At 38.4% G+C, this 72,089-nt stretch overlaps 1 protein-coding gene across 1 annotated transcript; it reads right to left on the reverse strand.

The window, feature by feature from the left end:
* Positions 1 to 29,750: 29,750 nt before the first annotated feature.
* GNAT3 (G protein subunit alpha transducin 3) lies at positions 29,751 to 52,647 on the reverse strand. Its single transcript, XM_027679461.1, has 8 exons — positions 52,530 to 52,647; positions 46,081 to 46,123; positions 43,232 to 43,373; positions 39,751 to 39,908; positions 35,753 to 35,881; positions 31,592 to 31,721; positions 31,232 to 31,385; positions 29,751 to 29,941 (listed from the first exon to the last, which is right to left on the reverse strand). The coding sequence occupies exons 1-8, from the start codon at positions 52,645 to 52,647 to the stop codon at positions 29,751 to 29,753; spliced, it is 1,065 nt and encodes a 354-aa protein (XP_027535262.1).
* Between the last annotated feature and the right edge of the window lie 19,442 nt (positions 52,648 to 72,089).

Here is a 72,089-nt window from a genome sequence, read left to right on the forward strand (position 1 = left end):
TCAGGGACCACCAATTTGAACTTGTTTGTGATATAATGAATTTACTGCATTTCAAGAGTATTTCCAGACTTGAAAAGCTTCTTGCCCCTTATGTAATATTTACTTGTTTTATAATAGCTATTTTTCATGTTTTTTTTCCTGATTTTTGACATGAAGTTGACAATTTTAAGAGACGAGTGCCTTTAAGAAGATCTGACATTTTTAATTATGTAGTAAATTACATTAAGAGGCAAAATTATTAATAATAGAAAATGATTATGAGGAGCTATTATTTATTTATTTAAAAGGCACAAAAGTCTGAATTAAATCTTATTTGGAAGTATTAATTAATGGTTCTGCTGTTGCTAATATCTAGCCTACAAAGAGATATTATGTCAATGCAGTGCAAAGGAAGTGATTAAATTAAAACTATAAAATATTTATGTCTCCAGGCTGTGAGCTGGTACTTTAGGTTAGAAATTAAACAGGAAATTTTGAGGCTGATAATTGCAACCCAGATAATTTTGCAAAGAGATCTTTGTCCTTTTCCACGGCATCCATTTTTCAGCATGTTTTCTGATGATTGCCTCAAGAATGTAAACACAAATGTGAAGGTGGACGTGAGTCAGTATGAGAGTGGGCTTCTGTCTTTTACAGAAAGACACTTCCCAAACAGCCTCGATTTTGTTAGTTTTCTAAGTAAAAGGCAGCTAGTGACCAATTCAGTACCAAGATGATACAGCAGTGGCACTTTGGGGAAGATGATGAAACAACTCTCACGATGCAGATGATGTGTGGAGTAGGTTATGGCAATTACATTGACCTCTTTTGTACAGCACACCAAGATGAAAACTGCTTATCACCATTCAAGGAAACTTGATTTTTTTCATAGTATTGGATGAATGCAGCCACAACAGAAGAATCAACTCTGTCCCCAGAACTATCCCAAACTGTGATTGCTTTGGACAGCATCAGCTGAAATGAGGCTGGAAAGAAAAAGAGGAGAGGATTATTTTACTCACAGACATGTAACAGTAGACATTTAAATTACTGCGGCTCTTCAACTCCCTGACAAAATCTGTGGAATGACTCCTTTTTTTGTGAAGGACTCATGTGGGTTTTGGGGTGGTATTTGTGGATGCAAAGGGAGTCAAGACATGATGCAAGGAACCAGGTTGATCAAGACTTACAGCACTTCAGTATTTCAAAGACACCTACTGCCATTTTCAAATTTAATAGAGTCCAGATTCTTAAAGATTAAGTTATTCTCAGTATTTTCTGGATTACAGTTTAAAGATTAAATCTTACCTTGATTTACAAAAAAATGTACCTCGCCTCTTTCAGAAGAAAATTTATGAGCTTACCTGAAATGTAATTCTGGTGTGTTTATAAAAAATAGATGTAGTATGTGTGTGTGCTGAAACCTTCAGTTATGCATATAAAAGTAGCAATGAAGGATGAAAACTTTGTCACCAACATCAACAGTAGACTCCTGCAGTTTACTTGGGATTTAGGCTTTCATCCTTGTGGGCCCCTTCCAACTGAGAATGTTCCATGATTCCATGATTCCGTGGTTTACTAATGTCTGTGAGTGATGCTGAGCCTGTGGTACTGTACCTCTACAAACATGGACGCTTGTACCCATGAAATAGCTAATCCTTCACATGCTTCTTCAATCTTATTTGCAAATTATATCATATTGCATAGTGGCTTGGAAAGTTAGCCAAAATTCAGTTGTTACTATTTGCACCTCATAGTTTTGTTACTGGGGCAACTGGAGTCCTTTGCTATGGAAATGTTGCTTTCTGACTTTCAGTTATTGGCAGTGCTACACAGATTTATTTTCATTATTAAATAATTTTTAAAGATGAAACCAGAATTAATGGGCATGTTTTGAGAGAGGGCTGAAATACTTTGATGTAAAAATCTAGACTAACTACAGCAGCAGATTTGCTGCAGATCCACAGAATGGCAGCAAAACTAACTTCCAAACCTTTTGACATAAATAAGATTAACTGCCAGAAGGGAGAAAATATGCTTTAGTAATGTGCTGGACCAAGATTTCAAATGGAATTTGATGTCTTGAAACTGATTGCTCCTGAAAGACAATGTGGACATTAAAAGAATCTGCAGAGTTTCAGCTAGATAAAGACCTGCACCAATCTTTCATAACCCTCTGTTTTACACTTCCTTCCCCATATTTTTTTTAGTCTGATTTCTAATACACCATGATGGGTTAAGAAACAAATCTCAAACTGCAGCTTCTCTCTGATGTGCTATGACTGTGTGACAGAACAGGAGCAGCAGCTTTAGAGCATCAGAACTGGAGCTCTAACTTGCTGATATCACTGAAGTCCAGGCAGACCTCCTGCTGCCCTCCTTCAGCTGTTGTTAGAGATCTGCAAAGGGCCATCTGCCAGTGGTCAGACATAGCAGAACCATATGTGGTCCTGCCAGGTTCTTACTCGCCTCCCAAAATCTTTTCCAGGGAGCTGACTTGGGACCCACAGTGCAGTTCTCTGTTGATATCTGCTGTTATCTCAGTTGCTACCCACAGTGGTTTTTTGTTCTCTTTTTGAGGAATGAAATAATCACTACAGAGGAATGAACAGAGGTGAGAGCTTTCACATTTTTTCCCCATATCCTTTTCTCAAAATGTTCCCACAACAAAGTTGACTTGAATTTAAATACATACCCTTTCCTAAGGCATTGTTCAAATTGAGCTCAGGTAAGTCATAGGTATTTGATGGTAGAGGAGAAAACAATGAGTCATCTCACCTCAAATTATTATGAAGAGCACTGTGATTAGTATCCCGTTACCCTAGTTGTCTTCAGTTGTCTCCATCACAGCTAGTCACCCTTGGAGTTCCTGTAAAAACTAATCAGGAAAATAGGCACCTTTATAGCCAGTCACCTGGCCTCTTTTATCTTTATCAGGCTGCTCCAAAAATGACTCTTCCTCTCCATGAGCTAAACAGCCTAAATGACTGGCTCTATGCTGGGGATGCCTGATTTTAATGAGATTAATTCCACTGCTTCTGACATTTTCTGACACTTAATGAAGAGTCTCCTGATAGAGCAGAGACACTAGTACCTGTTTGTCACCCACAGTGCCGTGAAGCATCCTGAGTGGGCAGTGGAAGTGATCACTCTCGATGCTATTTCTGGATTAAAAATGCATGCCTTACTTGGAAAAGAGTAGTGGAATTTTTATCTTATTAAGGATGGGTAGAGAGAGGGGAGAGTCAGCCAGTTACAGATAAACAGAAGATTTATATCCCTGTCAGCATCAATCTGACATCTCTCACCTTCTCCTATGTTCACCAGAAAACTACACATGCAGAGAAGTCAAAATTGTAGAAAATTTAAAACACAACATGAAAATAAAATGAATGGTTATGAGAATATCTCAGAAATATGTTTTCCAGAATTAAGATGCCAGTTGATACATATTCTTCCCTATATCCGATGGTTCTCTCTGAAGTACCAAATTACACTCGCTCTCACCAGGTTTTCTCTTGCATTTGCTATTTACTCATCAACAAAATCCAGTTTCTGACTGTAAGAAACACAGGAAAAAAATTGTTTCCTCGAGGTTTTTGTTATGCAGCTCACAATCTGGTTCCAGCTGCCTATGAATCATTACCTCCTGCCTGGGCACAACCCATCCATGGCTTTTTGAAGGAGGCTTAGTAATTCATTTTGGGAGCCAGGTATGAGAGACCCTGTCACCTACTTGTAGGCAGGGATTTTCCTGGGATTCAGACAACCTGCTAAAATGTAATTTTAGATTTTGTTTTGCCCAATGTAAAAAGTGCCCTAGAGAATGCAGAGTACTGCTCCGTTTCCTAATTAATGTTAAGTGGAATATTTCTCATGAAAGGTTAGGGAAGAATCACTCCCATTGGTTGCAGGGACAAGACCCTAATACTCGTTCTCTTGATTTTTTTTTCAACCAGCCCCACAGTCTAGTTCCACTATTGGGCCATTGTGGCTTAAGTGAAATTTTCATTCAGTGGAGAATGCCTCCTAGGTTTCCAATGAGGGTTTCAAAAGCAAGGTGAAATAGCAGCTTGAGAAAGATGATATTTTGAAATGACCTTTCTATTCAGAGTCCTGAAGATTGCAGCCAAAACCTAACTTGACTAAGAAATACATGACTGATTGATTATCAATAGCCTGAAGACACTTTTTCCTAAGTTAATTCATCCAGACATATTCTTCAGGGAATTCTCAAACACTATGAAAGTTTCCAGGAGGTAAATTGGATTGATGAATCTTCAAATGTTAGTCACATTAAAATGATCTAGTTTAAATTTGTCATCTGTCTTGTATTTGTTATAATTGCCTACAGGCAGTAAATTGGATGTCCTATCTGAACAGCGGTACAGTGCATCTCTGTTATGTGGATAATGCAGAACAGATAACATGGAAAACTCAGTCTGTGGATTGAACACCCACGAGCCAAGACTAGAAGCACAGAGCTTAATTTAATATGGGTTGTGACAGTAAATTAGTGACAGCAGGATTATTGTTCTGTTTCGCATGTAGGAATTCCTGGCCTGCTACCATGGGAAGAATAAATATTCAGGGAGAAGCAGCTGAAAAGGGAAGTGGTTGTATTTTTCTATTCCTGATTCCCTCAGAGTGTAAATGCAAAAGATGAGAATCCTGCAGAGACACTGAGTTCTGCTCTGAAGGCACCTCTTGCTCTGTGCAGGGGTCACTCACGTGAGAAGGCAGGAGGAGCAATGAGGGAGCTCAGACACTCAGTCCCAGGACATGTTGAGTTGTGGAGACAGGCAGGAGGAACTACCTGAGTCAAAAAGTTTCTCAGATCAGATGAACCAGATCACTAAAAGCAAAATCTAACTGGAACTGTGTGTACTTCTCTTGATCACAGGAAAACATGAGCTGAAGCAGGATAGGTATTTTCAATTCTGTGTATCAACCAGCCATTGGTAGCCTGTCATGATGAAAGGAACTGGAATCTCTGGATCTCAGATTAGTCCCCCACTTAGAGAAGTTGTTTGGCTCTGGCCCTTCAGCTTCCCTGATGCACCAGAGAGGAATGAAACCTTGCCGCATTCAGCTGAAGTGCAATGCTCGAAGAAGTGTCAAGATGAGTTTCCCCAAATGAGAAAAACAACATGAGATGATGTGGGACTTGGCAGGGCACTGGTGCTGAAAGCAAAGCCCCTAAAAGTGATGTTAATGTTGTGATGAACTCCTGTGGTATTTCAATTAGGCTTTTAATGGAAGAGTGTGCCATGGCTGTGTGGTGTTTTAGGACATAGGAGTACTAATCCTAGTTCTTTGTTCAGGGAATTCAAGTCACTAACAGAGGATTTTAAATATTGAATTAGAAGATCTGAAGAGATCATTTTCATAGTGGCACATGTAAGTTTAAAAAAGATGTAATTTCAGGTAAATTACCACTTGCATTTCTCTTAAGTTCCCTAACCTGTGGAGGAGAACACAGCTGGAAAGCTTTCCCATCAGGGATCCCAATCAAACTGGCATATTCTTCCCCCTTAGGGATTCACTCTCAGCAGTGAATAGCCAACTGGCTATTTTTTTTTCAGTGTTCCTTTGCAAACTTTTCCTTGGCAGCCTGGAAAGGAGAAAAGTTGAGGTATGGAAGGACACAGTGAGTGTAGCACAGGAGCCAAATTTAAAGCATTAAGTCTTAGATTTGCTTCCTCACAGCCATGGCCACATCAGAGGGCAGGCAGGAGTGACTTCAGTCCTGGTATAAGCATTTAATTTCCATGTGGTCTCACAGGATGAATTCTTTTCTTCAATAGATGTCCAGAGGGAGACCTGCTATATACCCATACCTGCCACAAGAAGTTCACTACGATCAAAAGAAACAGATACTCACTTGAGGGGACATGGAGGTGCAGTTCAGGTAGCTAACTTGCATCTAGCATTTGTGTGCCCATCTTGGAATCACAATGGAGTTCTCCAGGTAGCACATAGTTCTTAAACCTACGAGTTCCAGTGGAATTTTGGGTAAGAAGGGAAGCATCTAGCAATCTTAGGTCTCTACAGACTCAGCAGTTTGTCAGTAATTTTTCCAATATCCCCTTTGTAACACATTCAACAAGCTTTTGTTATATTTTTTCTACTTTTTCTCACCAAAAGAAGCCAAATTTAGTGACGGTGATGATAATCTTTTTTGAGATTATAATATTTTTGGACCCTGAATCTCAAAATGGATAGGAAAGTAGATATTGTTGGCCTATATGAAGTGATGTTAAAGATAAATGAAAAAAAGCTGGGATTTATCACAACTTGTATTCCTTTGCAGTTCATGAATACCACAATTCTGACACAACAGACCTATTTCCTCTCTGGTTTTACATAGCAGTAACATTCAAGCTGTGCTCAAGTAACCTTCATTCTTCTTGTTCAGCTATCCATTAATATGTAATATGCTACTCAAGGGATTTGAACTGATTCCCAAAACTACCTGTAGATGTGATATAATACAGTACCTAAATCCAAATGAACAGTTCCTATGGCAGCTACTGTTTACATGTGGAAAACATCTGTCACAAACAATCCATTCAGTGATGCCTGAATCAGATACTGGTAAGAATAATGGCTTTTTATATTAGAGTAATTAAAAATCCTAATGCTTTCTCACCGAGGCTAATATGAAACTAGGTGGACTATTACCATACTGTTGTTGAGGTGCATTTAAAACACTGTATCTGTTTATAGCAAGGATGCTGACAATTCCTTCTGATAGCATTTGGCAAATTATAATTGCTATGTTCTGTCTGAAGACCTTCTGTCATATTCATGTTATCTCTATCAGAGATTTCCAAACAAAATGATTCATAAAGAGCCGTAATTAATGGGAAGAAAGCCAGCTATCTAAAACAAACACTACCATTACCATCTCTGGCAGGCCCAAAAATAGCCTCTAGAGATGCCACTGTCACAAGGAAAAAGCTTTCAAAACAGTTTGAAGATGTATTCTACATGTTAATGGAATAATTCTGCTCAGTCCAAAACCTTGAGAGCTATATACAACACAAGAAGGACATGAACTGCTGGAGTGAGTCCAGAGGAGGCCATGAAGATGATCAGAAGGCTGGAGCACTTCTAAGAGGAAAGACTAAGACAGTTGGGGTTGTTCAGCCTGGAGCAGAGAAGGCTCTGGGGAGAATTCAGAGCACCTTCCAGTAACTAAAGTGGGCTACAAGAGAGCTGGAGAGGCAGTTTTTACAAAAGCTTGTAGTGATAGGACCAGGGGTAATGGCTTTAAACTGATAGATGTCAGATTTAGATTAGATATTAGGAAGAAATTCTTTACTGTGAGAGTGGTGAAGCACTGGAATCGGTTGTCCAGAGAAGCAGTGGATGCTCCATCCCTGGAAGTGTTCAAGGCTGGATTGGAAGGGTGTTTGAGCAACCTGGTTCCTGCCTGTGGTAGAGGGTATGGAATGAGATGATCTTTAAGGTCCCTTCCAACCCAAACCATTCTATGATTCTATGATCCCATGATATTTAGAATACCATTTTTTGAAACTAAGATGACTACAACATTGCTGTTAGCTGTGTAACAGTTGTCTCTAATCTAAGGACCAGGTCATGGCAGACTTTGCCCAAAGCTCAAAGGGAACCCAAAATGCCACCCTAACCCAGCTGAAAGTTCCAGCTTAGAAGGAAAACAATAAGGAAGGAGTTTTCACTCAGCCACCATTTGCCATCATCTCTATGTATGTGGGAAGGTGTGAAGAGTGTGCAAATTCAGTACTCAATATGGCAGCTGAGTTGGGTGTGCAAACATTAGGGCGCACTCTAAAGCCTATAATCAACCTTACCATATTTTCCTTGGACCTATCTGAGTTATGGGAAAGGGCATGTACCTTAGATAAGCACATAAGCATGTTACTGGTATTATTTCAGGAAAAAAAAATCTCTATTAGCAATCAAGAGAATATTTCATAGAAGAAACCCACAGGAAAAGAGTACAGATAAATGAGATGGAGGGTGCTATTCAAGACTCCTTCAATTGAATTAAACCTGCTTCACCAGTAACTTTTCCAATCAATAATGATACTGAAAATATACATAGTTCATCTTTTATAATAATGGGCCAAAATTCTACTTCATCAGCAAGAGCCGTAAGCAGAAAGTTATGGCTTCTTGGTCCTTTGCCCAGCATTGACTTGTGAGCTGGTGTGGGCAGCCTAGACACTGCTCGTAAGTGCATCTGCTGGTCACAGTCTCCAGTGGAATATTTAGAGCTGTGGGTTAGCTAAGTGCACAGTTTTCTAACCACATTTCCTCTCTGCCCCTCCTTGTGCCAACAGTGACCCTGCCATTAGAGGAGATGGGGGGAGGCATAAAACCTAGCTTAACCTATTATATGCATAAGTGGAAACATATATTAGTGGCTCACTAGTAAGCTCCTTATTGTAAAAGACTCTCAGTCTTTTTTATGGGGTATTTTTTTGGTGAAGATACATTAACAAATTTTGTAATATAAACAATTAGGAGCTGTATTATGTGGGTAACAGGGAGAAAAAACTTAATGTGCCTTCCCCTGTCTTGCAAAGTATGTACAAACCAGACTCTTCAATACCAGAAATACAAGAATTCAGGTATATTTCCTTAGTTTTGGAGGCCTGAAATGCACCTGAGTGAAGGCCAGCATCATCACCTACTTCTGTACTTTCTGTCAAATCAGGCAATCCTTCCACTCTGAACGGCTGAGAGGCTTCTATGAGCATGTGCTCTATTCAATGTCATATTGAAAATTTAATTCTTCATCAACAATATACTTCCTATAAGCAGATCTTATAAGGAGGTGCTTTCATGACACATTTTTTCTTTCTGAAAACTTTAACAATATTGGCTATGTTGAATATAAGGGGGTAAAAGGAGAAGGAGCTTTATTTGCACATACAACTTGATAGAAATTTGAATTAAATGAACACTTTCTACTCTGTAAGGTTGAATCTAAAATTTCTCCCTCACTCTGTATGTGCATAGAGGAATTGAAGATATATTTAAGATACCGATGGAAAATAGATTACTTCTCTCCTGTCTTCTGATATACCAAAACAAAGCACGTTTTGTGGTAGATCTGCCTGCAGATATGTGACTTCATTTAGCATGGTGCAGAAAGAATTGCATATAACTGATTGGCTAGAGAGGAAATATAGGTGATTCTGGGAACACTGTGAAGTGAAACATCCTTTCCTGTGAATTAAAAATCTACAAGTCTGTGTTGACCTATAGGTGTGCACGTTTCTCTTTGAATACCAAGAGGAAGCCTTAGCAGCAATCCAGTGTGATCCTAGAGGAGATTGATTAGAAAGCCTATTTTTACCATTGTTACTGTTACATTACCAGGAAATGTAATGAAGCACTACCCTTCCCCATTAAAATGGGATGCTAGTCTGAAATGTAAGCATGTCAACCATCAAAGGGGAAGATTTGCTGAGGGAATGAATTTGTGGATGAGTTGTGCTAATTAGCAGGCCTATAAACAAAGGTTCTTTAAAGGTCTGTTTTGTCTTTGTGCTACCGTCAAGCTCTCATACAGGACTAAGAAATGGAGTAAAAATCAAAGGGGATTTTAAAATGTCTAGGATCCACATTTCATCTATTTCTGCACAGCTTTGAAGATCCATTGGTTTGATAACACAGGTGATAAAAGCAACACAACTTTACTTCAGTGAGCTGCTCCAAGGGAAGAACTACTTACTCTGTGTTCACTTTCTCTGCATGCAGTAATTCATCAGGCTCAGACTCCTTGTTTTCCCAGTCAGCTTTCCCTAACCATTTCCTTGCCTGTTCCCTGTATACAATAACACTAACCCCCTACAGGAAAGCTGTTGCTTCCCCTACAGGCACAACTAGAATGTGTAAGAATAATCTGTACACTGTGACTCAATCCTTTCCAATCCAAAATAAAAACATTTCAGGGTAGGTAGGTGGACAAGATTCCTTCAGCAGCTTCAAGAATGTTTGACTAGCTAACCTGGATGAATGTGAAATTTCTGTCAGAGTCCACTAGGGTACACCAGTTCCACCTACCCTGATCTCTGAAATCTTCAGTGCAATCCTATACCACTGCCCTCCTCAAATGACAGCAGGAAAACCCACATGAAGATGACGGATTTGCTCAGATTTATTCCCAGCCATTGATGTGCTTTCCCGTTGCTAGTAAATTAAAAGTGATTAAAGTCACTGATTGGTTTCTATGTTGCAAATATTAGAGGGAAGTATATCCCATTCACCTCCTGGATGATAATAGTGTCCTTTTTACCCTGTTCTCATTTGGAAACCACAGAATTAATGATATTACCAAGTCTAGTTCATCGATATATTGGCAATGGATCCGTCTTCCAATAAACATAACTGGGCAATGATTCTGGGAAAGATCTTTGTGAAATATTAAGTCTCAAGGTAAGCCTCTGAACACACAGGTATCCCAGTATGATTATGAATCTCAATGTCTATAGCTGGTTCAATGGATTTGATGGACCAGATGGATGTGGTGCTGGCTGTGAATAGCCATTACTTTATGGCTTAAGGGCACAAGTAGAGCAACGTCCTCTATTATGAAGATGATTGCTAAACAGGTTTTGTTTTGAATGATACTTGATAAAAGGTAACAGAAGTAAAGAGAGAAATAGAAGGTTTTTTTCAATTAAATGGATGTCCAGGAAGTTAATCATGAGAACATGCAGAAAGGTGGAAGTTTTTACATCTCTTACTGCTCATTGTGGTCTGATGCACAATTAGTTCCTCCAGGACAAGGCTTTTCTGTGATGATTGTCTGATGGAGGTGTAGGTAGAATCTGGATAGATGGCTGCTAAAATTAGACCACAGCAAAGATCTTGTCAGAAAGTAAGGACCTTCCTCCCCAAAACTATAATCTTTGAATGACAGAAAAAACTACTCACTTAGGTTTGCACTGAGCAGGGATCCACTTACAAAGTTACTGCTAGAAAGCTGTCAGATAAGAGCTAAGTGGTCTATACATTTCTTTTTGTTAGCGGGGGAAATGGGCAGAGGAAGACTGAGAACTGATTAACTTGCTTGTCTCAAATGTAATATGCATCTCTCTCTCTCTCTCTCTCTCTCTCTCTCTCTCTCTCTCTCTCTCTCTCTCTTTACTGAGGCCAAAGAAGGCATAAAATGCAACTCATCCAAAGAGATAACTTCTTTAATTTTAAAAAATTTGGAAAGTATCTTTGTATCTTCACACAGAAAGGGATTTCTGAGAGGGAACTACAGATTAGCGTCTCTATCCAAGGAGTATATGATATTGCTGAAAAATGCAGTGGAATGTGGAGGCACCTGTGGACTGAACAATATTTCCCACTAGCACAAAAAATGAGACTTCTGGGATGTATATTACTCTGCTACATTCCATCTTCATTTACTTGTTTTGCTGAGGGAATCTTCAGGATGACTGCCTTGCAGCTGTGGCTATGCTGGTATCTCCTGCCAAAGTGAAAAACCCTACTGTGTCTGAAAAGATTTTCCTTCTCCCATGAGAAATTGTACTGGAACAGGTTATCTTTCCAACCCAAGAAATGTTACAGGATATCTGCTGATTTAATTTTGCTTTGTTCCAGGTGATTTTGCTTAGTCAATGAAAACATTTAGACTGTGACCTTCCCCTCTCTAGTATATCTTGGTGTTATTTTGATTTTAGTCTTCTGATAAAGATAAAAGGTCCCCATACTTTCGTAGGGAGGTGGGAAATAAGAGACAGTTTAAAACCTGCTCTTTTCAATAGAAATTGAAGAGAGTGAGAATCTAATTCTCCTTATCTCTAGTGGGCCACTTTGCATCTGGACTAGAGCAAATCTGTGAAATAATCAGCATTTTATGTCATCTTATCCCCTAGCTGAAACTGATAAAGAATGATAAAGCAGCTATATTCCTGTCCTGAAAGAGGAATTCAGCTCTTCAAATGGCCTTTTACATATTGGTATATCTTGCTCTTAATAGTGCACGTACCACAGCTTGAAATTCTGGAAGTGACTGAAAACTATGCATTAATGAGCCTTTGATAAAAATTCTCACACAGATCTGTGACTGATATTCAAAGAGCCAAAATAACATGCCAGGAACTATCTAATAGCAGTAGCTCTTCAATGATTAGGAGAAAATTTTAAATACACTGGTTAAAAACTCATCTGGTAGCAAGACATCAGTAAGTCCCCCTCATGAAAGTCTTTTTTCAATAGTAGGGTATAATAAAGATGTAGAACCTAAGTGAAATGTTACTAGAACTATGATCTCTGTCTCCCATGGCATCATTCATATAATTGTAGTTATTCTAGTGAAGTGTCAGCTTTGCTTCATTTTTCTTTCTTTTCATCTACAAAGGAAAAAAAACTAACAAACCCTAACTAAAAGCTCTGTAATGAGAAACAAAATGTGCAAGCCCTTGTACTCTGACATCGAAATGTATTAGACTGCAAAGTGAATTCACCTTCGGAAATCCAATTTAAATTCAAATTAAGGTCATGTGTTATGAATTTAATATGCAATAGTAGTATTATTTTCAATTGGGGTCTACTAATCACCCTGTGAAGAGTGAAAACAGGACTTTTCACATTAAACTGGTCATAAAAGAGAGAAAGCTATTCTGCTCTTCTTACCAACACCAGTTGAATATTTATATTAGCTCTTCTTAGTTTTTCGTTTCTTTGTTTGTGGGAGTTTTTTTGGTGATTTTGTTTGTTTTTTTGTTTGTTTTGGTCCTTTTGCTTTTGTTTTTGGGTGTTTTTCCCCAGAACAGAAAACAAACTCCATAAAGCTGTTGTTTATCTTATAAAACTATATAACAAGCAGATACCTGCATATGAAAATATATATTTTCCTATATTTTCAGGTAAAAAGTAATTAGTGTTTTTTGTATACACATTTATGTATATAAAAAGTTTAATGCATATATATATGCACAAGTTAATGAAAAACATGATAGGCATAACCAATCAGACAAATATGGCAGGTATTACTTTGCATTAGACTTTGCTCCTAGTGCTTTCTTGACTCACAATTAGGTCAATTCCTGGTTCAGAAACATTGTGTCTCATATCGGTGAGCAGGGGAATGGCTTGATGGACCAGCATCAACATCAAGCAGCAGAAGTTTCACCATCACAGCAGAAAAGCCTCAGGCATGGAACTTTTCAGAACCTGAAATTAGCAGCTAAAGTCTCATTCATTGATTTTTGGCCTGTAGCAAGGACAGTAGAGCCACTGACTCCTCTGGGATATCTGTTCTGAGAAGGTCTGAACTTAACAAGATTTGTTCCATCGACTGTACCAGGCTTCATACTGGGAAACAGGGTGGCTATTCTGGGTCAGATCAGGCCCTATCTAAACTAGAAGCTTGACTCCAATACTGATTTGAACCTTGAGAAAAGCTCAAAGAAGAGCTATGAAGGACAACAGCAGGATTAACATAGCCCAGGGCATACCTTCTTCCAGTCTTTCATATCTGGAGTTGGAGTGTACTCCGAATGAAGCAGACCACATAACTGACTGGGCTGTCTCTCAGACTTAGGTTGTTTTAGGCTATTTTTTAATATCATACCTAAGGATATTGTTTTTCAGAAAAATATAGAAATGTTTTGACTTATAAGGTATATTCTTATATGCAGTTGCAGTTGACAATGCTCCCCCATCCATACAATATGCAAAAGCTAATTTCAAATCTGGAAACTGTGTGAATACTGTTCATATGCTGAAGAGCATGACCTAATTAACCATGTTAGAGGGGAATTTTTGTAGGTGAATAGTATTCATTATGACAGTCCAGAATACACATGACCCCCTCCTCCCTTATGCCCATCCCACCTGACACAGGGATGTCTGTGTGACTTTTGATCCCTAAAACACCCTGTTTGTCTTTACTTTTTTTACATATTTTAAATGTTCTACCTTTTATTTTCAATTAAAGTCTTGCCAGTTTTGAGAGTGCTTCTGAGGGCTGAAGCACTATTTTCCCCTTCTTATGAAACAGGCAGAGAAGAAGGTTTCACTTTGTTGTCTGTGACCTGCACTTTTCTGTGTGCAAGTGTTTGCTTGTGCAGCATGGAAAGTATGAATGCGAAAAAATTCTATTATGATGTACTTTCTCTTATTCATCGTGTTGCTTTGGTAGCCAATATCACACTCTTCACAAACAAGTTATTTTGGAAATAATACTTTCACAGAATTCTGACACAGAATTTTGACACTTCTATGGGTTACGGATAACAATAATCACCTAACAGAGGATTTATTTTTTTAAGTGCACTGAACTAAAGTAAGGCTAGATCACTTCTTCTGTTCCCAATGTTATTTCTCTATTTGTTATTCAAATAGATTTAAACAAATAAAAAATACAAAAAATCCCTTTAATCACAGAAGAGCTTTCAAATTTCTTGAGGAAAGTAAGAAATTAGTTATAGAAAGTCTTCTATGCCTACAAAAACATACAGGCCTTTGGGACTTCAGATGACTGAAATTCTGGTAGCTGAAAGGGAAAGACAGAGGTCAGACCTTGAGATCTGCAGAAGCTTGGAAGGAATTTGGTGGCTACGATGTCATATATTTTTTATTCACTATACAAAAATATTTTTTTTAAGATTTCAGATAATTTAATATAAAATGTTTTCTTAGTTTACAAAGTTATTTTTATTATGTGCCCTACTTCTATTGATTTGAAATAATAATGTCAGCTGCTTTCTATCTTGCAAATATGAAGTTAAGCAGTTTAACCTCTATGCTTCTAAAACATCAGAGATTATGCCCACAAATGCATGTTCATCCACGATTGTACATGTGGGTCATCCCATGAAAATCAATGTGAAATACGTAAATATTATGCAAAGTTTGTCACCTGTTTGAACTTTACTCAGAAATCAATTTGCTTTACTCTCTTTTTATACTGGAGAATAAGGAGAACAGCCTATCAGCAAATTCAGTGCAAATCCATAAATCTTCCAAATCCACTGCATCACCTGGGATTTACACGAAAGCGTGCAGGGAATTGCAGCACTTTTTTAATGCCCCTGGGCACAGGGAAAAAACAGGAATGAACGTGGGCAACCAGCCGGGTGACAGGTTCCTTGGACCAGCCTGTGCCTCCAACACAACCCTGGGGGCTGCTCATGATGACAAAAGGCAGCAGGCTGTGCACACGACATCCTCTAAGGAAAACACTGCAACAGCAAAATTCCCTGCTAAACTACATGAAGATAAAACCACGAATAAACTTGAAATACTTTGATGCAAGGTCGGTTTCACATTCTTTCTACAGTCTGGCTATAAAATGACATCAGCAATGAGCTCAGACTTTATAGCTGTTCATTTGTCACCATGCCCAGAATACTCCTCTAAGGCAGTGTATTTTATATAGCACAAAATAGATCCCCAAGGTATGATGGGTGACTGTCTGTCCAGAGCACCTTCCCAGTGATTCAGATGACATGAGATTGAGGAAAGGAGAAAAAGGACCACATCCTAAAACCTTCTACCCCAAGAAAGAATCCAGCAGACAGTAACAGAGAGAAAAAAAATTCCAGTGATCTAATATTCCTATTATGTTGTGATTATCTGCAGAGCTCTAGCTCTGCAGTCTTTCTCTCTTTCTTTTGCTCTAATTTATGTGGGCATTTCTATTATGCCTGTCAGCACAGCATCTGAATGTCTTCTGAGCAACAAGAAATACTACCTCTTTTTTTCTTCCATCAACAAAATATAGACTTTATCTCAGCTAGCATGAAGTTTTCTAAAAATGTCAATGTGCCGAGAAGGAGAGCATGGAGATTTATCACGGATGCAACACCTCATTCTCCAGTCTGCTCTCTGCTCTGTTTATGCATTGTGTTGGGTCTCTCTGTGATGATGAGAATGAGCTGATGACTGTGGTATTTATAGGGTATTTATATAAGGAATGGCTCTTTAAGTAGAGCGACAAGGTTAAGTGTGATGTAGCAACTCAAGAAGTGCTTTTGATAACTGAGTAGCTCCTCCCAGAAAAGCATTGTCTGCTTTATTTTTATTGCAAAAGCCATGCAAATGTAAAATACTTAGCAATACTACTTGCAGTTCTAGGTCTGTCATACACAGTCTCTGTACAAAACACAGACATCTACCATAAGTCACAAAGTAATCACAAGTCTCTGGGTAAAAGATGCTTTAGTTGTGGTTTACATGATGTAAAACTCAGTAAAAAGCTCTCACAATAAATTATGCTGCCTTGACAATCCTTTGATTAAAGCTTTAACTCAGCCCCTGCTCTGCTGCTGATCGGGGAAGCAGGGTAGAGCCCTCTCACTTCCATTCACGTATCAAAATGAATGAGCTACAGACAATGCTTTGTTTGCATCTTTACTAAATAGAGGGAGAGAAAGAGAGGTTATGTGTAAAGGTCCTTATAATTCTAAGAAAATTTATTTTACCCTCATACTCCATATTAGTAATTCAAGCTGTCATGCCATATACTTTAAGAATGAGACAGGAAGGAGCTTGTTCACTTCTTTGTGAGTTTTTTTCTTTTTTCTCAGAACACTCCTTTGAAATCTTATTTGCATTGAAAATACTTATTGAAAGGCTCAGTCTCATGTCAGGGTTCCCATTCTACTCAGAGGATGTAATTTTGCTTTGTAAATTGGTCTCTCATCTAGAATGAGCAAATAAGCATCCTGGTGGACGCCAATTAGATGAACTTTTGTATCCCAAGTAGAACTGCTGAGAGCAATTTTGATGGACTGAATTTGCATTTGAATATGCTTTCAACTGGATCTAAAACACATTGTAAAATCAGATTGATCTCTCCAGAGTTCCTCCAATAGAAAAGATTCCAGTAATGTAATTTTATTTGGACAGTCAGAGCAAGACATTTTGATTTCTGTTTAGTTCCTAAAACTTTTTTTTTACTTTTAAATAACCAAATATCGTATCTTAAAAAGTCAGTATGAAAGTATTTAAATTTTTCTAAAAGTAAACATTGAGAATGGTTCCAGTTTTTTGTTTCTGTGATTTTGAGACTTATCTTCAAGGAAAAATCTGGAACACTGATTCCTATCAGAATCAAATCAAGCACTGAAATCCTGAGATGCTTTTGAAAAACAACTTCCATTCTCAGACTTAATCCATTGAGGGAAATGCATTGGTTGCTAAAATGTTTCCAGCTGCAACAGTCTAAATCAGGAATTTAAAAATATTTTTGATAGATGCTGCCTTTGATAATGGCAGCACTGGGTATAATCACTGACAGGAATAGCACTGATTACTGGTATCAGTCAAAAGCACTTCCAGCTCAGACTGTCTGTCAGCTTTATACTTTATGTAGTGACCCCAGAACTGCTGAGATTTGTGCCAGGGTTTGTGGGTACTAGAGTGTGTATTAACCTGGACTTTCACTGTCTCCTCACATCTGAGGCTGATGTTAAGGGAATTCTAAGTAGATTCAAGGAAACTATTTTTCAGGAGAAAGTGTTGATCACCATCCTGAGCAGGCAGGATTGGTGTGCACTGTTCATTGCATTCTAAACACCCCAGGCTACAGTAAAAGCATGTAATCACTTCATCTTGCCTTTTAGACAAATGATATGCCAGTTTTTTGCTGTAAAAATACTTTTCTCTCAGCTCCACGGAGCTACAGATTGGTGCTATTGATGTATTGCTGTAATTCTTGTTCATCTGAACTCAAAAAATAACACCAAATTTTTTTTTTGGAAGCAACTGTCAGGGAAGATGAAAGGTGTTGTAATTCCTATAAAACCCATTGTGAATTGTTGATTCTGCTTGGATTTAAAAGATCAGCTTCAGCAGTGATGGGTATTGCAACATAAGGACAGGCACTGACCAGTGCCCTGTGATAAGGGATCACACCAGCTGGCTTAACAGATGTTACCCATGACATCACTCTTGTGTTGAGTAGTTCCTGAAGTCTAAAATAAAATCCTGTATTAAACTTATCCCAGTGTTAGACTTGATTGGAGCCCTGATGAAGTTGTTTGGCTGCTACTTTTGTTTTGTGTAATCCTGATCAGAAAAAACACAACTGAATTAGTCCTTTAAAATGAGCAACCAGAAGCAGACAAGTCATTCTACGGGAAACCTTCTCCTGCGCCAGGCTAGAGTTCAGCTGAACCTGCAACCCCGAGCCTCCTGAGAGTGGCCATCCTTAGATGGCCCATGTCCCTCACAGGCTCAGTTCCCAGGCCCAACATCCCTCTTCTAACGGAGTTTGCAAGAGACTGAGAGTAACACCGGACCTGAGGAGTTGGGCTGCTTTCACTGCCTCTTACAGCACCTGTGTGCACTCAGGAGAATTGGAGAGGAAGGAGAAATGTCTTTCCTAGGTTTTTGCCTTTTCTTTTGAAGGAAGTTGTTTCTTCAGTCACCACCTTTACTATTCCCCCCATGCTCCGTGCTGTGAGCTGTCTCTTTGTAGCCAAAAGGAGGCTGAATTTATCAGATGAGCTCTGTTCAGCCAATGCAATGATAGGGAACCTTTGAAGACCCTGGAAGGGAGGGATGAGGGAGAACTGTGTCATATTGACATCTCAACAGCCTGTCAGTTTCCAGGAAAAAAGATTGCCAATAGCCCTTCCACACCCTCACAGACAAAGCCCTGGCCTGTGCTGCTCTCTGAAGGAGAACCTCACATCCCTCACAGTCATGACACAAAGATCTGATACACACAAAGGCAGGTCTGTGTTTATAGTGGTAGCTAGACAAACTCATAAACAATGCCTCTCCCAGCTGCACAAGTTCATATAAAATCCTAGTCTTCAGGGAGCTGGAGGATAAACATGAATCTGTGTTGTTCTTTTAAATAGAAAGTTCTACAGCAAATGATGGCTTTATCTCTTTCAATGCCTGCCCCACAGTTTTGGGGGATAAAGTTTGAGTCCTTATTATAGGTTACTAGAAGCACAAGAAGCACTTTGGTACAGCTAAAGAAAGCTTTCAGATCATTATGAGTTTAAAGCTTTATGTTGTACACTCTGCTGGGTTAGCAGCCTCCTAACTGTGCTGTAATTTTTTGTAGCTGCAGAAAATGGTATGTTGCAGTTCAGAATTGTTTGTGAGAAAATATCTGCATACAGATGGAGGGATTGGGATTTTTTTACCCCCAGGAGGGCTCTGTGAAATGGAATATATCAGAAGCAAACCATAAACTTTTCAGATTCTCATATAAAGATGCTCGCATGTATGCACACATGCACATTTTGGCACATCACTGTGTTCTGTCTTGTGTCCAGTGACAGTACTTCATCTTTTGGGCCGAGTTTGGTTTAGCCGTTTCTTTTCCAGGCCATCTTTTCCAGATGGCCTAACATCTTCACCTCACTTGTAGTCAGCTAGCCTGCTGAAAGCTCAAAGTTAGAATCATATTATTTCCAGAGACTCTGTATAATCAGTGCTAAGGTATAGTTGCCTTCAGCAAAATTATCCAGGTCGTCTTTCCCTTATGAAATTTTGAAAATAGAAAATAATAATAATTAAAAAAATCCTCTTCAGAAGGTTCAAAACCCTTTGGATTATTTGTCACAAGGTGTGGGGGGAAATGCTATCCTAATGCTTTGCTTGAGATTCTTTTTGTTAGTGGTCAGCTGGTGGTGCTGACCTGGGCTCCTCCAAAGGGTTACTGGAAAATATTAGTACAGTGCTTTGGAAAAATGAAATGGAGACGTGATACAATATCATTAAAGGCTGCAGGCTTCTTTGGGGGAAGCTGAAAGCAAGACTTGTCCTCAGTACATGGCATTTTTTTCCTCTCATCAAACAAAATTGCCAAAGTGTAGAATGTTTCACTGCAAATCACTTTCCACAGAGGAAAAAAAGAGAAGCTAATGAACCTGGGAAAGGAAAATTCAGTGTTAACAATACAGAATCTCTCCTATTCACAGGGAACGCTCTGTTTCAGCCTGCCAGATTGAACAGTCATTATTAATCTCATTTCACAGCACTGATTACATTAACATTATTCTTTTGTATTGTACAATACTATATAATGCTGAAACCTTGAGGATGTAGAAGCGAAACAGGAAGACTAACAGGAAGAATACATTACTGCACAAGCAAAAAAAATCTGACCTGTGGCTGCTGCAACCTGAGAAGGAAAGATCCATTTGCTAATAAACCATCCAGAGAGAGGGAGAAGGAGAGAGAGAACAAGCTGAACCTTTTGCAAGATGTGAAGTGGAAGTTTTTTTCTTGGCTAACACTTTTTCAGTCATGACAACTCTCAGTCAATTCCAGTCAAAAGCAGCTGCTTCCCTAGAATGGGCTGCAGTTTTCCCAACTTCCCTCCCTTGGCCTCATGTCTGTCAGAATTTGATATACAAATATACTAAATGTATGTAAACCTTTTTTTTTAATTATGAAAATATTCTTGCAATAATCTTTAAAGATACCACATGTTCTCTTGCCTCAGAAATGTGTTCTCTGTAATAGTTTTTTTCAATATTGTTTTTATAACCACTTGGTGTGCAGCTTTTTTACTTCTTTTGATTGTATATGTAAATTCCATTATATGTTGTTGTTCTTTGTCATTAGGTGGATGTTGCTTCATTTTAGCATTCAGTTAATGAAAATGGAAACATTGAGGTTTATTCAGACATTTGGCACTTTTGCTTACTTTCACAAATCCCATTATGTGTCATTCTTGTTGCAGAAGCAAATAGCATTTCAAAGTCCAATTCTATCTTTCTATCTATTCCAGTTCTATCTATCTGAGTGCTCCCAGCAAGGTGCTCAAGTCCTTTCACAATGAGACCTGGGTAGCAAGGTCTTTTTTGGTATCAGATTCAAAGAGGTGTCTAGATTCCCACTTATGTTTAGAAAAGTCAATCTCTCTGCAGCAAAACCCGCTCTACAGAATTTCCTATTGACCGCCCTGAGCTCCTTCTGCAGCATTCTGGCTATGCTGACTTGCTGAACTCTTCCTTCTTGCTTTGCAGTGAACTCCACCGCTGTACACAGGGGACTGAATTTTGCTTCAGGAGCTGCTTTTCTGTGTCTAAATCCCTTTGTCCTATGTAAACTGCAGCATTCCCCGGCACCCAGGTATGGATGTCTGTCTGAGCTGTCTGGATATGCTGCAGTGAGAGCCACCACATTGTTTTGGATGTGTAAGAACTGAGAAATCTAAAAGCAAAGGCAATCTCTGAATATGCTATACTTTAAAATCAGTGAGTCTGTGTGCATTTTGCTTTCTACTTCCTACTCCTTCCCAATCCATCTGTTGGATCTGTACCAGCAGACAGAACCACATGACTTGGGCTACAGGATGAAATGACTTTAAATGGCAACGTGGAACTAGTACAGCAATAACATCTGAGAGGCAGACAGTGTGAGATTTATGTCACAATTAGCAAGTGGATGTTTGATATCTTAACCTCAAGGATTCCTTGGGCTTGTAAATCTGTAGGGGCTCAGCTGGGTGCTCAGTTGTTACAGATCACAGAGGTATTGTAAACAGCCATTTACTGGGGCCTGGTGGAACCAGAAGGTCTCTGTTTACTTGAACAGTCTTTATAAAAGGTAGAAATCTTATTGTAATATAAACACAACAGTATAAGTATTTAAACATCATTTTACGGGAGAAAAATCAGTTAAATATTGAAAGGGGAAAGCAGCAGCTCCTTCATATTTGTGATCTCAGAAGATGGTAAGTTTAAGCAAATATTTTCGGCAGAATGGTTTCCGTCAACCTGAAGAAAAATATAGAGAACAGCAAAACACTGAGCACCATCATATGTGCAGCCCCTGAGCTTGGACAACTGAGGCGTTGCAAGCAGACATGATTCTGAGAGAGCTTTCTGGGTACCACCTGTCAGTGCCCACAGGCCCCACTGTGTTCCTAAATCAAACAAAACCCACACGTCTGCCGGGGTCTAGCCCTTAACGACGGGGGTACTACTGCTCTCTGCTGGTGCAGAGTCAGACTTGGTAAAACATTGCTGAACGCAAACCAGCTCTGAGAAAATGAATGCTGCTGCCTAGAGCTGTGCACAGAGTGGGTATTCCCGTCAGGGATTGTTCCGAGATTTTCAGCCTTTGCCTTTCTTTCTGTTTTTGACAGATGCTGATAACTCTTCACACATGACAAGAGAAATAGTTGGGATCTATCAAAATATTTTGTTTCAACAAAACAAGCTGTTTTGTCTGAACTTTGAAACTTTTCTGTTATAATGTGCAAAGTCTAAAAAAAAAACCTGTTTGGAAAGGGAGAAAATGGATGTTATTTAGTCTGAAAATGTACCTGTCCTTCATTTAATTCCCTTTCCTTTGAGTCTGGCAATTTTCACCTTATTTCTGTAGTTCCTGTTCTCTGAAGCCCCAAAATCATTATACAAGTATTTTCTCTACCTCATGTGGCTTTTCAAAGGGAGATTTATTTAGAAATTCAGATTACTTATAGTATGAAAAACACTGGCTGAAAATAAGCACTAAAGTACATAATAGTTTGTTTATTCCAAAGAAGAGCAGTAAAGTATTTTATAAAGATCTAGATGACATTTTACTTTCATCTAAGTTCTCCTTACTGTCTTTCTTTAACTAATGGCTTCCTTTATTTTCTGATGGAAGAATCCCTGTTTTTTCTATCTGTTCTCTATTCTAAGCACTGAATTGAAGCACATTAGAGTAAACAACAAGACACATTGTTCAACAGGGTCATTATTGACCCCATGTAAAATAAAAACAAGGAAAGAAACAAGAAAATAAACTTAGATATTTACCCACATATATGTATAAAAATACAGTGGAAATTCTCAAAACGCCAACATAAAAACTAACTGCTAATTGCTGTTCTATTACTCATACAACATACAGTGAACATTTATTTTAAGCAGAACTCTTAAACAAGATTATATTGGCTTTCCAATAGTAGCACAATACCGGATAAAAAAGTTATCAGCTCAAAGTAATCATGGGGAAAAAATATCCCCTATAGTCCATTATGTTATTGATGTTATTCTGAACAATCCACTAACTTTCAAATTATGGTGAGCTCTGACCAAAACTCAGTGGCATGAAATGATCATCCCATACAGTGAGTATAGCTCTCAAACCAACTAAACTCCTGTTTTACAGGGGAAAAATACACTTAAAAGAGATATTAAGGTTTTCTTTTTACAACTCTCTATTTGTAACAGGAATGAACATGATGTCCCCTTAAACTACAGCTTTTTACTACTTTACAATCAACAGATACAACTTGTAAAAATATCCTCAAATCTACTATGTTCTTTCCTCTCATAAACTGAACAGTGTCAGCGTATCTCACTCCTCTCTGCACATCTTGCTGTCACAAAACCACCCACTGAACAGTGCTGCTACGTAGCAAATTGCAGGTTAGTATAATTTTGAGTAAGATCTCATGTGAATGCATCTTCTAGCTGAACAAGTTCATTTTACAGCCTCTTGGTGTTTTGTGGACAGGATTTGCATCCATGGGCAAACACAGTTAACAGGTTTGATCAATGCATGTTCAGCATTTAAGTGCACTTGGATCTTAGGCCTCAGAGGATCCTCAGATGTGCTACTTCAGAATTTATGATTTGTTTTTAATGGACTTTACCAAGGATAAGAAGCTTCTACAATGCTCATCATCAGAGTCTTACTGTCCTGTGATTTATATACATTTTCTATGCTTTTAAAATGTTACTGAAAAGGGTTGTATTTATGGCACGTTTTCTACAATGTTACAGAAAGTGGTTTCAGGACATGTAATGCATCATATAGATGCATGTTATAAGCATTGTATATTACCTTTTCTGAGTGTCTAGTAACCTTCATTGACACTAGTCAGATTTACATGTCCCTTTGGATGAAAGAATGGACTGCAGAGCCTTTAATTCAATTTATTAGAACAAGAAGCTGACTAAGAGTTGAGAAGGAGCATGACCTTTCTACGTCACTCATTTGCTCTTAGGGCCAACATAGAAAAACTCCTTGTAATTCCCAGAGAATAATATATTCTTTACTGTTTCTTGAGTTGCCTGTCACCCCCAGTACAGCAGCTCTACAGTACAGCAAGGGTTATTTTCAGTTTTTCAGTAATTGATGTTCTTCTAAAATCAGGGCCTTGGGAAGTGTTTTATCTTCAACAACTTAGAAGTGCAAAAGGGAGTTCATGATAGGATGACTCATTTTCTTCTTTAAGACTTTGCTTATTGGCAGTTCTCAATGGAAGAGTTATTTTTTTTCTCTCTTGTGATAAAAGGAGTTAAATTAGAGCAGGTTACCTAGAGAAGCTGTGGATGTCCCATCCCTGGAAGTGCTCAAGGCCAGGTTGGATGGAGCTTTGAGCAACCTGGTCTACTGGAAGGTGTCCTTTCCCGTGACAAGGGCAGTTGAACTATCTGATTTTCAAAGGTCCCTTCTGACCCAAACCATTCCATGATTCTATGATCCTTAATGTCCCTGGATGCTTCTTGGGATTAGATACAGGAAAACAGAAGAATGAATGGGGATTCTATAAAAGGAAACACTTAGTTAAAAGGGAAGAGAGGAAGAAGACTGTCAGACACCTAAAAAAAGGGAAATCTAGAATGCATGTAGAGTTATTGAGTTGCTGAAGTAGTCCATATCCCAGATATGGACCTTATGGTTGCTTCACTCATAACTTTTGGATTTCAGGAAAGGTGAAGGTAGTCAAGGTCTATTCTATTTCTTGAAATTGTAGGGATCATAGTGTTAGTAATCAATCAGACACAAGAGATAAAACCCCAGTGTCCTTGCCTATACAGAAGCCCCCTTAGCAACATTTAAGGATGACACACAGTGCTTCATGACCTGTAGGTAACAGAGGGACACACCAACAGTACAAGTTCAATGCATGAACCAAATGGTCTCACACAGCCAATTGAGATCAATTTTTAGTGCTGTAGAAATAAAAACTGCTCTGTGAAATTTTGGATGCCAGTTTCAAACTAAGGTAAGGATGGGTCATTCAAACATTAATGGACTATGAAAGCCACGTGTGCTGGCAGATTTCAAGCATTCCTTCTGTAGGTTAATACTGCTTGTTGAAGAGTTTGCAAAGGAAGCAAAAAGAAATAATGTTCTTTGTAACTAATCCATTCATTTCTCTTTTACTTCTTGGAAGAGTCTATAATAACAATAAATGCTGAAAAAACTAAGGAAATAAAATATACAGAATCAGACTATAGTTCTTGAAATGAGAAGGTCAAAGAGAGTTACAATGAGGTGAAATATCAAATTCAGGGAGTCTTTTGTCACCTTATCCCATTGGAGTGCAAGCATTCCTTGAGATCATCTTAAATGCAAGGGCAGGGATGAGATTACCAGGTTGGTAAGACTACTACCTGAGAGTATTTGTATATGCCACATATAGCGTGCTTAAGCATCTTGTTATGCACAAAGAAATGGTCACATCTTGTAACAGGAGCCAAAATTTTATTGTTAATCTAATTTTAAGATTTGAATGTATGTCCAAAATATAAAAGAACATTTGATGTCAGTCAGTTTAAATGCAATTTAAATTTTTCAGATTAAAAATGTTCTCATAAAAATATTATTAAACATTGTAATAAAATCTCACTCCAAGTATCAAATGCTTTTTCTCTGGTGCTATGTTACCTCTCCACTGCTCCTCTAGCTGATAATGTTGATGGTCTTTGTCTGGGGGAAGGGGTGTGACAGTAAGCTGTCCTCCTGAGATATTCGTTGGGAGAAGTATGATGTTCATAGTAGGGTTTTTTCCTCCTCTTTGTTGGGAGGAGAAGGATGAAATGTTGATGGCTGTTTCCCCTCTTGTTCCATGGACCACTTGGACCCATTTTTATAAATTTGTTAGCATATTCTACACTGATTGTTCTTCTTTGACCCACAATTGTTATGTTGTGCCTAACTTTATTATTTATGGTAGGGCTTATGCACATAAACCCCTTTTCTTTATTGTTATGCTCACAATTAGTTTTACTCACCTCCTAGGCTTGCAGTGCCCTCAGTGGGGAGTTACTGATAGCCTCTGGTATTATGCTGCACTCAAATCTTTACAGCCACCACTATTCCAAAATTACTTCCTTATACTTCATCATCAGTCTAGGGTCACAGATCATTCTACACAGCCAAATTACTTGTTATTCATATTTATATAAAAACTACTAACAAGAAAACTTGCATCAGTTATACAAAGCAAAGCAAAACTAAAACCAAAAAAGGTAAGAACCACCTGCTTGTTAGACAATTGCTGATACAGATAAACAGCTAAAACAGAGCTCCGAGCTCCAAAGGCTAAACTAGTCCAGGTGAAACCTGAGAAGCTCTCAGGCTTGTGTTAACTTAACACAAAGCCTGTGGCTTTTTACCCACAACAGCAATACTGTATTTACTAATGCATGGGGCTATGCTGGGTGTTCTTAACTGGGAAGGAGAGAGAGGTTTCAAGGGACCCACTCCTTTTTTTATTATTTGATGGTTAATTTTATATCTCTGAAATGCACAGCTCTGGGATTGAAAGTGAGGGTGACAGGTGACAATAGGATTAGGGTTTGGACAAGAACAGTTTTGAGAAACCTAAATTCTCAATGTATCATTGAGAATCCTGAGAAAAAAGGAAAAGGGCTCATTTTCATTTAAAGTGCTACTTTATTTTCTGTCATTCACTTTTCAGGGACTGGACCTAATTTCTAGCCTGGAGTAGATTTAAAACTAGGAGTATGGACAGAATTTGGGAAGTGTAGGGTGAGGAGCCCAGGTTCCTGCTGTGTCTTGCAGGTCCCCTGGAGCTAGGAAGAAAACTCATGCCATTTTCCTCAAAACAATTTTTCCTTAAGCCCTTGTTGTCTCCTGCCTCATGCCTACTTTTACATCCTGAAATGAAGCAGGACCAAGATCAGGGTTACAACAAGGGTTTTGGAAAGCAGGCTCTTGAGCCCAGGTTCCTGATGCAACTCGGAGGTTCCTATGTGCATAAGTAAATTTCAAACTGTTGGAGACACCTTTTCTTCATCATTCATGGCTCATGGGATCAAATTCATTTCTAGCTAAGGCAAAAATGGCAGTTAGGGTTAGGAATTGGGATGTTTTCTATTACTTAGTGCCTTTTCTATTGTAAGTGTAGGCACGGTCCTAGGAAGATTTTCAGAAACCTCAGGTTATCTTTTCTCTGGAAGTCGTGTTTCATGTTTCTATCTGACCTCAGAGATTTCCCTTCCTTGTGAAAAATCCCTGTTTTCAACAAAAATGGGAAGATAGTTTTTCTGTGTGCACATGGAAATAAAAGGATAAAAGTCTACCATGTACAAAAAAACCACATGGCAGATATCACAGTCTTCACTCTTCCTCCTGCCCTTCAGTACAGCCAGTTCACCGTAGTCCTTCTCACTCCTCACTTTTTGGCCCTTCTGGAGAATTCAGGTGGAGTTTAGGTTGCTGCAGAGCTATAGAAGGGTCGGGCTTCAGTCCTGGGTGTCAGTGCAGGTCTGGCAACCACGGGTTGGTACTTGAATGCAGAAGCTCAGTGACTCTGCAAGGTAGATTCAGAAACGCTTTATGACCTTAAAGTATTAGCCAGGCTTGAGAAGAGAGTGATCCAGCTTGCTGTCTGGGGGAACCCAGCCCCAGCAGGATGTAGGTGACGTGGGTTACACCCCATGCAGTAAGAGCTGTCACGCTTGGGCTCTTTCCCTGCCTCCCTCTGTATGTCTGAAGGAAGAAATAAGAGGGATCATGAGGCTGCACTCCTGGGCACAGCTTGGCCTGCTGTGCTCACCTGGCCTGGACCCACAGGCAGCAGTACCCTCAGGAATGGGATTATTTGGGATCTAGGCTCTGGTTTTGATTCCCACAGCACCCCTGCATGCAGCACTGTGTACAGACACCCAGACAGTCTGTGCTTCCTGCAGTGTCACTGGGACACGGAGCTGCTGGCTGGGCTGACCTGTGCAGCACACCCTGACCTGTGCTGTCCCCCCAGTTTGTCCCTTCAGTCCCCTGAGATGCCTGGGGACATCGCCTGCAGCCCCTTCCCTTGGAGGATCACAAAGCCGAGAGCTCACTCCCGTCACTGGGCACACTCAGGGCAGCCAAACTTCTTCCCTCATGAGCAGGAAACCCGACCTAAGTGGTCTGTAGTAGCTTTAAGGTTGTGGTGTAAAGCTTGCCTGATTTCTCAGGCACTTGCTTGAAGAATATGTTTGAAATGTGTTTGTTCATGAATTTGTTTCTCAAAGACCTTGTTTTTCATTATGTTATCGAGGCATCAGAAATGCCTTGATGGTTGATGTCACCATACTTCAAATTATTAAATTTAAATTAGATTTATTGTTGGAAATTAGTCCAGAAACCTTACCACTGGAAATCCATTAATTCCAATACAAATAAGGAATTAATCAAATGAAGCACTACAGATCAGACAGCAACAGAAATCAAGGCGGTGCAAAATGTATTTTAGCTCTCCACTCCCCACTTCTGCTGGGAGACCTCCACACTCTGACGACCCTGTTCACATGCACAACCTGCAGGATGCTGTTGTTCAGTGGCCAAGTTGCCTATTCCAATTAGGTTAACCATAACACAGTGACCTTATGGTGAAAATTAGTTTGAAATGTATTAAAAAAAAAAAAAGACAAAACCAAAAGGAAACCCTTCATCACATCCTATTTCAAAAGTGAGCATTATTTCAAGACTGAGTTTCAAAATTCAGTTGAATATATTTAGAACTCTGTCATGCTTTAACCTGAGCTGTCAGCTAAGTGCCATGTAGCCGCTCGCTCACACACACACCCACCCCCGCAGTGGGATGGGGAAGAGAATCAGGAAAAGGTAAAGTCCGTGGGTTTATATTAGAAAAATTTAATAATTGAAAGAAAGCACAATATAATAATAACAACAATAATAGTGACAATAATAGCAGTAAGGAAAACTTTATAGTAAATGCAAGACCCAGCACTGTGATAGCTAATAGGAAGAAAATTAACTCTATCCCAGCTGAAACCAGGACAAAGTCTGTTTAACATAGTAAAATATTTTCTGTAATTAGTCACAATAAATCAAGAGCAGTAAAGGGGGAGCAGCTCTGCATTAGCAAGTTCTTTGTGTAGAGAATGGGTCCCTACACGGTGCCATGAGAACTGGTGGGTTTACATCTGCTCTGCAGTGGTAGAAGTTACTGTTGCAGTCACAGGGCACTGAAGAGGCTATTGAGTGGTACGATTATTAACTATATTTTAAAAAGTCTCATCTTTAATTGCAAAAAAAAAAAAGTTTCAATTTGAATTTATGGCCAGGAACTGAGCTCTTATAATATTTTTTTTCTCCTTAGCCTCCATCTTATTGTGTTTTATTTTTTCCAATCTGGATAACAGCATTTGCCAATATTATACATGTGCATTTTTTATGTATATTTCTCTCAGCTCTTCTAACAAAAAAGTATAATTAAATATTCAGATTGGCACTGCTCTTTTTCATATATCTTTTAAGTCTAGGGAGTTTGCCTTCGTTGAATTAATGGTATGTCATTTTTAGTTGTATATGTAACATGAAAACAAAATGGACTGTAAATATGTATTGATAATGTTTAATGCTATAGTTTTCTTAAGGTTTCAATTATAAATAAAGGTCAGTTATATATTCTATATGTTATACTTTATCTTTTTTCTCTCATCACTAGAAAACACAGAATACTGAGGTGTCCCCAGTTTCCTGAGAAGTGCTGATTGCCTGGTCTGGTGGATTTTTTTAATTCGATCAGCACATCAGATGAAGAGAGGAAAATGGACTGAGGCTCTGAGCACGACCAGCTAGAAAAGTCCACAGTCTTTCAGATTTTCTTTGATTATTATATCTGTGACTGCATCAAAAACAAATCTGACATTCTGGGTGTCCGTGGCACAAGTCAAGTGACAATATATCTCTTTATCTTGTTTCCTTATGTTCAAGTCTAGGAATTGTTTCTTGATGTAGTTTGCAGCTTCTTCAAATGTGTTTTGTCCTAGTGGAAAAACCAGCAAAAATAAGAGAAGACACAATTTCAACTGGTACTTCCTAAGAGCTGCAAAGAGACAAGAACTTTTTTTTTCTGCCTCTTTTTTTTTATTATTTTCTACTGGAATTAACTTCATTAGGTGTGAAAATTTTGTATCTAAACTGTCCCCCTAGATCTAAATTCCAATGCCTAACCAGAAGTCCTGAAGCGAAATGCTCCTGAGTAAGCCAGTGCGAAACAGTGAAAGACCTTCAAGAGAGAGAAGAAAGTGAGAGAAACAGAAGGAAAACTAAAGGCACACAAATTCAAAGGGATTCAGACAGAAAAGAAACAAAATTGGTGGGAAATATAACAATTAAGAGATAACTGAAGAAGGAAAAAGGGAAGAAAATCAGATGCTTTTATATTCAGTCTTAATTTCTTCATGCAGCTTTCCTGCCTTTTGGTAGCACTCCTTTAGAGCAACAGCAGGTGTGGACACCGGTGCCACGGCCTCGCTGTAAGTCTGGAGCAGGGAGCGGTTGCTGAGAGCCCTTGCTGGCTCCCATCCTGTCTGAGCCTCGGGCAAGGGTGAAGTGGTGTAGCTCCACTGAGTCTAGCACATCATGTCTGATTATCCCACTGAGCAATTTTGGGTTGCTGTGTTTATTTCCTGAGAAATGGAGTGATGATGCTGTTTTTCAGGTAGTACACAGAACCCATCTTCTAATAACATGCTTCATTCTGGACACTCCCTATCCCAAATACATTACGTTAGTATTAAAATATGAACAGATTTTGGGTTTTCTCTGGCACTTCCTGACATAGCCTTATATATTCTCTTGTATCAGCTGGGAACATCTGGTGTTATTCTTATTTCCAGTAGACACTACTGTGACATATAAAAAGAGACAGACTTCCTTAATAGAACGAGTTCTCAAAATAGGGACAAAAACTTGGATTCGGTTATGGTGTGTGTGAGTGATAAGTTACTGCACTGAAATATTGGTTGGGTTCATCACACCACACTTCTGAAACTTCTGGGTCATTCAGCTTCCTCTACTACCAATGGAGAGAAATAAGCATCTCCAGAGAGAAAGATGAACCCACCCACAAGGGTAAGGAGTAGGTGAGATGAGTTGAATTCTGGCAATGTCTGTCTCACACCATTCTTTTGTCAGAAAGGCTAGATGCTTAGATAAGATGCTGAATATTGAAAGGGTTATATATCGGTGACCTGAGTCAAAGTCTCCATCTTTAATGCATGGCCTGCGCTAATCATCTGAATGTATTTTCTTCTGAACACTCCAAACTTACCATTATACTCGGGAAAGCAGATATTCAGGTGAACTTTTGTTATTTTCTCTTGAAAGAGGTCTTTTTTGTTTAGAAACAGCACAATTGAAGTGGCTTCAAAGCACTTGTGGTTGCAGATGCTGCTGAACAAATGAAGGCTTTCGTGCATTCTGTTCTGTTGAGATGCAAAAGGTAAATACGAGAGACTGACAAATCTCATCTCCATATGTCATTTTTACTGTAATGTTCTTTACTGGAAAGAACCAATATAGTGTAATAGCCTTTAAATGGTTATCAGGGAACAGGAATAGTTCTGATATGCCATCAGAAAGTACATTAAAACTTAGAAGCAAAAAGTGTTGTTTGTCTCTTCTGACTCACCACTTCTTTATCTTCCACCAGAACCATGTCATAGGCACTGAGTGCAGCACAGAATATGATGCAAGTAACTCCCTCAAAGCAGTGAATCCACTTTTTTCTCTCTGATCGCTGTCCACCCACATCAAACATCCTTTGCAGAAAAAATAACATATGTACAATGTAAAGCACTAACTAGTAAGGATGTAGTCATGCTGTAACACACAGAGTCAACTGGAGATGAATGACAAATATTCAGCTTTTCCAAATATTGATCTGTTTCTATCCCAACAGGTCAAGGAGTCCATGGTTTTGTAGTGGGCATAAAACAAAATGTAAAGGCTTAAAAACCTGCACGTAAGAAAAACATTCAGTACTTTCAGGTGGGGCTCTGCATCTCTGTATAAGGGCTCAGTGCAGTACTAAGACTTGCAGGCAAGGATTTGTTCAGGAGAGAGTTCTGAAACATTGGTAGAAGACCCTCAAATTCAGTGTCATTTGCTACTTCATGGTTTTGCTTGCTGTGAGCTGACACATTGGTCAATAAGGCTTATGACTGGAAGTGAGTCATGGGTTGACCCACTGGTTACGTGTAACTAGATTTTGCTGTCTGCTCACTGCCCTGGTGTGATCACTGAGCTTGCTATACAACCTGCACTATGCCTCTGGGGGAGGTCTCTGCCCTATCAACCTCATTAGTTGCTCTTTAAGCAGCAATTCCTGGAGAGTAGGAATCCATTCTTTTGTAGAGGGGAACTGTAGGGGTGCCCTTGTCTGCCTTAATTTCCTTCAGACTTTGCCAGGAAGTAGTACTTTTAGGTAGTCATATGAACTTTAGATGGGATCCAAAGCCAATTGAGCACACCTAGATGGGATCTAGTTAGGGTCCAACTAGGATGGAGCTGTCATCAAAGCTACCATTGTTCTGCTTAGCCCTATAAATTCAAAATTCACACTTACATTTTAAATTCTTCAGTGATAAGGGATAGAACATTATTTTCACTATTTTTCCAAAATAAAAGATGTCAAACTTGAAGATTTTTCAACTACGTTATACAGGAGGAAGACCATAAAAAAATCAAATTTATCCTAATCTTAGGTTTTCTCTTTCCTTGTGTGCATAATGACTTTTCCCTGTGCTGCCTGTTGTTGAACTTAAAACTGTAAAACCTAATCTCCTGTTGCATTAGCCCTTTCTTCAAGAAGATGCATTAGATCTCTGGATGTATCTCCTGCAGTATCTGAAAACTAAACACAACTCAATTCTTTTAGCAATGAATATATTGGCATTCGGTATGAAACAATTATGTCAATAGTAAACAGAGCAAGAAGAATTTGTTATTAAAACACTGTTTTTTGCAGTATATTGATCCTCTGTTTTCTTCACCATCAGCAGTGCAGCTGATGGTAACAAAGGTTATTATTTATCATTTTTCATCCTGCTTAGAAGAAATCAAATTCTTCCCGATGCTCATAATGAACTGTTTCTGCAGCTGAGGAGCAATGAGATATTTTTTTCTAGTACATTTAATCATTTTTTTCATCACTGGGTGTCTACAAAAGTGAATTATTTTGGAAATCAGGAAGCTGTTGTGGAGCAAGATTTTGATAACAGTAATGGCATTCTTCCAAGCATATCTTCACTGAGTTCAGAACACCAACTAAAGAGTGAGTGCAGTATGAATAAAATGTCTTGACTTTTGGCTGTGATTAGTGCCCGAAAGTCAACTGCCTTCCTTGATTTGTGGTGCAGCACAAAAAAAAAGAAAGCTTGAAAATTTAGTCTGCAGTAAAGTTTTGCAAGCATTCATAATCATATGAATCTGTATTCCCTTTCCTGCAAGCTTTTAGCATATGGCCCTGTGAATATTCATGAGACGTCTGTTAATAAATGACAAGATCAAGGCCAGAGGCAATGCTTATGGGTAGTTCTTGTTGTACTAATCTTAGGTTGCTTAGCTCTTCTCATGCCAGCCCAGAACTTTACATGTGCATATGTAAAACTGAAGTACCTCCCTGAGTGGTAGAAAATGAGATTATCTTATTATTTTACCAAGATAGTCAAAGTTAGTGTAGAAATATCTATATTTTCCCAGAACTGCTCTTGCAAAACTTAGCTGCAGATACGGAATTAGCTGTATATTCATTTAATGGTACACAATATTAGACCTGAAGGCTAAAATAAAACCTGTCTGATTTCAGTCACACTCTTCCTGGCACACCAACAGAAACAACAGTAGGAGAGGACCTATGAAGATCAGAACTTCTTTTAAAAATATTTAAATGTATTCTGAACTCTAAGTCAACATTAGTGAAACAAATTGAAGACCACATGAAAGCTTAATTACACTAAACCAGTAAAGTAACTACTAAGAAAAGAGCAAATAAAAATCAATGTTTTCTGTGCAACTGTAATTCAGTTACAGTACTAAAATTTAGACTTTTACTGTACAGATACAAAATGTTTTCTGCCTCACTCAGTTCAGAAGAGGGACAAGTGTTTGGTGAATGAGGCACCTGTTCATAGGGATTTTTTTATGCATGTGTGGCTTGTGACCCGAAGTCCAATCAGTACATCAGCCAAAACTCACTCTGAATGTGGAAGTGTTCCTCTCTTTATAGATGTTTCTATGGTACTTATCAAACTTAGTGCAGAGTCATCAGGATCCTCCAGCTGTTTTGCACTGCTCTGATAATACAAAGTAGCAGTAACTGGCTGGTTAAAATGGATTTATAACTGCTCTGCATCCCTACAGCAGCTCAAATCCCTCAGACTATTTTGTGGTAATTTTACCTCCTATTATTCAACTGTCTGCAACTAGCAATGAATTTACTCACTTAACACTATTGTAATGCATAGCAGAAAGGGTAAAAATGCTGGGATTGTATCTGTGGTAGCATTAGGAACCTTCCTATTGTTTACAGACACTTGGGTAACTAAATTCTCAGTTGTGCTGCATTTCAGTTAGACCTAGACACTAATGCTGGTATTCAGGACTGATAACATCCATGTCAAAGAGTGTTTGCACTCTGGTGATTTCTTTCTCCACCCTGAATTTCTTTCTTACATAAACTATGATTGTAACTGAAGGCTCTCAAATTTCCAGTTTACAAAGCCATCTGGAAATACGTTAATCAAAGAAAAAGAATATGATATCTATGAGATTGTACTACAGAATTTGTGGGTAAGTGTTGAATTTTCACAAGTGACCAGAGTATTAATAGGTGATAATAATTTATATGTAGGGCATCTACTTCAGAATCTCATCTTGTATATGTAAACTCTGTTGTGTCAAATATCTTTGTGGTAGCATGGAGGGCTTGGGGAGTCTTTAATTGGCACATGAGGAGAAAAAAAGAAACTGAATGAAAAATGTAAAAGTTATAATGCTCATGCTTTATAAATCTGTCTGTCTCTACAGGCAGTTTCTTGTCTAGACTGCATTCCTCAGTATGCACCCCAGCCTTTAAATTAAGAATTAAACGGATTTTAGTCTATAGAGAAAAGCATTATAGAACACTGAAACTATCATAATTCATTCAAATCCATTTTCATGTGGAATTGGATGTTTTTAATGGGTTCACCAAGCATAACAAACTCTTGAGTAAATGTATAAAATATTTTAGTCAAATTTCTCAGAGGTATTATTTTCAAACATTTTTTCTGAGCATTTTGCTTTTCATCTTAAATGAGTATGAAGGCATGAATGATAATGCTGAAATTTCCTATGGGACAGAAATTTATTTATTTTTTTCCAAGTGTAGGGCATTGCAGTGCTAAGAGCAGTTATTACCATTCTCAAAAGAAGAGTGAAAGGTTGAGAGTTCATGCAAATTGATAGTCATCAAATGTTTTTGCATGCTGTTAAGGACATTTAGGCAGACAAATTTCATAAATGTCACAATTATTCAAATGGGAGGATATAACTAATGCTTTTTAGACACTTACATATGTAAAAATGTCCTCTGAGAACCTGATATTCTGAGACCTCTGTGTAATGGTTCATTATATGCTCAAAGTTGGAGTACTGATAGCAAAATATCTTGCTTTTTTCACGGTGTCAAAATGTTAAATAAGATGGATATCACAATGGGATTACCCGTATTATAATAGGTCAATACCTTTGAAAGAAAATACTTAAGAAAGATAAAACCCAAGAAAACTGTCAAATATGGCTTTCATACCTGAAGTTCAAATCCTTGAAAGAAAACTGAGTCTCTATAATCCCAGTTGTCTGCACTCGGGAGTGCAGAACATCTTGCTCACTGGGCACATAGTCTGACATTGCCAACCTGTCCAAATCATTGAGGTAACTAAGAAGAGCAAAAAAGAAATGGTGGTTGGTGAAATCAAAAGGTGAAAAGTACATTACACAATCACTTCATATTGAGCCACTTTTAAATACGCATTGTAAATTACACATTTAAATTCAATGCTACTGGTTTTATACAACTTAGCTCCACAGTCCAGAGCCTTTCTTTTTTTTTTTCTTGCATATAGAAGTGTAATTTAGTTGTACATAATAAATATCTTCCTGAGAATTTCCGTTCAGGAAAATCCTTATTTTCCTCAGGGGTGCCAAAAAGCCACCTTGTCAGGTAAGGGGTTTTGGCCATTTTGTCTCAGCAGGTGGGGTTTTCCACCACAGGGGAAGAACCACAAGCATCTTTCAAAAGCAGATGCATTAGGAATCACTACAGCATCTCAGACTGCTGGCAAAAGTATCTTCCTTCCTAAATGAAAGAGGGCATAATATTTTGGAAGAATTCACTTTTAAGGGCTATTTTCCCTGCAGACCTCTCAGTTTACAAGCAGAAGGTACACAGTAATTTAAAAAAAATATTTTGTAATCAAAACCAAAAGCTTCAGTGTAGCTGAGGATCCCCTGCGTTAGTATTCTGATAACACCCTGGAAAGGTGTGGATTACTTGCTTTTATTTCCAACATACACAGATAAAATCTGCATGAAATGAGAATCCAAACCAGATCTTGAAGCCTGCTCTTGTCCTACCACCAACCCTTCTCCTGTGTCTTCCAGGAGCACAAAGCTTTCTCTGAATGGCTGGACAGAGCCTGTGAATTCTATTGGTTGGTCTAGGAATCTCTGGAGAGGTTATGAATTGACAAAAGAAAAAGAAGAGGTGATGACTGGGTAACTTCCTACCTTTTAACTGCTAATATTCAAAGAAAAAACAAAGCCAAAAGCAAGAAACCACATAAAGCAGTTGAAACATTTTCAAGCTTTTTGGTGTCCCAGTTGGCACCATTCCATTTGCAGCCTCGTGTCTCTGACAAAGTAAACACTGTCTCTCTAAAGTTTGTTAGGATTCAGGCCACCTTTTTTCCCTCTCTATGCTGTCTGCCCAGCATCGAGTTCTGCTGTTCAGTTTAACCAGAAGCTTCCAAAACAAACCTCACAGCTCCTCATCCTTGTCTGCAATATTTAATAAATTTGTAAAATAATAATAAAAAATAATAATAGAATAAAATTAAATAAAATAAAGAAATTTAAAAGCTAGAATCTTTCATTTGGATGTTTCTAAGTAATGCTTCCAAATGGGATTTTCTCATTTTAAGTTGAATAGACGGTATCCACTCAGCAAGGAGTGCTGATCTGAGTAATTCAATGTTTGTCCATTATTTGAGGCCAGGAAACAATGTATTTTGGTTGTTTTTTTTTTAAAAAAAGGCAATATATCTCTGTTTCTCTGAGTAGGGCCTGAGGCAAACTCATCTCAGCTCACCCTTGTGGAAGGAAGCAACAAAAGGCATTTTGCTATTTACAAAGTGTGTCAGCACTAAACCAAACACTTTTATATAAAATTGCTTATAAAGTTCTCATAGTTCTTAGTTCACAAATGCCTAAATCCAATTCAAGACAGACAATTGTAACTGTATACAAAATTAGACCAAGTTAATTATCTAGCTAATGGAGCAAGAGAGGCAACTTCAGACTCCCCCTAAAGCTGTAGGCAGCCTCAAGGGGAGACTGCAGACCAGCTCTTCACTGGCAAAGGAGGGAACACAAATTATTAGGTCAATCTAAATGCTGATCTTTTCTTGGTTTGAATTAGGAGACATGAGCTCTACCCTGAGAGGCAAAGGACTGAGTAAGCAAGATGCACCATGTACTACTAGTAGCTATAGAACGACATTTAAGGTCACAATTTATAATCTTAATTTTGCCCTTTCCTTACTCATCACTCCATATTAAAACAGAATTAATTCCAGGTGAGTCTAAGGAAGACATTCCGGCTAAATTTAGTATAGAGGGGGTTTTTCTATTATTCAGAAGATGTCATTTTTTTTCCCAATTAAAATACACAAAGGAAAGGCAGTGATCAAACTTCATTAGCACGAATTAATAATGAAAAGTCTTAGAGAAGATAACCTCAGAAAGTCAGAGTTTGCACAACATAAATCAATATTTTTTGTAGGAGCTGATTCACGGGAGCTGAGGAACAGGGTTTTGGTTTTAAAAGAAACTGAACTGCAGAATTAGATGGTTTATTGACCGTAGCTGGCTTTGAACTGATCATTAGAAGCACAGCAGCAAGGGCAAATATTAAGTTGATTTTAACGGTTCAGAGCCAAAGGCTAGATTTTAGAAGCATCAGGTGCCATAAGATGAAGACAGAGGATTAGCAGGATTTTCAGAAGTGTTCAAGCAGATGAAAAACATATCACTGTAGTGGTTTTTAATGTAACTCTAGCAATAAATAATGATTACAGACACAGTCTATATTAACTTACTTAAATACCGAAACCTACTGCAAGGTAAAAAATGCCAGAGAACATAACACTGAGAGGGAATTAGTTTAGATTCTCCTGTCTTCTTTTTAGAAAACAAAACCTAATCTGCCAGGCATAGTGTACACAGTAGAATGTTAGCTGGTAAACAGGTAATATTTTTTTTTTAATGTAAAGAGGTGTTTTTCCTTTTAATTTTGATGGTTTGTTATAGGGTTTTAGTGCTGGGAACTGCAGTGGGGTCTGTCAGAAAGGGTATGTTAAGAAACAAAAAATTGCCGTATATATTGCTATAGGAATACAAGGCTGCCATAAATACTGTCAAATAAAGCACAAATAAATACAGGCAGTATTTTTTCTTTGTTTAAGAATCTTGCATTCTTAATTCTTGTTTGAAAGATATAAAGAGATAAAGAATTTTTAATATTTTCATGGTATATCCCCTGTACTATGTACAAGTACTGAGCTGTGACTGCCTTCAGGTTGCCTGGCTCCCAGCCCAGCCTCCAGCCATGCCTTTCCCTGCTGAGTAGCAGGGACACCCAACACCTCGGAAGGCTTCACTCTGCAGGTGCCCTCAGCCTGCAGGAGGAGCTGCAGGAGCAGGGAAGCCTCCAAATGCAGATGGAAGATGGACCTCAGCTGGAACAACCCTCTGTCCCAGGTCCAGAGTAAGACTTGCACATGTGGGAAAACTCTGACCCAGCTAACACCTCCCTTCATGGTCTTGTATGAGCTGAGTGAGAAAACAGCAGAGCAGGACTGTAGCCTGAAAGAACAGCTATAGAAGCAGCCAAACCAGGGAGTCATGAAAAGTCTAAACCCACTGAGTAAATCTAAGGTAAGTAATGTGCCCCAGCTCAACAGTGACCCTTTGTGGGGTCAGAGCTGAGCATCATCCCTAGTCCTCTGCTTATGTGTCTGCCACCTCCCAGGACAGAAAGGAGACTGAGGCAGTCAGGTTAGAGAGTGGCTGCAGCACCACTGACTCAGCTGGATGCTGACATGGTAATGGCCCAGGGAACACCTATCCATGCAGCTGGAATAGTTTAGAGGAAAGATTTTATAGTTTTCTCCAGGCTTACATTTAGCAGCTTGAAATGTGTAGAAAGTACAACTCTAGGTAGAACCTAACCCGTTTCAATTCACCCTTTCCCCCATTTTGTCAATTGTAGAATTACCCAGAGAGAGAACAGACCCTTCTTTTCTTTCTTTTTATGGTTTAAACAAACACAGAAACAAGTTGTTCCTTAATTTCACTTGTTTCCTTTAGTTAAACATTTCTAATATGTCATGAACATTAGCAAAAAACCCTCATTCTTTTTCTGAACAATAATCTCCATTTGCTGCACATGAGGGGTAGTTCTTGTCTCAAGCCTTCCTAGCTGTCCATGCAGCAGTAGCCAGCTGCTCAGCAGCTGCTGTCACCTACTAGGCTGCCGAGTCACTGAGCTGGTACTCTGCTGCCCTGGCGAAGCAGGCCTGGGTCCCGCCGTCGCGCCACAGCTGTTTGATGAGCTCAACCAATTCAGAAGACATGTTGCCATCCTCCAGAGTTGTTGCCATGGCACACAGCTTCCTTTCATCTTCCTAAAGAGAAATTTCAGTAAATATTGTGCAAGTGCGCTGTGCCCCTCCACCTCCCTGAAGACGTGCTTGGTTTATAATGAGTCGCAGGGGCAAAAATTTCTCATTTTCACTTTTTTTTCCAGGTAGCTGTTCTTGTCTCTGTGTGTGTAAACATCCTTTTATAAGCTCACTTTCCCTAGTGCCAAGGTTAGACTTAAATCATGATACACAGAGTTTCCATCTTTTCAATTTTTTTTGTTTTGTTCATACAAGGTCTCGGTTTCATCCTGGCACAAGTATTCACAAAAAGTCCAATTTGGAAGGAAAGCTTTTATTGTAAGAGGGAGTACTAGGGTATCAAAAATTAAATTAGAAAGGATATTTAAAGTTAACTATATCTAAGCAGAAATCTATAGATAAATGTATTTTTGAATGTATTTGAAAGAAAAAATTTTTAGCTTTAGGCCACAGTGAGAAATGTGGCAAAGTGAATACAACTAGTGAATGGATTTCCTATATGTTCTTTATGTGGGGAAGAAGAAACCTGCACCAGAACAAATCCTAAATATTTTAAATATATTATTCTATAATTTCTTCCTTTTGTAGTCAAATCAAAAATATTTCCAGTAGTCTATTACATTAAAAATATTTCTTTTCAGTAGTTAACAGCTTAGGGATGCACTGTGAATAAAAAGCATGATTAAAATAGAGTCATTTGATACACTGCCACAGCAGGGAATAATTATAAAATATAATTCCTTCCTAGTTGTATAAGTAGACAACTGAAGTGACTCTCAGTCAATAGTTGCAACAGTATAAATGGATTCTGACAGACACTGTTTTGGCAGGGAGTATGTTTTATTCAAAAATAGAAAACATCTTCACAATAATTTATTTTAGGAATGTGCTATATCTTTATCTCTCAATAGAAAGTGAAGTTTATGGAAACTTCATAGAAGTCAGAAACAAATATGAAACACTGCATGTTTTCTGAAATTTTGGAGAAATTGAGTTATCATGGGAAAAAAAAAGGGGGAAATTACCACTAGAAAATTGCCCTTATTGGAACAAGGAGGGTGGACAGCTCTATAACTGCTCTTCTACATTAAACCCCACCATCTCCTTTTACACCCTCATCTTCTCATGCAGTGCTGGGATCAGCAGAACTGGGTCATGCTTTCTCTTGTGTGCCCTGCATTTGTCTCCAGGGTTCAGCTTCAAGATATGAGTTTGAATGTTCTCTCCTTCAAGATATGACATATCATGTAATGATTACAGTTATCCACGTACTAGGTTGGATTTGTTGGTTGAATGGCCTCCATCAAGAAGCCTTGAGCTCAGAGCCTCCAGGTGCGGGGTAAATGTTCATTGATTATTATGTGAAAGGTGGCAAATATGGATTTTGGTGCTTACATACTGAAGGAAGATTAAGCAGCAGATTGAGCTTATCATAAACCTGATTTATGCAACGTTTTGTTTCTCACTGTCACTTACACAGGCTTCAGATGATTTTCATATTAAAAATAGATTGGAATGAGCCTTTAGAAAGAAAAAATTACCTTCCTCCCCAGAACAGATGTTTTTAAATTAAGTTCCGAGGCTCTTTAAGGACCAGTAAGAGATATTTGCAGGCAGACCTGGAACATGGGTAAACCCATTGCTTTCGAGACCAAGATAATCGCAGTCCTTGGACTAGACAACTTTAGGCAGTTAAATCCGGTTCGGAACAGAAAAAAAGCAAAGTAAACTGAAATCAAAGCTTATCTCAAAACAACTCAAGCTTATCAATGACTTATGATTTTATGTGAAATGGAAGCTAAGTTTTTTGGGGTTCTTGGGAGAAAGGGCAAGGGTTAGTGGCGATTCAAATAAATGTGACCCAAATTTCTATTTTCTTTAAAACTCACATCCAGATTGTTCTTACACAGTTTGGGGGGAAAAGAAGACAGGCACTGCAAATATTTTATACAATTGTATTCAACCATGTTCCTGGAGGCCTATTCTGCAATGACAGTAAGAGTGCACTGACTGTGCTATAAATGATAAACTTACAAAAGCTGTGTTTTCTGCATTTGGTTATATATAATGCTAAGAAATGAACTGGGCTATTTAACAAAAATTTTCAATTCCCAGTTCTCCAGGCTGTGAAATCCCTTGAAAAGAATGTCTATGAAACTGGCATAGAGTGAGCATGTATAAATATCTCAGAAAATTTGGCAGGGCTGAGAAAAGAGACTGAAACTAGGGCACAGGAAGAACATATTTTAATTACAGGTGGCAAAGAGAGTCTGGACCATGGGCTAAGATATCATGGGCTAAGCCAGGACCTGTGGCTAGATGCTGCAAGGTCCAGCTGTCTTAGGCCGTGTAGATTGGTTGACAAGTCCTTACGCAGTACAGCACGTTAACATTGTCCTATTTTCTGTGTGCTGCTTTTGGGCTTTGTTATGCTTATTTGAATGATTTGCATTCATGGAAAACATTTAATTTCTATTTTTGTCAAATGCCTGTGTGAGCTTTAGTAACCTCTCAAGTTTTTGTTTATCATTTTTTAGGTCAAAGTACCACATGTCACTATAATGAAATGTAGACTTTTGGAACAAGAAAAGCTCTTTCAGATAAGCAGATGTTATTCCCTCCAAGATAAACCTCTAGGGATTAGGTAGAATTTGCCAAAACTGGAATCAACCGCTGTTCTGACAGGCCTTTGAGAAATTCTCGGCAAGGTCTGAATTACAGGCAATAGACTAAATCATTGCACAGAGAAGAAAAGTGATTGACAAAAGATAGCAGGTTTCCTTGTTGTGGCTTTGCCTCTATGTGCCTGTGCAGAGGATTGACAGTTGTGCCAGGAAAGTCGAACTCCACTTCCCCATGGTGCCAGCGGGCCAGCACTGCATTCATACAACAGGGAGGTCTCTGCTCCAGGAGCAATGCCAAACTGAAATGCTCCCAACAAGTCTACATGACCCTTCCTTACATGGCTGAACCCCAAGGTTTGTTCATAAAAGGGAAATATTTTTTTATGTTTCCCAATAGCAATAAATGACTAAGCAGTTAAGAAAAGGTTCTGTTGGGTTTTGTTTGTTTTTTTTTTCATACTGTCTTTGTAAGTCGAACATTTCTTTTTAACAATCAAAATGGCAATTTATGCAAAGGTTAGACCTTTGGGCATCAGTCTTGAGAAAACAAAAATACATCTTTTCACATGTAACTCAAGCAATAATTGGTTTCCACTGTCATAAAGAAAATACTGGACCCTCTTTGTTCTACTAGTCTCTGCTATTATACTACCAAAAAAAGTGTTTCAATGTCTATTTCATGATAAAGATTATCATACTCACAGTTCTAGCAGGATTTTCATAACTGATTCCTAACTTAGTCATTGCTTTCACAATAGACAGGATAGACTGCACGGTGTTACTGTAAACGATAGGTCTGAACTCCATGCGTTCCTGGTAGGTGAAACCATCTTTATGGATGATCCTGGTTTAAAAAAAAAAAGAAAAAAAAGCTTTACAGGATGCATTCAAAAGAAAAAAAAGAAAGGAATGAAAAATTGGATCAGATGCTTTTGTGGTCAGCAGAAAAAAGAACTTAATCCATTTGGTCCTTGGAAAAACATTAATCAATGGTTGATCTGCCTATTCTGCTAGAACAGGGAAAGAGCAATTTCTTCATCTATGTGAGGTTAAATCTGTGAACCCAATCTAACTGAACAGGCACTGTTTTTTCACCTTGTGCATCAATATAAGATAATGTACGATTCTGGAACAGGACCCAGGTCCATCCCTGCAGGTATAGGGCAAGGTGTATTGCTGTACTTAGATGCCAAATCTTTTATTATTGGAAACTGCAATGTTAGTCATGGGCTGTCACATTGCTTATTTAGTCAGTCTCATTTTTATCCAGAATCTTACCTAGGTAGAAAAATTATTGCAAAAAATATTTCAACACCGTGAAGCTCTTATCAAGAAAACAAGAAAAAAAATCTTTAATATTTCTTTGTACATCAGTTACAATTTCTAGTTATAGAAAGGTCTTACTCTTATTATCTACAGGCTTTGGAGACATGCATATTACTTCAGAGGGTAAAGAACCTTAGCAATCCATTTCAGTAATCTGATTCTGACAGAGAGATTATCATTTCATAATTCTCCTTGACTGGAGAATAGCATGTGGTTAAAGTTCTCTGAATTAGTGTACAGATTATATCATGACTCAGAGACATCTTTTTCCATGAGTTGTGAAAAAGGACAAAATCTTCACCCATTTGGATGGAGTGTACTCTCAATGAACAGACACCAAACTGCTTCGGCTGCTGCTGGAACCGAGGCTCTGTTATTCCTGACCTCAGATGTTTAGAGATGAAGGCCAAGTTGTCAAATAAAGATTTTCTGGTCTTTGGGGTTTGCTTTTTTTCACCCTGGTCTTGCCAGCGACACAGTCTGGACAGAGCTACACAAGCAGAAAGGGGTGATGTGAAAGGATCTGACAGGTTAGCCCAGAATGAGTACAGGTGTGTGTCTTGGGGAGATTTGCCCTTCCAGGGGAGAAGTCATCCCTGTCAGAAAATAATTCACTCACATACATGCAAAACCCAGGTCACAACTGATGTGTCTTAATACGTCTCTGATTTATGGATGTCAGAAAACTCAAAAGTTGTCTTCTTGTGCCTGTAAGAATAGTATCTATAGGAATAAAGGGCTCTCTAAAACGTTTTCCCAATCACTTCTAGACCAGGTAAGTCTATAAACTCTCTTTTGAAGCTTTAGTTTTTTGAATGCTGTTTTCAGCCTGAATTCAAATGAATTCTGAAAGATTCAAAGGAATCTTATTGAACTTGGGAGAAAGAAAAAGGGGAGCTCCCGGAGCAGAAATCTCCCCTTTTTATGGATGCAGTCTTCTGGGGTTTTTTTTGTTCACAAATAAAGGCTCCTTTTTAGATAGGTGGCTTTGATTCAGTCTCAACAGGCATGATGACCAGATATTTTGTTTCCTGCACTTCATTTGCTGAATTATTTGTAGTAACTTTGTACTGCTAACTTAGAGCATACCACAGAGATATCCAACTTTGTTTTAAAAAGTTAGATCACACATTGGAAATTATGTAGTTAGAAGCACAGAGCTCAAGAGATTGTTTTTCCTTTCTAGTGTCTCTCATAACCATCCCCATCATTTTAGGGCCTTGCAGTATATCTATATTTTGAGCATCAGTAGATATTGTGCAAAGCCCAGTGGACGGATATAACTTTGATTGAAATCTTCAGACTGAAAAAACTGAGGTTTATTAATGAGAATATTATATTAATAGGAGTAAAATTTCCATTATTTTGGTGAAAATGTTATTTTCAGCAAAATTATTTTTTTTTGTTTCAGCCTTCTTTGGAAAATATTAAGCTTCACTGAAAAAAAACCCACACCAAAACTGAAATTGTTGTTTGGTTTTTTTTAACTGAAAAAAATTCCTTAAAAAGAAGTCATTGGTTGTGACAGAAAGATGACATTTTATATGAAAAATGATAATTTTTTGAACAGTTTTCCTGTAAAATAATTCATATTTGTGATCAAGTTGACAGCACAGGGCTTTAAATATAACTTTCATCTTTGCACTGTTCTGCCCCCTCCTCCATGCTGTTAAGGCTTATCAGCCTTCTTAAAGTGCTCAGTTCAGAGGAGCATTTAATCTGCTCCTATTTGGGGAAACTTTGAGCACAATACACTTCAATAGTTTGCTGAATAGGGAGGTTCTCCTGAATGGAACTCAAACCAAGAATAAGTTTATCCACCATTTAACTGAGAAAAAGGGTTAGCAAAGTATTTGATGGATGGTTCTGAATCTGTCTTATTACAAAATGAGCTACTTATATAATAGAAAATTGTTCTTATGACACAATATTTTTTATTTAACTCTTTAAAATGCATTGGTGAAGATATTAAATAGGTAGGGGAACTTAAATTCAGATTAGTATTACTGCTTTCGTAAAACAGTTTCCTTGATTTTTACACAGGAAGAGATTGGTGCTTACAAAGTGACTTGTTATTTATTGTGCAGTTGAATGATAACTTGATTTGAATGATATTTCTTTGCATTTTATTCAAATAAGCATAAACATTGTAATAAGTCATTAGCTAGATAGCTTATACTACAAATACCAAATTCAACAACTTATATGCGTATCAAGATACTTACTTCATTTGCTTTACAATAGTGCTCTTCCCTGACTCTCCAGCACCTGCAGAAAGGGAATGTTGAGAAGATGTGATTGATAGATGAATAAGAAGCAAGTACTAAAAATAACTCTCTGGAACACAGAATTTTCTATCTATGAAGAAATGTACGGATGTTTTAGATTCCCATTGTACTAACTATAAACCCTCTCTAATGTCCAATTGGATTTAAAAAGAACAAAATCTTGGTACAAATTATGATTCTGGAAAAGAAAGGGACACTTAAAAACAAAGGAAAGTTCAGTCAGTTAGGAGAAAAATATAGACTTTTTAATTAGCAAGGAAGTGAAATATGGGTCATATTTTGATTTCACCTCTGGCTGATGGGCAGGAAGACATGAACTAGCTACAGCTTCTGATAGTGTCCTATTCATTGCATGATTTGTAGCTGCTGATTTAATGTGTATTATGACCTTTTATAAGCCAAACCAGTGAGCCCCATGCCCTTTAGCCAGCCTCTCTGAGAAACTGGAAAAGCAGAATGTGGAAACTTGCATGTGGTCAAGCTCATGATGCAAAGGCAGCACATGAGCACAAGACTTGACCCTGGTGTTCTGTCAGTTCCTCTGCCCCGTGTGTTCTGCCATGAAGTAGTGTGGCTGGGAGTGGGAAACCTCCAGAGCAGCACAGCAGTTCCAGCTTGGGAATGATTCTGCAGGAAAACCTCACAGCTGTCAGGGAGGTACAGGCATCTGCTTGCACAGCCAGTTGCAGAACTAGGGCATAGGTTTGACCAGATTATGTACAATTAATTTGCCTTCTTATCTCATGGAAAGTGAGTAAGCACAATGTAAACTGTCTCCATTGGAAATCAACATGAGTGACTATCATCTTCGGTCAATGAGAGTGATGAGGGTTGGCAAGAGCTGCCCAACAAAAGATGGATTTTGAAAGCACCTAAAGAGAGGATTCAACTTTGAATGTGAATCCATGGGACAGGATTCATCACTGCTTTTCTCTTTGTAGATTATTACTTGACTCACGGGATGGTGTCAAATACTTCTGACAAAAGAGAAAATCTGGGGCATAGGTTTTTTAACCAAGGGCTTCTCAGTGAACAGAACAAACCGATTACAGACTTTCCAAACACATTTTGTAAAGCTAATAACATTCAAATGGCAGGGATTAATTTACTCAAATGAATCACAACAGATAGCAAACCACATGCAAAGCATTTTCTGAAACCCATGGTGGGAAGGGTAGAAATGTGGGAGAAAAACAAGCCCATGCAAAATGGGCTGATGCTGCCATCTGCCACAGTTTGGAAAAAATGCAAATTCGCTGTAGATCATTTATTATTCTTTCCGTGCTCTTCTGAAGAACTAGGTAAAACCCTGTCAGCAAGGTGGTATTTGCTACACTTTTTGTAGGGAAGAGAGGAGGCTGTGCTGAGAATTCATATATTCACCTCACAGAAAGATGCCAGGAATCATAACATAGAAATGAACCTGTCTTCCAGATCTGAAAGAAAATGTTAAAATAGAGTGGGAGGCATAATTTATATATTTTGGATGCATTTTTCTGCCTCTGCTCATCTTTATTTTATGATCCAATAATGCCTTTATCTAAACAACAGATGACTTTCAGACTTTGGCTTCACTCTGGAGTATCATGTTAGCTGTAGCAACACTGGGTCCAACAGGAATTGGGTCAGGAACAAGTTACTTTGCATCTGCTTCCTTTATTCCTTCCCCTTCCCGTGCAGCCTCCTCCTCTGGCCAGTCCCCAGAGTGGGAGAACAGGGACAGACCTGCATTTCAACCCACTGTAGTAGCCTTGTTCTTGCAGAAACAATGGGAATAGTGCATTACAAAAGACTTTATGTGACTATGCAGGGAGCTGAAGGCATCTTCTTTAAGCCTAGATTTTCTAAATAAAAGATGAGAACTCAGACCAAAATTAGTCTTGTCCTGGAACTCAGAAAGTTTAAATGTCATAGCCCATATTTTACATTTCACATATTTAAACTCTAGCTTTTTCAAATTTCCCTCTCATTTCTGTCACTATTTCCTTGACATGAATCAATGCCCAGAGAATACAAGCACAAAAGTCTCAGTCAATGCCTGAAACTCTGAGACCACTCCTGGGAGCTGAAATGTGTCCCCACTGCCAGTAAGGTTGACCCTTCCTCCCGGAGATCACATTCACTGTGTCACAGGCCATGCCATATCCACCTTCAGTGAGGTGCTGTACATGCAGAACTCTGGCTAGCTGTAACCTGCATCTCTTCTTGCTTTGGGTATTCCAGAGCTTCATCCCACCAAGTCTCAAGCCCATCATGGTTCTGGTCACCCTGGGGCTGAACGGGAGACTCAAGAAGAAGTGCCATGTAGCATGGCTGCAAAGGAGCTGTCCCCCAGCAGCTTGACACAAATTTCCCTGTTGCTCTGGGATTGCTCAACCCTTTCTCTGCAGGTCACCAAGGCATTAAGCCAGAGCAGAAATAGAGAAAAAACTGGAAGTGCCTTGAAAATGAGTGAGAATCTCTCAAATTCAAAACAGAAAAGAACCCAGGCCCTCAGCTGTAACTTGACATTACTGTTTTTCTAAGCAGAATTTGTTAGAATGGCTGTGGAGAGTAGAAGCTCCTTTCTGGACTGGCATCTGCTGAGACATTGAAGAAAGTTGTTTGTATATATTAAGGTGCTTTTGTGTCTCTGATCAAGAGCTATTATGTCTTTACAATTATTAACTATCTGGAAGGAAAGGTTTAGTTTAAGAAAGTTTCCATATTTAAAGGTAAGGAAATAAAAAAAACCTTATTGAATCCTCTGTTTGAAACCTGTCAGAAAAAACATTGACAATGACATAAACTAGCAAAAAGCAGGAAAAGAAAATATTCAAATTAAAATCAGAAAATGTTTCACGCATCTTCCTAAGCCTTGTCTTTGCCATTCAGAGCTCTGGACATTGTGACCCAGACTGGAAATCCTGTCTTCCTGGTCCTCTTACGAGACTCAACGAACTTACTCCACAAGAGAAAGAACTAGGGGAAAAATCTAAGCTCTAACCATCTTGAGAGAATGAAGTCCTTAAATGCTGATCCACCCCCTAAATAAGAAAATCAGTGCATTCCCATCAATAGGATTATCAGACTGTCCTTGTGCTGTTTCCAGTTCAGGTGTTAATAACAGGAACTTAAGTTTCAGTACCACAGTAACTGATTCATTTAACTGATTTTGAATACCCAAACTATAAATTTCTACACTACTACTTACTAGAGACCTTTTATAGTCAGTGGAGAAAAATATTTGCTACCAAAACAAACAGCTTCAATTTTTGTTCCCCTGAAGCAACTATTTAAACTAGGTTAGCCTTAAAGAGAGTAAAGTGAGCTGAGGAAGACCAGGTCTATTTAGGGTGAGTTTTGTCCTGACACTGAAAACTGTAGATAGTGAGGACATGGAGTAATACTTAGAAAATAAATAACTTGAAAGTTTTAATGGTTATTTAAACTGAATCTAAGTTCTTATTCCTGTGAAACATCACTGTGAGTATCAGCTATTTTGGCCATATTTGAAATGTACACTGTACTTTGCACACCAATAAATTGCAAACTAGAATCCCGCAAAGTATATAAACTGCATGTGATAGGGCAGGCCAGATAGGGCCCTGATACAAAAGAAATAAAACTTTCACCTTGGAGTTTGTTCCAGACTCATAAAACAACCTGATTTTTTGGAAGTATAGATATAGATAACAGGTTTGTTGGGGGATGGGACAGCTTTGACAGCATGGGAACACTTCACATAAAGATTTTAACCCTCTTGGCTCCTGGGCAACTTGTGAGGAATGTCAGAATTGACATAATTCCCCTCCTCCCCCAGTTTATTTGGGCATGTCATATAAACTACAGATCACCTCAGCCAGATAATGTGTTTGCCCAGGTCATAGAACTTAACATAAAGAAATGTAGTGTCTTTGTTTTCTGAATATAATTTCTTTTTTACTAAGGGACCCATTGGAGGACACAGAGGCACCACACTAGATATTAATAATCACCTCAGGAATTGGTCAGTATACATTGGGGTTTTTACATTTTATATGTAATTACGCACAAAATGATCACACTGAAAAACTTATGATATACATATCGATTTTTTTCTGAGTGTTTTCTACAAATCTGCCCATTGCAAAAAGAAACAATGGTGACATCTGCTCTGCAGTACAGAGGCAGCATAAGGTCTGACTGAACAGAAACCTAGGATTAAGGTAGGACTAGGCTGTCTTGAATAGACCTGCCCTTGACTTATGAAGTCCAAAATTTGTATAATGTTTGAGATCACCTCAAAGGTATGGAAAGATAACAGGTACAAATCTGAACACAGTAGATTTAATCCTCTCCTATCTGGCCATTTCACACAGTCCCTCTGGAAGGGGATACATAGTGCCCCTTATACACATTGTTTCAGCATCTGTAGTTCCAGGTGTTCAAGAGACACTTTGGCAGTGCAATAGGTTCCAAACAGACTCACAGTTAATTCACCTCTTGCTTTTTTAAGAACAAGAAAATTTAATCTGTTAAGCCCATGATATTTTTTTCTCTCTTCAACATGTTTTTTACCAAGACCTTATGATCTGTTGTAACAGGAAGAAAAAGCCTTCCAAAATGTTACCCACTGACAAATTTGAATTCTTATCATGTATGACACAAGTAAAGGAAGATATTGTAGAAATCTATAAAGAAAATATTTCAGATCCTAATCATCATCTTGTCTTATGAAAAGAGTGCTTATGTAGTTAAGGAAACTGAAATATGTTCAGATTTGAAATGAATTAAATAGAAGTTTTTTTCACATAGCTTGCAATGAATCTCAAAGTATTTTACTAAAGGTGTCTCGAGATTGATATTAATAGTGTCAGAAAAAGACTGATTATATACTTTAGGAAACATTTAAATCTACAGTCCTTAATACTAAATACATACGTAAGTTCAGCAGGGGCGGGGGGGTCGGTAATTTAGTTTGTGTCCTGGTGTAAAACAACCTTCACTAATATGGTGAAGGCATAAAAGCTTGAAGATCAAACTGCTTAACTTATAAATTCCTCTTTATCTGGAAAATTCCTCTTTATCCTATATATTCCTCTTAAAGGATTTCTTACATCTTCCTCATGGATAAGGTTGGATAAGGTCAGAGACAGGATGCTCAAGTAGATGGACCCTGGTTCTAACTTGATGTCCTAATTCCTTTTTTAACAATACATAAAAATTATTTGAATTTTCATAAAATGTAAATGAAAATAATGTTCTGGGGCTTTTTTTGACCAACTTAAGCTTGCCTCAGTAGGGACAATATTTTATATAAATGTGGCACAGAAAATCTTTGCATTCTCTGCTGGACTGAAAAGCTTTGTAAGCTGCAATCTGAATCCTGATGGTACATTAAGTGTCTCAAACTGCTACTTTAACATTATTATTTGAAAAATCTGTATGATTTTTTCTTATTTGTTTTTGAATAATAATAGATTCTCAACAAGTATAAATAGACTTTCTGCATAAGATACAAAACAACAGAGTTAAGTCGATTTACTTTATCTAAGGGATCTAGTTACATCTGAATAAATGTCAGTTTAAAAGCATTTGTAAGCACTGAGGTTACAATGAAGGAAAAATGAGAAACATTTCAATGATCAAAGGCTGTTTTTCTATTCATTGGGAGAAACCAATGTAAATTCTTATAATAGGCATCATACTGTTAGAAGAAAAATATTAAGACAGTGGAAGTGTTATTACATTCTTGGATATTCATGCATAGTACTAAGGTAAAGAAGATACAAGAATAAAGATATATAAAGAAAAATATTTTTTTCTTTTGCCAGTAGAGCCTCTGGCTGCTAATAAATTGATCATAATGTGAATTAGAAGTAGTAGCTTATGAGAATATTCATCTGTATTCATCTCAATACTTTTCATTCCACTCTCCACAATATCATTTTTATACATCAAAAAAGCCATTCTAAATCACTTTCTACTTCTGTAAAAAATGAAGTGCCACACTTTGGAAAATAAACAATATCAACCTTGTGACACCTATGGATTGTAACCAGTTATCTTATTTAATCCTCCTGCAAATGAATGCGTATGGATCCACGGAAAAACAAAAAAAAAATCTGTGCTATGTTATTTGTAAGCAAGTATCATAACATTCACTCTAACAGTAGGTTTTCACTTAAAATTTTTCAAAGTCAAACATTTAAAATTGAATACATACAGTATCATGGCCATTTCCAGCCTATTCCTTGTGACTTCATGAGTGGCCACAACCAGAAAACATTTCATACACATATTATAGAATTGTCTTCTTCAATTAAAATAGTGAGGAGTGGGAAATTCACTGTACTGAAATATAATTCCAGAGCTAAACAACCCCTCAATGGAAAAGAATCATGAGCAATTTTTATTCTATTTACCCAACAGTAGTAGTTTGACCGTCCTGGCTTCCCTCTCTGCATCAGCTTGGAGTTTCTTTTCCAGTTCTCTGGATCTCCTAGCTGACTCCTTGCTCTCTGAACTGGCTCCACTGCCCATCTTGAGGTGCTAAAAATCCTGTTTGTCCAGATGATATAATTCTTATCAGAGAGGTTGCTTTAATTCAGAAGGACAACAGCCTGAGCTTAAAGAGAATTTAAAAATCCCATTCAACCTCTGTGGTCAGCTTTCAAACCAAATGGTCCTTTTTCACCTATCATGTGACTTGGAGATGCCATAGTCAAGGATTTACATAGGGACACAAAAATGTAGTGCTATGATGTCATAGAATTAAAGTTATCCATTCAAGATCAAACCTCGGTCTCTTTTTGTTCAGAGAGGCTCCAGTTTCACAGGCTTCGAGGAAATGTGCAGAATGTCTTGAAACAATAAAATTGGGAATAACTATGATCACGGTAAAATTTTTAGCTTCTGAATCAGTGTGTATGCCCTGAAGCAAAAAAAAAAAAAAAAAGCTTTAGATATCTTTGAAGCATTTACATATTTTTTTTCATCCTTCTCAGTGGTCATAGCTCTAAATATATGTATTCTTTATTTACAAATTACAGAATTTGAATTTACATGGTCAAGACATTTTTATTTTGATCTATTGACTAGCATGAAGAATATTTGCTGCATTTTCATATTATAGCAAGTACATTTATTTTCTTGTAATGGTAAAGGACATTTTAATTTGTAACATCTTTGGAGTATTTTTGTGCAACCATTCCTTAATTAATGTCATATCTTTTCCATTTTTCTTAATTATTTTATTAGCAGTTATCACTTTTGGCTGAAAGCACCACACCTCTTCTTATATAAGAGAGGACATAGGTCAGATTCTCCCATCTAACATGATAATTTCATCTTAGTTTCTTCATAATGTAACAGTATTATAGAAGCATTTTATAAAATATAATGGAAATATTACTTGACATGTGATGTTAGCAGTATATTGTGAAAATATATCTACTGTAATAGCGCAGCAGTGGAAAAAACCAGAATTACTGTCAGGACTAAAAGTTGCAAAATACAATAATACTCCAAGGTGCAAGAATAAAATTCTTTCTAGTGTTACACTTATTCACTTTACAAAGTATTTCAATTATACAAAAATAGAAACATGAAATTATATTACATTTCTGCAATTATTCACTAGTACTAATCAGTAACATTCTGACTTTACAGTATGTAAGCATATAAGGTTCACCATGAAAATTATGTTTAAGGGCAAAATAAGCATGAAGGTAATTTTGAGTTTTGTTAGAAGTTTTTTCAGTCTCCTTGTGCTGATTTGCCAGAAATGAACAATCGTTCAGCTGAATTTTTGCATTATTTACAATGCAAGAAAATTCTCTGTTTTGTTAAGCTTATATTTCTACTTTGTTTATTCTTTAAAATAAGCCATCATATCAGCCATAGTAACAACTAATTTGTTTAAAAAATTAAAATAAGCAGCTTTGGAAGTGTGATATCAGTGTCAGGTGTTTGTTTATCAGAACTGTAGGCAAGTACAGTGTTCCTATGGATTTCAGGAGGGGTTGAAAAGTAAGCCTGTTTGAGCATTTCTGAAAACTAACAAAATTAAAAATTAACTGCTATAGTCACAAATCATGGAGATTAACATCATCTCCAGATTAAAGGCCCAAATCACTACTGAGTTGTTCCAGGCATTTACTAGAACAACTGTTCATTTTACATTTAATTTTTACAGTATCAAACTGGAACAGAGTAATGGTCAATTATTCAGTTCTATGGACAGAAAATGGGTGTAAATAAATCATCATTTACATCATTTTTCCTGGAAGGAAAGCAATGGAAAATTATTGTGTGTCTCATAATATAGATTTCCTAAAATTTTCTGTTGTTATTATGATTACATACAGGAACTGGCTTTAAATAATTAGATCTCTGAATCAAGCAGGCTATAAAGACAGTGCGTATAAATAAAGACAAAGCTAAGTATTTCATAAACATGTAGCATCTAAAACATTTTATTCATTTGATTTCATCAGTTCTCCCTTCAAACTCTTTATAGGTTGCTGGAAAAAACCCGCAGCAACCTGTTCTCTGAAGAGTAAACAGGATTCCCTTTTGTGTCGGACACCCTCCTCCTCCTCCTTTTCCTCCTCCTCCTCCTCATCATCACTAACTATGTTTTGGTTGAGAAAATTTTTGCTGATGATTAAGCCACAAGTAATAGACAGCTTACAGGGCTCAGTTGATTCTAAAATAGTGTGATTTTTTCTCCGCCTCTTCTGGGTGCAATAATAAAATCATGGTCTCTCCTTCCTTCTTTTCTGTAGTATCAACCACATTGATTTGATATGGAATTCTTTGAAAATAAGTCTGGAAAATGCTCCTTTGAAATCATGCTTCGTAAAGAGTATTAGTTTTGTGGTTGGAGTTGTTTCTGGTGATGCGCTCTAGGTGGCGCTGATAATATAGAGTGTACACTAAAGCATTCTGTAGCTGTAAGCTCCAAGAGACTGCCTGAAAGGCTGTTTCAAATGATCTGTTCAGAAGTAATGAATTGGAAATTCTGAATCCCAGTTCCAAATTTTTATTTTGGAGCTTATATTAAAGACGTACTGGTTTGGGATTTTTTTTTTTTCAAATAATTTAGACTGCCCTGTTAATATAGCTCTTGATTAACTTAGGTTTTCATTTTCAGTCTCTTCTGAAAGTACTAAACTCCTCCCAGTCAAAGAAAGAGGAACAACTTAGGAAATTCACACCTTCTAAGTTTTATCTCTTACTTTCTTTCTAGGTCTTTGCAATTACAAACTGCTCAGACTGGAATCTGTTAATCTTTTCTATGTTTCACTATAATGAATGCTTTCCCTTTTTTCTAGTAAAATTTAGAGGAATTACATTGATGAAAAAGGAAGAAGTTTTGGAAAGAATAGATTTCTCTAAATTTAGAAACTTTCAATACAAATACTTCAGTATGCTCCTAAATAAAGGAAGCTTGAAAAATCTTCAGTACAATGCCTTTTACAATCAAAGGAAACCCTTCAGCTCTTTTGGTTGGCTACTGAATTTCTTACAGTGCAGCTCCCAATTGCACTGTTACACACTGACAATATTTTAGAGGGGAAAACCCTTGTACCCTTAATATTGAAAAACCCAGCTAGACTTTTGTAATTACTAATGTGCAGAGATAGATATTCTAGCTTTTGAGAGCAGTTGGAAGTCTTATCCCTGGCGCTCAGCCACAGTCATTGGGTTGAAACATTTGTGGACCTGAGGTACTACCTCCACAGAGGGCTGTGTTGCACTATGTGATGTTTACAGTTTGGGTTGTCATCTGCCTTGCACAGTGCAGGCACACCCATGCTGCTTGACTGCTCTAAGTGATATGCCAGATGGGTGTTAATCCTTTTGTGAGCTTAACATCTCTCAGACTCATAAGAAGGTGAGATGGGTCTGGAAGAAGCCTCATAATTCAGAAATGAGAAACTTTAGCTTTGAACTTATTTCTGCTTTGAGCTGAGGGTTGGACTAGAGACCTCAGGAGATCCCTTTCAGCCAAAATAGTTCTATTATTTTGTTGGAAAAATTTCTACTAGTTTTACCTTAATTTAATAATCTGGTCTACTAAGGCTTCCAGGAGTTTGACATGACATGCTGCAATGCCTATTTCTTATGAAATCTGTACCTTTTAATATAAAATCATTTCAGTGAAAGACCACTTGCCTGTGTGTCTGAAGAAGGGGAGATTAGGAAAAGATGAGCCATCCTTGCTGGTGAATGGTATATCTCAGGTTGCACCTGACTTTGATGTCAGTGTACTCTATTTTGACTCCTCTAGGAAAGGTATCTGAAGTATGAAAGGACCTAAATCCCTTAACTGACTCATTAAGACACCTCATCTTACACGTAATACAAATGAACGGAGGGTAGTAGCATGGTAAGATTTAAACACTCATCTCTTCATCAGATCTCGTGGCCAAATTCTTACAGTTACCGTGCCCAAAAAAGTTTCCTTTATACCAGGAAGTAGTATTCCTCAGTAGGAAACTGAGGACTTCCAAGCTCCGACTACCCTTGAGTCAACGAGGTTGAACGGAGCTGGCTCGTAACACCAGTCTGATGATTGTCACATTTCTTGGTCTGTGGTATCTCAATGCCACAGTACAGTTGGTGTTGACATTGATATATTTTCCCTTTGGCTTGAGATGTATGCATATAATTATTAAGAGGAGCTAAATACTTACCTGGACATATTTTTGTGGTTTCAGGTCACACTCAAGCTTCAACAGTTTCAGTTTTGTGACTGAGTCACAATATCTTGGAAGAGATTCATAGTGACAACAGGAGATAGATTGAGAAGTCCTTCACAGCCAATATATGACACAAAGAACCACTTTACTGCCAGGCTACATGGACAGTTTTGAATTCAACCTGATCAGCTTCTTCCAGCTCCATCTTACATTCTTGTAACTCTGAGAGATGTAAAACTCACAGAAGGATTAACATCCATCTGTTATATCACTTACTAAGATACTGGTCAAAGGACCAAAGATCACAGCCTCTCCACATATTCCAGTGCTTGAACATTCAGTGTGAAGAAATGTTTCACACAGAATCACAAAGTTTGGAATGGACCACAGGTGGTCATCTGGTCCAGCCTCCCTGCTGAAACAGGGTATTCCTAGAGCACATGGCACAGGATTGCATCCAGACAGTTCTTGAATCTCTCCAGTGAAGGAGACTCAACAACCTCTTTGGGCAGTCTATTCCAATGCATGTTTCCATTTCTCTGTTTGGAATTTCCTTTTCTGGAATATGTGTCTGTTGCTTCTTTTCTCGGTAGAGTTTGGATGTGTCAACCTCCCTTTTCCTTAATGGAAGGCTACTGTTAAATCCTCTCCTTAGCCAGGCTGAGCAAACCCAGCAACATCTTCCCACGTGCTTCAGCCTTCTGAACTTTCTCATTGGCTCATGATAATCTCTTTTCTCTTATGAGGGGTCCAAAACCCAGAAATATCTCTCTGGATGTGCCCTTAGGAGAGTTCAGTTGAGGGGTTCCTTTGACCTGATGGCTGTATTCTTAAGACTGGCCTTGCCTTAAGGGCATTTGCTGTTCATACTCAACTTACTGTCTGTCATTCAGGTCCTTTTCTGAAAGGCACTTTCTCCTTAGTCAGCTCCCAGCCGGAGTTATTGCATGGAGTTATTCTGTTCCAGATGCAGGAGTTCACATTCATCCTTGAGCTTCATGAGGTCCATCTTGGCCTGTTCCTCTAACTTACTAAGGTCTGTCTGAAAGACACCCCGTCTTGTAGCATACTAACCACTAATCACCAATGTCCACAGTTAATACTGAGTAAATTAATCCAGAGCAGTTCACAAGCACACTTGAAATTCACTTTTGGCAATAGCACTATTTGCTATTGGAAAAAATTAACAAGTTACTTCAGTCTTTTGAGCACAGTTCAAAGCTTATCATAAGAACAGAGGAGCATTTAACTCAGAGCAACTCAAGTGTATGATGTAGCAATTCCTTAACATTATTATTATTATTATGTACCCATTGAGAAGCCTTTTCTGTATGCACTGTGTGCTTCCACAGTGATTTAAATGTTATATGAAAGATAAACCCCTTGTAGTCCTGGTGTCTGTAGTCATCCTTGTTTACTTCAGATTCCATTTATTGATGAATCCATGAATCCTGCTGTTGTTCCTCTTGCTTCAACTAAAAAAAAATAAAATCATCAGATCTACATGACTCTCCCCATGACTTTTCAGGAATTAAAATAGCTCTAACATAGCTGTTTCAGAAGGGTCATATAAGTGAACTTGGTGTTCTAGATACTGCCCTGGTGATCTATCACTTGTATTTTCCACGCTATGGAAAAAAGCCCTACTAAAGTAAGAGTAACTAAAAAAGTGATAATTGGTAATTAAAAAAAAAAAATTAATATTAGCTGAGACATATATCTATTTATCAATACTTTGTATTTTTCTGCATTTTTTTCATGCTATCTCCCCATTTTGAAAAAAGAAGGATATTTTACACGTTTCATATCCATGTTAATGGTATTCCTGTGGAAAAAGGAGATGATTGTGGGGACTTAAATTCTGAGGCTTTGTTTACAAGCAATATTATTCTTGAATTTCAGGTTCTTGTGATTTTCCAACTGAAAACAAAAAAAAAATTCTCAAGTTTTTCATGAGGAAGAAAAGATTGTTTCTATGAAAAATATTCAAAAACAAAGAATACATTGCTAGCTAACTTCAGATAAAAATTTTGCCTTTTTTCCCCTTTAAAATATTAACAAAAATATAAAATTTAGATTTTTTATTTGGTCTGCCTCTTCCTAAACTTTGTTTCCCTTTTTGACATACATACATAATGGCCAGTCTTCGCGAACGAAGATTTTGGGAAAGGTCTTTTACCTTTCCAGCCTGCGTAATGGATTTTTTAGGTGAGACACAGCATGCGCTGAACTGAGCCCACCCTTTAATCCTAAGGTTCATCTGCCAGGGCCAAGCAAGTTTGGACAATGGCAGTGAGGTCCTCAGGACGTAGGTTTGTTTAGAGTGACCTTCTCATAGATGGATGGCCTCACAGGGCTACCGAGCTCCATCTGCCTGGGGGACTGGGAATCGAACCTCGGTCGCAGCGGTGAGAGTCCTGCATGCTAACCACTAGGCCACCAGGGGTCCCTCCCTTTTTGAACACTGCTTATAAATAAGTGAGTGAAATCTAAGATTTTTGTGTCATGTCGTTTCCCCATCCTTCACCCCTCAATTTGTCATCTCCTCCCTACAAACATTACCAAATAGCAGAAGAAAAAAGGACAACTTGAACCTTAACTCTATATTAGTACAGTGATGATACTGTAACATTTGCAAAGCCATATATTTCTATAAGAAAGCCAAAATAAATTATGTGGTCATTCATTTTTACTGGTTACAGAGGTGAAAAGAAAAGGAAATAGAAGGATAGAAACAACATTACAAATGTTAAAAGAAAATATTTTTTAAATGCTAGAGAGTTACTGCATTTTCAGTCCTACCAAAGATTTTTTCCTCAAATATTGACATATGCAACATTTTTTTTTCCTTTTTGGGAAAATCTCATGACATAGGTGAGCTGTACTAGCTTCAGTGCTCCCAGTATCCTTGGTTCTGTATTTGCAGCATATGCTGATGCAATGGAATATGTGACATTGTGTGAGCAGAGATTATTGAGCACTGGGTGGGGGCTTGCTGGCTGAGTATCAGTCCAGATAAGACCCACGTATTTCTGGCAAGAAATATGCCAGTACTTAAGCTGAACATCGCCTATGTTATCAGTGAACCTATGCCAATTTTTGACAGTAGAAGTGTGGCTGAGCTACTGTGTTCATCCTAAGAACTGGTATAGATTTGGCTGACCAGCGAAAAAGCAACGTCCAGTGCACAGCTATAAAAGAAGCCCAAATCCTTCAGTCTCTCCTGAACCAATACTGTGATTCCAGACTCTGCTCATGGGATGCCTGTGTTGTATTTGACAGAGCTATGAATTGCACTGAGCACTGCAATTTCCCCTGACACCCCACATAGGAACAGCAGGGTATGACCTTTCTACAAAGATTAAGAAATGATCTCTCTGCTGCTGTGAGTTTAATTTTTCTTGTGCTTTATTGCTGATTCACACAGGAAAATGAAAAAGAACAGTCAGAAGTTAGTGCATTATAATGAATAAAAGACTTGAGGTCTTTGAGTTGATGGACATGTATTTCCCACTGGATTATCTGACACTATTTCCTTCTGACTTCTGCAAGAGGTGCACCTTGTATTTTTGGGGGGAGTGAGTAAAAATAAAAGGAAAAGGAAATCTTAGTGAGAAAATGGGTAATGCCTGCTATCTCTGCTGAAAGGATTTAGTTTCTAGTACAAGATGAACAGTAAACACATTGAGGAAAAAAAAAAAACTTAAAACAATGGGGAAATATTTTGTCAACATCCTACTCTGAACATTTCCAATTCCCAGGACCCACATACTAAGACTCATCAAGTCCCATGGTGCCTTGCACAACCAGAAATGAATGAAGAGTAAAAGCAAACACAATTCTGATTTGACTCATAGAACCCTTTGGATAACAAGCATTTTAACCTTTGCTTGTAGTGTCAAACTAACATGCAAAAGAAAAAAACGGAAAAACATTAAGACATTTTTCCCAGCAGATTATCATTCCTTCCTTTTTTTTTTTTACAGACTTGTTCCAGCTAAGACAAGCTTTGACTGCAGTCCCTTCATCAGAATGCAAACAGCTCTGTACTGCGACACAGCTGTGTAGTGGCTGGATAAAATCTGATTTCTGTATGCTGAAGAGGATGTTAAGTATGTAGTTTCAGAGCTTGGAGTTATTTCCAGGATGTCAACTTAACGAACTATGCAGTGTGGAGCATGTCCATGAAATTTCTTTTCCATAAGAGCTGATTCTTGTTTTGATAGATTTTTAGAGAGGATGGTGGTGTTAAATTTTTTAAAGATACGTTTCACTATAAATCTGTGTTAGACCTGATTAATTCAAAGGACAGAGCATGGCAGCAAAATGTGATAAGGCAGAAGAGAGATTTCCTATGAATCTATAATATTGAAATCATTCTGGAAAAACCCTTCTCTCTTGCTCAGTGTAACTTCTGGAAGAAAAGTTATTTCTGCAGAGAAGCAAAGTTGTCATATTATCTATGCGGTCTGTAATAATTTTAACATCTGATTTACCCCTATACAGTGTCTCCCTCCACAGTCACATCTACTTAACTTTCAAATATCTTCAACTAAATACTTTAAGTACTTTCTTTCTTGATGGTATCCTGAAATACTGTAAGATAGTGACATGACATATCTCATCCTGATCCATGCAGCATACAAGGTAATATTGGGGATTTTAATTCTTTGGGAATTGTAAGAATTAATGATGTGTTTAGTATTCTTTCATTCTACTTATAAAGTAGTTTTCTAATTAATACAACTCTAGCTGACACTTCCCCTCCAAAAATACGCATTGTCCCGGGAAGAATTCAAGGGAAAAGGGAAATTATCTCATTCTTCTCAGCTCCCCCTCCCCTTAAAGAGGAATTTAAAAGCTGAGCATTTCTTCCTGAGCTAGGCCGGCCTCCACCCCAAAATGTTCTGTTCTTAGAGAGGGAAGGAAAAACAAAAACAGAATGTTTTTACTACTCTCCTGAATGGATTGAGCACAGATCAGGTTCCCTGTGTATTTGGGAAAGAGGATCCTAAACACGTTAAGAACTCTACCCACATTCAATAAGTTGATAGGAAAAAAAGTGAATCCTCAGGTTTCATAAGAAATGAGGTGCAAAGGAAATGGAGAGCCTACAAGACTAGCCAGACATTTTGTGAATGCCAGTAGTGTCTAAGTGCTGTTCCTTAATAAATCACACACAGGAGTGGGTCTCCATCTTTGATAAAGGGTAAAAAGCAAGTGTAATTGGGTAATTATAGAATGACATGTTGAGGTGGGGAACGCTTCCAATACCTTCAGGTAGCACATTAGTCTATGCCTTCAGGGATGATGTTTTTGTTTCCCAAAATCAGGCAATCTTTTCCAGAATCAAATGACCCTTCAATTTTATTCTCAAAGTTGCAAATTTAAGTGGACTTACTTTATAGTCTATTGAGACTTTGTTTTCTTGGCATCAATGTATGTTTTGTGAAAATGTCTCCGTAATTTCTTCTCTTTCCAGAATTTTTCATGTCTCAAAATTGGTTTTATCTGAGTCTTCATCTAGCTGAAGTGCAGAGAAGAATCTGCCAGCTCTTCGGACAGTGACTGTGTTTTCACATTTGCTTGAGTATTTTTCTCATTAGAGATTCTGCAAGGTAAGGTTGCAGGTGTCTAAGGTATTCTGTGGGATAACTTAAGTTACCCCTTGTTTTACTCTCCTGTGTCCCAAATGTTTTGTTTATTCTGGTAATCAATTTTTTGTTTTCATATTTATTACCAAATCTGTCGTGGTAGTACTTTCATCAGTTGCAGGGTGACATTTTCTCCAGAAGTCATTGTAGTGCCCAGCTCTTATTTTAAAGTGTTATGCAGCTGGCAAGCTGTGTTACTGATATTTCACACAACTCTGTCAGGCTATTTATCTGTGTGCTCTCTGCTGCTCCAGAGTCACCCTGATGAAAAGTCACCTCTGGGTTGAGTTGTTGGCCAGATGCCATAGATTGCCCTGTGTGATCTAACTCACACACGGTCACGGTCCTGCTGACGAAGCAGTCATGCCTTGTGCTTCAGTGTGGTGCTCTTGCTTGGGTCTTATATTTCTTTTGTACCTACACAGTTTTTAAACCTCTCTGAACCACAGATACTGCAGGCCTAGACTCCAGCACTTGGGATCAAACTCTTGGTATTAATGCACTAAATCCCATTTTCTGTTCAGATTTCCACTTCGTACTTAAACAGTTCCTTACAGACATAGCAATGCATGTTGCTTTTTCACAGGACCTACTCTCCTGTATTACCTTGTGGCACATGACAGAAAGAAACATGCCTTCTCACATGTCTTCTCACTCAGTATTTGCCCCCTACCCTCAGTTATATGTTGAATTTATAGGCATCAGCTATATTAGTAAACTCAGGAATGCCTGGCAGTTTTCCTGGAACTGGGTTGTCTGTGCTTGTAAAGTGTTAGGACAGTCCTAGTAAAGAATTTCATGTGTTTATGATATTCCCTGGACAATTCTTACACTTGGCGTGCCAAAGAAAATTGGCACAACTAAAGGCAGATTGCTTACAACCTGTTTGGTTTGAAGACTGTGGCAGTTTATTAATAGACTTGAGGTGGACTGTGATAATTGTTCTTAGTTACTGAAGGTGTGAGTCACATATTCTGAAGCTGACATGCATTGAAGAGTACACTTCTCCTCAGATGGTTGCATCATCCTATGTATTTTACAGTGCAATCTATCCTGATCCATGTGCATGGAAGAAATACCCATGTGCCTCAGGTACACAAAGACTTCAGCAAAGTGGTCCTTCAGTGCTCTGTGGGCATCTTGCAGCTCCCTTCCACTCCTGCTGAAACCCTAAGCATTATCAAGCAAGAAGCAGAGCAGCCTATTTTCCTATTTATCCCACCAGTTTATTTCAGAATATCCTTCTCTGGTTTATGGAGAATTGTCAAAGTCAACACCTGGAAACGTGCCGCCTTCAGAAGAGAACAGGCAATGATGAGCTCCATGGTACTCTGTTGAAATTATCAACCTGCCTGTGGTCTGTATCCACAAACAGCATTTTTTGGTCAAGGCGTTGTGCATCCTTTTGGTCATCCTCCCTGTATCATCCTCTTAGAACATATGATCCTACAGAGTAATGGTAAATTGTGAAAATATCTCACTAAAGAAGGGCAACAAGGCTGGTGAAGGGTCTGGAGCACATGTCCTGTGAGGAGTGGCTGAGGGAGCTGGGGGGTTTAGCCTAGAGAAAAGGAGACTCCATGGGGAGGGACCTTATTGCTCTCTATACCTACCTGAAAGGAGGTTGTAGCCAGGTGGGGTTGGTATCTTCTCCCAGGTAATGAGAACAGAATAAGAGGAAATGGCCTCAAGCTGCACAAGGGGAGGTTTAGATTGGTTATTTGGAAAAATGTCTTTACAGAAAGGGTGGTCAAGCACTAGAACAGGCTGCCCGGGAAAATAGTAAGTTTCCACCACTGGAGTTATTTAAAAGACACGTAGACATGGCACTTGGGGATGTGGTTTAGTGGTGGACTTGGCAGTACTGGGTTAACGATTGGATGGGGTGATCTTAAACATCTTTTCCAACCTAAATGATGCTATGATTCCATGTTTTTAAAAGATTCCCAAGACATATACAGAGGAGGATATTTCTCTGAAATGTGTGTACTTTGGGAAATGCTCATCATGTTCTCTAGAGACATTTCTAATTATGTGATATTGTGCAAAACACAACTGTCTTACTTTATCACCACTTGATAGCCCCACATGCCATTTTGAGCACCCTGTTTGTGCAAGTTTTTATCTATGAAAGCAAAACAATATTTGTAGATTATATCACATTTTTTTAAATTGCACATCTGTAGAATCCCAGGAGATAAGGGGCTAATGTTTAGGTCTCAGACACTGATAGCTGGATAGCTGTGGACCCAACTAAGGATTGTTGGTAACAACAGACAAGAATCGTCGGTAATAGCATGTCATGGGAAAGAACAAGATGGGGCTGGAGGTGAGGGCCATACAGAGGTATAGCAGCACGCTTATGGGACAAACATCCTTGTTTTATTTCCTGGAGATAAGCATAAAATTTTGTGAGATTTTGCAGACCCTCTGATTTTTGTTGTTCCTTTTGACCATGAGCATTTAGGAATCTTGGGTGCTCCCTTTCCCTCAAGGGTGGCATGTCACCACATCTGTGTACTGACACCAAAAATAAATATTAATGTATATATGTAATAATTTATTGTTCAGTTTTATGTTGTATGCACTTTATTTATAATTAATTGAAGTGATGAATGTTTAATAAAATTAACTTCTGTCACTGCTGTTACAATCTCGAAAGACACTAGTTTCAACTGTCTGCAGATGCCTACAGTGTACAGGCCTACATTTGGACAAGTCACCTTCAGTCCTTTTTATAGGCAATGAGAAACAATGGACATTTCAAGAGTTCAGTTTACTCTCACACTTGTAGCATGCAATATAGAGGTCTCATCTTTTGCTGCAAAAAATCATCAGTAAGAACACGAAGATATTTTCATCTCCATCTGCAGTACTCTCACTGGTATTCTCACAAAGGTTTTTCTGAGCATGTTTCTCATTAGAAGAAGCATGTTTCTCTTTTGCCACAGAACCCTCCACACTCTTTTCACTGTTCCAAATTCAGCAATTCTCCAGGGAGAATTTTAATAGTGTCCTTCTCCCATGCAAGTAGCTGGTGCAGAAGCAACAGATGAACTGTTTTTCTCAAAGTCCTTGGACAACTGACAATGTCAGCTATGTCCAGAGGGACTCCAAGAGACAAAGGTCTGGAATTTCCTTGCAGTGGTTGCTGAAGGTTGCCTGCAGTGGTTACTGGAAGTTTCCTGCAGTGGTTACTCAAGGTTGCCTGCAGTGGTTACTGGAGGTTGCCTGCAGTGTTAAGTGGCAGCGATTCTGGAGACATCCTGATGAACTCCAAGACCTGCTGGGCAGAAAGTCCACGAGAACTTCATGAGTGGCTCCAAAAAAGTTCAGAAAACTGACAGAAAGTTATAAAATGGCCTAAGCCACTAATAATTTCCAACATGCTGTAGTAGGAATGGCAAGATATAATAGTTTTATTGATAAAAACACATTTTCTTAAATAGTCTAAGCCACTAATAATTTCCAACATGCTGTAGTAGGAATGACAAGATATAATAGTTTTATTGATAAAAACACATTTTCTTAAAATACTCTAGTGGTTGATCTATGAACACAATTGAGAAAATGGTGATCAAGAGCAACGGGATAGAGGGGGTGTCCCTTTGATGACAGCCACATTTATCTTTCTGTTGACAAGAGTTCCTTTGTGTTTGGGGGTGGTTATTTTCTTTTCCCTATTCTGCATGCAAGGTAACACATTTAATTTCACTATACTAGGTTCATTGTATAGTTTAACTACGCATCTAGATTTTACTTTTACGAGAATGTTTTTATGTCAGAGGTTATATCTAATTAGTAACTAAAAATGAAGTCCACCTCTGGAATAAATTCTACATGCTTCATTGGCTTGCAGTCTGAATATTAAAACATTTGTTTAGAGCTCACATCTTTCAAAATGGGGAAAAAAACCAAAAACAAACCAAAAACAAAAACAAAAAGCCAAACCATCAGAAATAATACAGAACTGTTTCCTCTAGAAGAAAAATAAATGAACTTTACAGGTGAGCAAAATTGGCTACTGTGTGTCTGACTGCACTGACTTGTGTTCCACTATAGAAAAACATCTGTTTTACTACAGGTTGAATTATGAATTGCTTTGATTCTGTGTGTGTGTACATGGAAATCATATGAAAAAAGACAGAGACAAAGCTCTAGGGGGAGGGAAATGCTGAAAGCCTCATTTCTCTGTGTACACTTAGGGCAAGAAGAAAGTGGATATACGGACATCTGAACATGATGCCTGTCTTAGAGTTACAGATTTGTCATAACAGACATACCTGAAAGGAATTAGAGCTGATAATATCCAAGTCAAGGCAGACAAGTAGTGTTCTTCTCAGAGATAACATTACATGGCTGAAATACAAGAGGAGTTTCATATGAGACAGTGCTCAGTTTTGTCATCTCCTTAGAGAAGCCTCTTAAAGCCAAGTGCTGAAGTTGATAATGGAGGCAAAAGTCTAGAAACAGACTTCTTTCTCCTTGTTACACATTTTCTGATGGAAAATGTCAGTCCCATTCTACACAAAAATGTTGTGTACATTTACTTTGTAAGTAAACACCGGGTGAATGTAATGAGCAACTGACTTCCACTATGGCCTAATTTTGCAAGACATACATAGAAATTTTTTTAAAAGTATTTATCTAATGTTATATATGCAATCTGAAAGTATGACTGTGAAAATTTTTTTATTTGTAATAACTTTGACACTTAGATGTGTTTTTCCATTATCAATTAATAAAGAATATACAAGGGGGTTATGGTGTTTAAGTAACAAACCAAAGAGAAGTTGCATATATCATCAGAAAAAAATGAGCTTATGGAAATACTGGTCATAGTGAAAATAAAAAAGAAAAATCAGATTTTTTTTAAGTTTAGAAAATAGACTAACAAGGAAGTGAAGTGTGAAAATTCTCATAATACCCTAAAATATCAAACATACCTTTCAGGAGAATGGAAAAAATGCTCAGGTCTAGGAAAAAAATAAAATATAGAAATAATTTAAAACAGGGAAGGTTTCTATTAGAGCTTATGAAAACCTTCCAACTGGAGTAGTAGTTCAGCACTGGGAAAAGTTATATATGAAGGTTATGGAAATCATAATAGTCACCTACCAGAGACTGTTATGGCAAAATAAATCCAGACATATTTAATGCAGAGAGACAGAACAAAACTGCTTTTGAAGTCCCATATACTCCAACATTTAATTATTTGTGATGTCTTTATAAGAATTTGGCCAAATCTGAAGATTTTGTTTCAACAACATGATTTCTCATCCATGTGAATCTTAGTGTGCCTTTACACAAATTTAGCTTGCTCAGTGATCTCTTCTTCCTCAAATATCTTTTTGGTTATTTGCCAAAATATCCTCATGATAGTTTCTCTTCCCTTCCTGAATATTACACTGAAATCTTTTAGTGTAAGCCTTAATGTATGACAGATTAAAACATAGCTCTTCACTTACTTTATAGAAAATTACAAGGATTTGAGAAACTTTTTTTGAGGTTGAGGATTTTTTCTAGAGCCCATACATGTGGTCATTCTTTGGTTCTGAAAGGATTCCAGAGCTCAAAGGGGAGTCCAGAGTGAACAAAACAGTATTTAAAAAAATCATTCGAAAGCTGTGCATGAAATTAGTCCAGAATAACTGAGGGATGTCTAGTTACCTCAGTATGCAGCTGCTGATCTGGTCCACATTCAAAATGCAGGCTCTGATCATCTGGATGAGCCTCCCTAGTGTGTGGTAGGGCTGACCTGTACCTGTGAGGTGAGCCAAAGTGCATAAGTTGGGCAGCAAAGTTCGTGGCACAATCAATGGTAGGAGCCCGTCACCTCCAAGAGAGAGGCTGAACTCTCCGAGGAGGTGCTGAGTATGAAATTTAACTTAGACTTTTCCACCAAAACAGAAAGTGCTAAGAAGGAGATCACAAAGTAACATGGCCCTGTAAGCTAGTGGTTCAGTTCTCAGTAGTAAATAGGCACCCAAGAATATATACGTTTTTTCTTTATATGTAGTATTTGCCAACTGGTAAAACCAGCAGAATGAGGATGCTCTCCCTTCTTTTTGGGAAGTTAAACTCACTTTTTCAAGTCTGATTGAGGATGAGAGTTAGGTGGAAGTATCTGTGGCTGCTATGATGGTCAAGATAACTTGAAGGACCTTATGGCATAAAATATAAATCTGAACCTGACCACATTCAGGGTTACATCATGCTGGACAGGGAATATTAGCATTCTCTTCATTTATCTCAAGCTTCTTAATTGTTCTTCAGGTTTATCATTGGCACCAAAGTAGGTGATCTGTGTTTTTCACAATAGGAGCAAATAAATTTGTGTGATCCTTATTACCTGAGTACCTATCAATGGAACTTTACTTCAGAAATTCTTAGGATATTTTGCTTTTTAAGGATGTCTTCAAGACTAAAAACAGCTATTAAGGTAAGGAAATTATTTAACCGCATTCTGTCTGTTTCCTTCTTTTGTTGAGCCTTTAATAAAACCTAGAACACTGCTTAGGTGGTGATACAAACGTGGGCTGAAACCTCCTCACATTTAGGGTGATGTACTCATTTAATTGTTCTTAATCTTCCTTCCTCCCCATCTCCAATTGTTCCATTAATTGATAGCAATTTCTAAGAGCCTAGAGAGGGAATTTTGAAAGAGTGGAGCTGTTTAAACAAGATTTCAGAGAAGTCCTATGTCTTGTATTATACAGTCAGAAACTACACTCATAGTTCAGCACTAGTTTTTCCAGTTACGGACTGGCTTGTGTTGCATTTCTGCTCAGATCTACACAGGAAAAGACCTGATACCCACTTGGTGCATTTAAGTGCTATGGTAGCTCCAGGCATAAAAACATTGCTAGTGCCGTATGCCAGGGTCCCTAATGGCTCAGGGAACGTAGAAGGTGGTTTCTTTCATTGATGGCAACTATCTGATTATCAAGAAATTCATAAGCATAAATGCATGCTTTGCCTCCAAAAAAAGCTTCCAGTAATTCCACTGACAGTATTTATAAAGTATATTGCTGTACATCCCCTCTATCCAGGCTCTCATGCTGTTATCATGAATCAGGACCTTTTTCTGTCTTGCTTCTTCATGAGTGTTTAGATGCAGTAGAAATTCACATACCACTTTGTTCTAATTTTTTATGCATCTCTTCCTTTTCTGTATGTTTTCCTCAGCTACAGTCCCTTAATTTCATGGCATTACAGGAATTGGAGGGATCCAAAGCCAAAGCAGGACTGGGCAGGGGGATTTCTGTAACCCTGTACTGATACTGGATCTGAAATGGGGGACCTGGTGCTTATGAGCATCCAGCTAACATGAAGCCTCATGCAGAACAGCAGTGTAAAAACAGCAGTGTAAAAAGGCAAAAAGATAGAGAATGAATCAGTCCATCCTCTCTGGGCTGTGGCTCCCTTAGCAGCCCTGCTTATGTGGGTTCCTCTTATGAAGAAGGGGCATAAGGAAAGATAAAAGAGTTTTAAAGTGACCTTGAATGGCTGACAGAGAGTTCTAACCCCCTCTTGTTTATCTCAGCTATTCAAACCACAGCAGTCCCATCTCACTTCTGTTAGACCATTACTAATGCCCATTCAAATGATTCGAACATTCAAGTAACCAGTAAAAATATGTGATTAACAGAGAATTCTGAATCTTCTTCAAGCTCAGTCTGAGCATGTGGTTTTGATGTTTATCTGTGTCCAAGTCAAATTACACGATGTGCTGGCCATCCAAAAGCCCTACCTTCAATCCCAGCAGAATTAATCCTTTGCCTGATTATGCTGTTGAGAGATTCAGGGGATTTAGGGCAAACTCATAACAGGTATTGAAAAAAAGAATACTATTGAACATGCTAACTTCTTTTTTGTACATCACTTATCTTCACAGGATCTCAGAATAACAATCAAGACCAATATTTTTTATTTTTTTAGGCAGTCAAAACAGGAGGAGCCAGCTCTGCAGCAGGTATTCCACTAGAGAGCTCCAATGTAACAGCAGCCACAGCAGAATCTGGGATTCTATCAGCATTCTGGAGAACATCCTAAGGAGGATGTTCTCCACATCCTCCTTAGTGGTTTGGTCAGATGTACTCAGAATGGGGCCCTCCCAGACAGGGACAATGATGAGGATGAAGGTTATATATGACCAAATTCTTGGGAGTATACAGTGTGCAAGTCCTCCTAAGAATTTCCAGAGTTTGTGTTTGAGTGATATGAAGTGAACATTCATGGCCAGGCTTCGCGAACGAAGATTTGGGAAGGGCTCTACCCATGGTTGTTGCAAGCGCGTTGGTGGCTAAAAAGGCCTATACGAGAGAGGTATGTCTGGTTGCAAAAGGCACAGCAGAAAGACTCCTTGGGTGGTATATCCTGCAAGGCTCGATTCTTTCTGTGATATCTTTCCTCCTCAAGGGTGATCCTGCGTGCTTTCTCAAAAGCATCAGCAGCGTTATAGATGGTCTGTCTCCAGGCCTCCCGATTAGAGGCCAGAGTGGACCAGTTATGGTGATCAATATGCCCGAGGCTGAGTTGTTGCTTCAGGGAGTCCTCGTATCTTTTCTTCGAGGCTCCTCTCTTGCGGCAGCCAGTGGCAAGTTCACCATAAAGCAGGATCTTAGGGAGGCGGTGGTCCTTCATCCTGGAGACGTGCCCTGCCCATCGCAGCTGCATTCTCAGTAGCATGGCCTCAATACTTGTGATTGCTGCCTGTTCAAGAACAGATGTATTGGTCACATAGTCTGACCAGCGGATGTTCAGGATTGTGCGGAGGCAGCGTTGATGGAAGTGTTCTAGGAGACGCAGGTGGTGGTGGTAGATGACCCATGATTCGGACCCATATAAAAGAGTAGAAAGCACAATGGCTCTGTAAACACTGATCTTGGTACTTTTCTTGAAGTGTTTATTACGCCATACTCTTTTATGGAGTTTTCCAAAAGCACTATATGCCTTCGCTAACCTGTTGTCTATCTCCCCGTCAATCTTACCATCTGAGGAGATGAGGCTGCCTAGGTAATTAAACTGTTGGACTGATTTGAGCTCTGATTGGCCAATGGTGATGTGGGGATGATGGAAGACTTCCTGAGGTGCAGGTTGATGGAGAACTTCAGTCTTCTTTAAGCTGACTTCCAGCCCAAAGAGCTCAGCAGCATCTACAAAGCAGGATGTTAAACGCTGCAGGGCTGCTTCTGCGTGGGCAACAAGTGCAGCGTTATCAGCGTAAAGCAGCTCCCGGACAAGATGGTTTAGGGTCTTGGTGTGGGCCTTCAGTCGCCTTGGTTGAATAGGCTTCCATCAGTACGAAATCGAATGTAGATACCGTCCTGATCATCGAGGTCTGCCGTGGCCCTTTGGAGCATCATGCTGAAGAAGACTGTGAATAGGGTAGGAGCGAGAACGCAGCCTTGTTTCACACCATTCTTTATTAGAAAGGGCTCAGAAAGTGTGTTGCCATATCTGACTTGGCCGTGCTGATCCTCATGAAGTGAGATGATCATTTTAAGGAACTTGGGGGGACAACCTAAACGTTCCAAAATCTGCCACAGACCTTTTCTGCTCACAGTATCGACAGCCTTGGTGAGGTCGACAAAGGTTACATAGAGACCTTTGTTCTGTT

The sequence above is a fragment of the Neopelma chrysocephalum genome, unplaced genomic scaffold (assembly GCF_003984885.1).
Source record: "Neopelma chrysocephalum unplaced genomic scaffold, ASM398488v2 Primary Assembly neopelma1_45, whole genome shotgun sequence".
Classification (NCBI taxonomy): domain Eukaryota; kingdom Metazoa; phylum Chordata; class Aves; order Passeriformes; family Pipridae; genus Neopelma; species Neopelma chrysocephalum.

Coding starts and splice junctions, on each gene's coding strand:
- GNAT3 (XM_027679461.1), bottom strand. CDS start 52,647: ATGGGCAGTGGAGCCAGTTCAGAGAGCAAGGAGTCAGCTAGGAGATCC. Junction 35,882..39,750: donor CTCAGTGACTCGGCAGCCTA/GTAGGTGACAGC, acceptor TGCTCTTCTTAG/TTACCTCAATGATTTGGACA. Junction 31,386..31,591: donor TGGTGGAAGATAAAGAAGTG/GTGAGTCAGAAG, acceptor GCATCTCAACAG/AACAGAATGCACGAAAGCCT.